Source organism: Syngnathus acus, chromosome 3, assembly GCF_901709675.1.
Source record: "Syngnathus acus chromosome 3, fSynAcu1.2, whole genome shotgun sequence".
Lineage (NCBI taxonomy): Eukaryota > Metazoa > Chordata > Actinopteri > Syngnathiformes > Syngnathidae > Syngnathus > Syngnathus acus.
In genome coordinates, this window is record NC_051089.1 from 17,161,972 (window position 1) to 17,214,954 (window position 52,983).

At 44.9% G+C, this 52,983-nt stretch overlaps 14 non-coding genes across 14 annotated transcripts; 11 read left to right on the forward strand and 3 right to left on the reverse strand.

The window, feature by feature from the left end:
• The first annotated feature begins 7,846 nt into the window (after window positions 1-7,846).
• On the forward strand, window positions 7,847-7,918 carry trnam-cau. The gene has a single exon. It is a non-coding gene; the product is annotated as a tRNA-Met (tRNA).
• An 8,590-nt stretch (window positions 7,919-16,508) lies between these two features.
• On the reverse strand, window positions 16,509-16,673 carry LOC119121151. Its single transcript, XR_005097637.1, has one exon. It is a non-coding gene; the product is annotated as a U1 spliceosomal RNA (small nuclear RNA).
• Window positions 16,674-17,159: 486 nt separating this feature from the next.
• LOC119121133 lies at window positions 17,160-17,350 on the reverse strand. Its single transcript, XR_005097623.1, has one exon. It is a non-coding gene; the product is annotated as a U2 spliceosomal RNA (small nuclear RNA).
• A 1,271-nt stretch (window positions 17,351-18,621) lies between these two features.
• trnam-cau lies at window positions 18,622-18,693 on the forward strand. Its single transcript has one exon. It is a non-coding gene; the product is annotated as a tRNA-Met (tRNA).
• A 793-nt stretch (window positions 18,694-19,486) lies between these two features.
• On the forward strand, window positions 19,487-19,558 carry trnam-cau. The gene has a single exon. It is a non-coding gene; the product is annotated as a tRNA-Met (tRNA).
• A 15,975-nt stretch (window positions 19,559-35,533) lies between these two features.
• LOC119121136 lies at window positions 35,534-35,726 on the reverse strand. Its single transcript, XR_005097626.1, has one exon. It is a non-coding gene; the product is annotated as a U2 spliceosomal RNA (small nuclear RNA).
• Window positions 35,727-37,024: 1,298 nt separating this feature from the next.
• On the forward strand, window positions 37,025-37,096 carry trnam-cau. The gene has a single exon. It is a non-coding gene; the product is annotated as a tRNA-Met (tRNA).
• A 361-nt stretch (window positions 37,097-37,457) lies between these two features.
• trnam-cau lies at window positions 37,458-37,529 on the forward strand. The gene has a single exon. It is a non-coding gene; the product is annotated as a tRNA-Met (tRNA).
• Window positions 37,530-37,889: 360 nt separating this feature from the next.
• On the forward strand, window positions 37,890-37,961 carry trnam-cau. Its single transcript has one exon. It is a non-coding gene; the product is annotated as a tRNA-Met (tRNA).
• A 2,963-nt stretch (window positions 37,962-40,924) lies between these two features.
• Window positions 40,925-40,996, forward strand: trnam-cau. Its single transcript has one exon. It is a non-coding gene; the product is annotated as a tRNA-Met (tRNA).
• Window positions 40,997-41,793: 797 nt separating this feature from the next.
• On the forward strand, window positions 41,794-41,865 carry trnam-cau. Its single transcript has one exon. It is a non-coding gene; the product is annotated as a tRNA-Met (tRNA).
• Window positions 41,866-42,661: 796 nt separating this feature from the next.
• Window positions 42,662-42,733, forward strand: trnam-cau. Its single transcript has one exon. It is a non-coding gene; the product is annotated as a tRNA-Met (tRNA).
• A 1,658-nt stretch (window positions 42,734-44,391) lies between these two features.
• On the forward strand, window positions 44,392-44,463 carry trnam-cau. Its single transcript has one exon. It is a non-coding gene; the product is annotated as a tRNA-Met (tRNA).
• A 797-nt stretch (window positions 44,464-45,260) lies between these two features.
• trnam-cau lies at window positions 45,261-45,332 on the forward strand. The gene has a single exon. It is a non-coding gene; the product is annotated as a tRNA-Met (tRNA).
• The last annotated feature ends 7,651 nt before the right edge of the window (window positions 45,333-52,983 follow it).

Consider the following 52,983-nt stretch of genomic DNA (forward strand, 5'->3'; position numbering starts at 1 on the left):
TTTGTGGAAGAAGAAGCGGGACAAAAAAGTGAGGAGAATAAAATAGAATAATAATAATAAAGTAAATGGAGTAGAATAACATATGTGTGAAGGCCATCGCCTTCACACAACAAGTGACATGTAATTGCACACCCCCATAGTTTTGTTAAAAAATAATTCTATTTAAAGCTTGAAATTGGAGGATAAATTGTTTGTCCACCAGCATCCAGGTTAGTGCTGCCCTACTGAGCTTTGTTCTTAATGTAATGAAGCCTGAACACAACTGAGGCGAAACAATATGAGTGACAATCAGAATCCAGTTGCGAATTGGAACCAAATGCTCGTTTGCCGATTAGAGGACATCGTGAATGACTAGTGCTGAGCAGCAGAGTGGCGCAGCGGAAGCGTGCTAGGCCCATAACCCAGAGGTCGATGGATCGAAACCATCCTCTGCTATTTGGAACTTGTGGCGTTTGGAAAGCTTTTATCTGCTAAAATAAAACAATACAAAAATACAAGCTAAAAGCTTTACAAACTAAAGAACATAAACAAACTAGAATGTGCAATTTCTGGAGAAATTGCGTGTGAAGGCGAAATGTATGAATAACTTCTTCGGGGAATGCTGCCGAATGACGTTGAAACGTGTTGAATTACTTGAGAAATGTAGAAATTTTGGAGAATTTGTGTTGAATTTCAAAATAAAAGATGTGAAGTTTTTGGTAAGTGGGAAGTTGTGGAATAGGTAGGCAAAAGATGAACAGTTGAAAGTTGGAATGGGTTGAATCGGTTGAAAAATGTAGAAATTAGAGTAGAAAAACGAAATTGTGGAGAATTTGGTCGAATTTCAAATTTGAAATTACAATTGAAATTTGGAATGGGTTGAATCGGTAGAAAAAAGTAGAAATTCGAGTAGAAAAACGAAATTTTGAAGAATTTGGTCGAATTTCAAATTTGAAAATTTGTAATTACAATTGAAAGTTGGAAATGGGTTGAATCGGTTGAAAGATGTAGAAATTAGAGTAGAAAAACGAAATTATGGAAAATTTGGTCGAATTTCAAATTTGAAAATGAGGAATTACAATTGAAACTTGGAATGGGTTGAATCGGTTGAAAAATATAGAAATTAGAGTAGAAAAACGAGAATTTGGAGAATTTGGTCGAATTTCAAATTAGAAAGTTTGGAATTACAATTGAAAGTTGGAATGGGATGAATCGGTTAAAAAATGTAGAAATTAGAGTAGAAAAACGAAATTTTGGAGAATTTGGTCGAATTTCAAATTAGAAAATTCGGAATTACAATTGAAAGTTGGAATCGGTTGAATCAGTTGAAAAATGTAGAAATTAGAGTAGAAAAACAAAATTTTGGAGAATTTGGTCGAATTTCAAATTTGAAAATTAGGAATTACAATTGAAACTTGGAATGGGTTGAATCGGTTGAAAAATATAGAAATTAGAGTAGAAAAACGAGAATTTGGAGAATTTGGTCGAATTTCAAATTTGAAAATTAGGAATGACAATTGAAAGTTGGAATGGGTTGAATCGGTTGAAAAATGTAGAAATTAGAGTAGAAAAACGGAATTTAGGAGAATTTGGTCGAATTTCAAATTTTCTGTAAGTGGGAAGTTGTGGAATAGGTAGGCAAAAGGTTGAAAGTTGGAATGGGTTGAATCGGTTGAAAAATGTAGAAATTAGAGTAGAAAAACGAAATTTTGGAGAATTTGGTTGAATTTCAAATTTGGAATTTTTGGTAAGTGGGAAGTTGTGGAATAGGTAGGCAAAAGGTTGAAAGTTGGAATGGGTTGAATCGGTTGAAAAATGTAGAAATTAGAGTAGAAAAACGAAATTTTGGAGAATTTGGTTGAATTTCAAATTTGGAATTTGTGGTATGTGGGAAGTTGTGGAATAGGTAGGCAAAAGGTTGAAAGTTGGAATGGGTTGAATCGGTTGAAAAATGTAGAAATTAGAGTAGAAAAACTAAATTTGAGAATTTGGTTGAATTTCAAATTTGGAATTTTTGTTAAGTGGGAAGTTGTGGAATAGGTAGGCAAAAGGTTGAAAGTTGGAATGGGTTGAATCGGTTGAAAAATGTAGAAATTAGAGTAGAAAAACGAAATTTTAGAGAATTTTGGTTGAATTTCAAATTTGAAAATTTGGAATTTTTGGTAAGTGGGAAGTTGTGGAATAGGTAGGCAAAAGATGAACAGTTGAAAGTTGGAATGGGTTGAATCGGTTGAAAAATGTAGAAATTAGAGTAGAAAAACGAAATTTTAGAGAAATTTGGTTGAATTTCAAATTTGGAATTTTTGGTAAGTGGGAAGTTGTGGAATAGGTAGGCAAAAGATGAACAGTTGAAAGTTGGAATGGGTTGAATCGGTTGAAAAATGTAGAAATGAGAGGTGAAAAACGAAATTTTGTGAAATGTCGAATGTGACATTAAGAATGAATGGGGAAAAATTTGTCGGAATTCTGGGAATTTTGCGAAAACGGAAAATTTTCGGAACGAGAAAAATGGAAGCCACCCTTTCGTGAATATTTGGAATACGTGAAAAGTGGAATGGAGTGAATCGGATGAATTTTGTGGAAGAAGAAGCGGGACAGAAAAGTGAGGAGAATAAAATAGAAGAATAATAATAATAACTAGAATGTGCAATTTCTGGAGAAATTGCGTGTGAAGGCGAAATGTATGAATAACTTCTTCGGGGAATGCTGCGGAATGACGTTGAAACGTGTTGAATTACTTGAGAAATGTAGAAATTTTGGAGAATTTGTGTTGAATTTCAAAATAAAAGATGTGAAGTTTTTGGTAAGTGGGAAGTTGTGGAATAGGTAGGCAAAAGATGAAAGGTTGAAAGTTGGAATGGGTTGAATCGGTTGAAAAATGTAGAAATGAGAAGGGAAAAAGGAATTGGGTGTGAATTTCAAAATAAAAGATGTGAAGTTTTTGGGAAGTTGTGGAATAGGTAGAAAAATGATGAACAGTTGAAAGTTGGAATGGGTTGAATCGGTTGGAAAATGTAGAAATGAGATGGGGAAAAGGAATTGGGTGTGAATTTCAAAATAAAAGATGTGAAGTTTTTGGTAAGTGGGAAGTTGTGGAATAGGTAGAAAAATGATGAACAGTTGAAAGTTGGAATTGGTTGAATCGGTTGAAAAATGTAGAAATGAGAAGGGAAAAAGGAATTGGGTGTGAATTTCAAAATAAAAGATGTGAAGTTTTTGGGAAGTTGTGGAATAGGTAGAAAAATGATGAACAGTTGAAAGTTGGAATGGGTTGAATCGGTTGAAAAATGTAGAAATGAGATGGGGAAAAGGAATTGGGTGTGAATTTCAAAATAAAAGATGTGAAGTTTTTGGTAAGTGGGAAGTTGTGGAATAGGTAGAAAAATGATGAACAGTTGAAAGTTGGAATTGGTTGAATCGGTTGAAAAATGTAGAAATGAGAAGGGAAAAAGGAATTGGGTGTGAATTTCAAAATAAAAGATGTGAAGTTTTTGGGAAGTTGTGGAATAGGTAGAAAGATAATGAACAGTTGAAAGTTGGAATGGGTTGAATCGGTTGAAAAATGTAGAAATGAGAAGGGAAAAATGAATTGGGTGTGAATTTCAAAATAAAAGATGTGAAGTTTTTGGGAAGTGGGAAGTTGTGGAATAGGTAGAAAAATGATGAACAGTTGAAAGTTGGAATGGGTTGAATCGGTTGAAAAATGTAGAAATGAGAAGGGAAAAAGGAATTGGGTGTGAATTTCAAAATAAAAGATGTGAAGTTTTTGGGAAGTTGTGGAATAGGTAGAAAAATGATGAACAGTTGAAAGTTGGAATGGGTTGAATCGGTTGAAAAATGTAGAAATGAGAAGGGAAAAAGGAATTGGGTGTGAATTTCAAAATAAAAGATGTGAAGTTTTTGGGAAGTTGTGGAATAGGTAGAAAAATGATGAACAGTTGAAAGTTGGAATGGGTTGAATCGGTTGAAAAATGTAGAAATGAGATGGGGAAAAGGAATTGGGTGTGAATTTCAAAATAAAAGATTTGAAGTTTTTGGTAAGTGGGAAGTTGTGGAATAGGTAGAAAAATGATGAACAGTTGAAAGTTGGAATGGGTTGAATCGTTTGAAAAATGTAGAAATGAGAAGGGAAAAATGAATTGGGTGTGAATTTCAAAATAAAAGATGTGAAGTTTTTGGGAAGTGGGAAGTTGTGGAATAGGTAGAAAAATGATGAACAGTTGAAAGTTGGAATGGGTTGAATCGGTTGAAAAATGTAGAAATGAGAAGGGAAAAAGGAATTGGGTGTGAATTTCAAAATAAAAGATGTGAAGTTTTTGGGAAGTTGTGGAATAGGTAGAAAAATGATGAACAGTTGAAAGTTGGAATGGGTTGAATCGGTTGAAAAATGTAGAAATGAGAAGGGAAAAAGGAATTGGGTGTGAATTTCAAAATAAAAGATGTGAAGTTTTTGGGAAGTTGTGGAATAGGTAGAAAAATGATGAACAGTTGAAAGTTGGAATGGGTTGAATCGGTTGAAAAATGTAGAAATGAGATGGGGAAAAGGAATTGGGTGTGAATTTCAAAATAAAAGATTTGAAGTTTTTGGTAAGTGGGAAGTTGTGGAATAGGTAGAAAAATGATGAACAGTTGAAAGTTGGAATGGGTTGAATCGTTTGAAAAATGTAGAAATGAGAAGGGAAAAATGAATTGGGTGTGAATTTCAAAATAAAAGATGTGAAGTTTTTGGGAAGTGGGAAGTTGTGGAATAGGTAGAAAAATGATGAACAGTTGAAAGTTGGAATGGGTTGAATCGGTTGAAAAATGTAGAAATGAGAAGGGAAAAAGGAATTGGGTGTGAATTTCAAAATAAAAGATGTGAAGTTTTTGGGAAGTTGTGGAATAGGTAGAAAAATGATGAACAGTTGAAAGTTGGAATGGGTTGAATCGGTTGAAAAATGTAGAAATGAGAAGGGAAAAAGGAAATATTGGAGAATTGGGTGTGAATTTCAAAATAAAAGATGTGAAGTTTTTGGTAAGTGGGAAGTTGTGGAATAGGTAGGCAAAAGATGAACAGTTGAAAGTTGGAATGGGTTGAATCGGTTGAAAAATGTAGAAATGAGATGGGGAAAAGGAATTGGGTGTGAATTTCAAAATAAAAGATTTGAAGTTTTTGGTAAGTGGGAAGTTGTGGAATAGGTAGAAAAATGATGAACAGTTGAAAGTTGGAATGGGTTGAATCGTTTGAAAAATGTAGAAATGAGAAGGGAAAAAGGAATTGGGTGTGAATTTCAAAATAAAAGATGTGAAGTTTTTGGGAAGTTGTGGAATAGGTAGAAAAATGATGAACAGTTGAAAGTTGGAATGGGTTGAATCGGTTGAAAAATGTAGAAATGAGAAGGGAAAAAGGAAATATTGGAGAATTGGGTGTGAATTTCAAAATAAAAGATGTGAAGTTTTTGGTAAGTGGGAAGTTGTGGAATAGGTAGGCAAAAGATGAACAGTTGAAAGTTGGAATGGGTTGAATCGGTTGAAAAATGTAGAAATGAGAGGTGAAAAATGTGAAATGTCGAATGTCCCATTAAGAATGAATGGGGAAAATTTGTCGGAATTTTGGGAATTCTGCGAAAACGGAAAATTTTCGGAACGAGAAAAATGGAAGCCACCCTTTCCTGAATATTTGGAATACGTGAAAAGTGGAATGGAGTGAATCGGATGAATTTTGTGGAAGAAGAAGCGGGACAAAAAAGTGAGGAGAATAAAATAGAATAATAATAATAAAGTAAATGGAGTAGAATAACATATGTGTGAAGGCCATCGCCTTCACACAATAATAATAATAATAAAGTGAATGGAGTAGAATAACATATGTGTGAAGGCCATCGCCTTCACACAACAAGTGACATGTAATTGCACACCCCCATAGTTTTGTTAAAAAATAATTCTATTTAAAGCTTGAAATTGGAGGATAAATTGTTTGTCCACCAGCATCCAGGTTAGTGCTGCCCTACTGAGCTTTGTTCATAATGTAATGAAGCCTGAACACAACTGAGGCGAAACTATATGAGTGACAATCAGAATCCAGTTGCGAGTTGGAACCGAATGCTCGTTTGCCGATTAGAGGACATCATGAATGACTAGTGCTGAGCAGCAGAGTGGCGCAGCGGGAGCGTGCTGGGCCCATAACCCAGGGGTCGATGGATCGAAACCATCCTCTGCTATTTGGAACTTGTGGCGTTTGGAAAGCTTTTATCTGCGAAAATAAAAGAATAAAAAAATACAAGCTAAAAGTCTTTACAAACTAAAACCCACACTAAAGAACATACACAAACAAGTGACATGTAATTGCACCCCCCCATAGTTTTGTTAAAAAATAATTCCATTTAAAGCTTGAAATTGGAGTACAAATTGTTTGTCCACCAGCATCCAGGTTAGTGCTGCCCTACTGAGCTTTGTTCATAATGTAATGAAGCCTGAACACAACTGAGGCGAAACTATATGAGTGACAATCAGAATCCAGTTGCGAGTTGGAACCGAATGCTCGTTTGCCGATTAGAGGACATCATGAATGACTAGTGCTGAGCAGCAGAGTGGCGCAGCGGGAGCGTGCTGGGCCCATAACCCAGGGGTCGATGGATCGAAACCATCCTCTGCTATTTGGAACTTGTGGCGTTTGGAAAGCTTTTATCTGCGAAAATAAAAGAATAAAAAAATACAAGCTAAAAGTCTTTACAAACTAAAACCCACACTAAAGAACATACACAAACAAGTGACATGTAATTGCACCCCCCCATAGTTTTGTTAAAAAATAATTCCATTTAAAGCTTGAAATTGGAGTACAAATTGTTTGTCCACCAGCATCCAGGTTAGTGCTGCCCTACTGAGCTTTGTTCATAATGTAATGAAGCCTGAACACAACTGAGGCGAAACAATATGAGTGACAATCAGAATCCAGTTGCGAGTTGGAACCGAATGCTCGTTTGCCGATTAGAGGACATCATGAATGACTAGTGCTGAGCAGCAGAGTGGCGCAGCGGGAGCGTGCTGGGCCCATAACCCAGAGGTCGATGGATCGAAACCATCCTCTGCTATTTGGAACTTGTGGCGTTTGGAAAGCTTTTATCTGCGAAAATAAAAGAATAAAAAAATACAAGCTAAAAGTCTTTACAAACTAAAACCCACACAGAAGAACATACACAAACGAGTGACATGTAATTGCACACCCCCATAGTTTTGTTAAAAAATAATTTTATTTAAAGCGTGAAATTGGAGGATAAATTGTTTGTCCACCAGCATCCAGGTTAGTGCTGCCCTACTGAGCTTTGTTCATAATGTAATGAAGCCTGAACACAACTGAGGCGAAACAATATGAGTGACAATCAGAATCCAGTTGCGAATTGGAACCGAATGCTCGTTCGCCGATTAGAGGACATCATGAATGACTAGTGCTGAGCAGCAGAGTGGCGCAGCGGAAGCGTGCTGGGCCCATAACCCAGAGGTCGATGGATCAAAACCATCCTCTGCTATTTGAAACTTGTGGCGTTTGGAAAGCTTTTATCTGCTAAAATAAAACAATACAAAAATACAAGCTAAAAGCTTTACAAACTAAAAACCACACTAAAGAACATACACAAACAAGTGACATTTAATTGCACACCCCCATAGTTTTGTTAAAAAATAATTCTATTTAAAGCTTGAAATTGGAGGATAAATTGTTTGTCCACCAACATCCAGGTTAGTGCTGCCCTACTGAGCTTTGTTCATAATGTAATGAAGCCTGAACACAACTGAGGCGAAACAATATGAGTGACAATCAGAATCCAGTTGCGAGTTGAAACCGAATGCTCGTTTGCCGATTAGAGGACATCATGAATGACTAGGGCTGAGCAGCAGAGTGGCGCAGCGGAAGCGTGCTGGGCCCATAACCCAGAGGTCGATGGATCGAAACCATCCTCTGCTATTTGGAACTTGTGGCGTTTGGAAAGCTTTTATCTGCGAAAATAAAAGAATAAAAAAATACAAGCTAAAAGTCTTTACAAACTAAAACCCACACAGAAGAACATACACAAACAAGTGACATGTAATTGCACACCCCCATAGTTTTGTTAAAAAATAATTCTATTTAAAGCTTGAAATTGGAGGATAAATTGTTTGTCCACCATCATCCAGGTTCGTGCTGCCCTACTGAGCTTTGTTCGTAATGTAATGAAGCCTGAACACAACTGAGGCGAAACGATATGAGTGACAATCAGAATCCAGTTGTTGGAACCGAATGCTCGTTTGCCGATTAGATGACATCATGAATAACTAGTGGTGCAGCAGGAGCGTGCTGGCCCCATAACCCAGAGGTCTGATGGATCGAAACTGTCCTCTGCTATTTGGAACTTGTGGCGTTCGGAAACTGTTTATCAAGTCATACTTTTGAGACGAAATGTTGTGCGGATAATATTTTCCCCACGTTGGCTGTACTGCATGGAAGTTGACCCATCCTCAATGCATCCAGTTCACAGGGCATATGTATATTTCTGAGCACTTTGAAATAACAAATGTTTTTTGATATATGGCCTGAATAGCTTAATGACCCTTAAGGAACTGTTTAATGCATGCCCGATGATTTTCTAAATCACGGACACTGCCAAAGTCGTCTAAAAATGTTCAGTACTTGATTGTATCTTATGTTTTGACTAATGCTAGACGCCAGTTTTCGATTACTACTGAAAGATATACCGTAATTTTCGGACTATAAGTCGCGTTTTTTTTCATAGTTTGGGTGGGGGGGCGACTTATACTCAGGAGCGACTTATATATGTTTTTTTTCACAAATTTTTACTTGATCATTAACACATCACTTACTTACAAGTATAGTTGACCACTTCACATGTTAATTTTAGTATAGTTGATCACTTCACATGCTTTGATATCTTTATCTTGAACATATTCAAAACATGAAAAATAGAGAGAAAGAATCAAATAAAGTAATTAACACTTTAAAGCGCCATATACTCTGGACATGTCCTCTGTCACCAGGATGACATAAAGGACGAGAAATTTGATCGATGGATTTAATGATTTGGAGTGACACTAATAGTTTAATAATATTGTTGTTTATGTGATAGTTATTTAAAATATAGTTTATATATCGTTGTATGGGCCTGTGGAATAATTTGAACTGCGGCGCGGCACACGGCATTGTTGACAAAGGACGATCGATGGATTTAATGAATTGGAGTGACACAGATGGTTTTATAAACGTGTTATTTATGTAATAGTTTTTTTTAAATAACTGAATGTTACGTCAGGCCCGTTCTCAGCTCCTCGTTTGTGTTTGTCACGTTAGCATACCGTATCGTTTAGCCTGTTGTTGCTCGTTCATGTCTGTTCTTGGTGTTGGATTTTGTCGAATAAATTGCCCCCCAAAATGCGACTTATACTCCAGAGCGACTTATATATGTTTTTTTTCACATTTTTGGGCATTTTATGGCTGGTGCGACTTATACTCCGGTGCGATTTATAGTCCGAAGATTACGGTAGTTGACAGCATGATTAAAGTAAGAATATGATGACGTAAGCAAGTACATGGAGTATGAAAGAACAAACAAACAAAAACATGGTAAGTGGTGAGTACAAACTTTGCATAGTCAGGGAACATTAATAAATTGATGATGTCACAGCCAAAAGCTCACATGATTCCGCACAAAATGACAAAATTGAAAGAATGATGAATGGAAGAGATGCGACAGTGTATGTGCAAGAATGGAGGAGAATGTTTACAGGAAGGTCACTTGGAGATAAAACCAGCAGGTGCCAGAGGGAGACCCGGCCAAAGATGATCGTCAAGGCTGAAAGACGGAAAGGAAAACAACAGCCCCCACACACATCGAATCGCCCATAATCAGCACCCACTCCCATGGAATCAAACTCTACTGCGAACTTGCCCCACCCCAAAGACTCATCACCCATCAAACTCGGCCCACACCGGCATGTGCAACTGAATATAAGCTGACCAAAGAACCTTGAACGTTGCCTTTTCTGAATGGAGACTTTCTGCTCTTGATCATGGTCGCACGAAAGGCCCAGCGCTGTATTGTACTTTCCTGAAAACAGAGCTTTCTTAACAAGAATTGTGATTGAACTCAACCAACCTGTGTAAGTCTAATTTCTGCTTCAGTGTCTGAGCCTTTTCCTACATCTGAAGAAATAAAACGAGCACGCAGTGAGTAAATTGGATAACAGGTGATTGGCTATGGCTTTTGCCGTGAGGCGCGGATAGCGCACTTCCCAAATATAGTGTGTTGATCTGCTGAGGCCTCACCATCCCTCATAACACAAATACACATCACTTGATATGCTTGTATTGAGTACGCATTCAAGCTTATACAGCATGGAGTTGGAAAATATGCATAAAAATGACCATACGGTCAAAATGCGCACTTGCCTAGTAATTCTGCACACAGTGTACTATTTTTTTGTTTTCAAAGTCAAAGTCAAAGTCTGCTTTATTGTTAATTTCTTCACATGTCAAGACATACAAAGAGATCGATATTACGTTTCCTACTGTCCCACGGTGACAAGACATTCAAGTAAACAATACAAAAAGTAAAAATGAGAAGGCACAATCAATGAATACATAAGAGCAATGAATAAATAAGAGCAACTTGGTGGAAATGGTGCAATTGTGCATACAGCAGACAGTCAGTATAATAGCGCAAAAGTACAGGAGGAGTAGTGCAAGTGGAGTAGTGCAAGGCAGCCATCGTGACCCAAAAGGCCAGGACGTCATGTAGCCGAGGGGGGAGAGGGGGGAGAGAGTTCAGGATCAAACAAAGTGTGAGCGGGGTGACTCACATCACTCACAATCGTGGTCGCCTTGTGGGTTAGATGGGAGGTGTAAATGTCCTTCAGGGAGGGGAGTGAAGCACCAATAATCCTACCGGCTGTGTTCACTATGCACTGCAGGGCCTTCCTGTTGTATTCGGTGCAGCTTCCACCCCACACAGCGACACAGCTGGAGAGGACGCTCTCAATGGTGCCTCGATAGAATGTGGTCATGATGGCTGGTGGAGCACTTGCTCGCCTGAGTTTCCGCAGGAAGTACAGGCGGCGCTGAGCTTTCTTCGCCAGTGATGCAGTGTTTGGTGGTCCAGGAGAGGTCTTCACTGATGTGCACCCCCAGGAATCTGGTGCTGCTCACTCTCTCCACCACAGCACCGTCTATGGTCAGTGGCAGGTGATGGGTGTGACCCTTCCGGAAGTCAACAACAATCTCCTTGGTCTTGACGACGTTCAGCAGGAGGTTGTCCCTGCACCACGTGGTCAGAAGGTCGACCTCCAACCTGTATTGAGTCTCGCTGCCCTTGGTGATGAGACCCACCAGAGTTGTGTCATCAGCAAATTTCACGACGCGGTTGTTGCTGTAGGTTGCAGTGCAGTCATGCGTCAGCAGGGTGAAGAGCAGCGGACTGAGCACGCAGCCTTGGGGGGCCCCCGTGCTCAGCGTGATGCTGCTTGAGATACTGTCGTCAACACGTAGTACTTGAGGCCTCTGACAGAGGAAGTCCAGTAGCCAGTTGCAGAGGTAGGTACTGAGTCCCAGTTTGTCGAGTTTGCAGATGAGTCGTTGTGGTACAATGGTGTTAAAAGCAGAACTGAAGTCCACAAACAGCAATCTCACATACGAGTCTCTTTTTTTCCAGGTGGGTGAGGGCTAAGTGGAGGACAGAGCAGATTGCATCCTCAGAGGACCGTTTGGCTCGGTATGCAAACTGGAAGGGGTCAAGGGTGGGGGGCGAGAATGGATCTGATGTGTGTCATGACAAGCTGCTCAAAGCACTTCATGATGATGGGTGTCAGTGCCACGGGGGGGTAGTCATTGAAGCAGGATGGGGCAGTTTTCTTCGGCACAGGTATGACGGTGGCAACCTTGAAACATGATGGGACGATGGCTTGCTGCAGGGAAGTGTTAAAGATGTCTGTGAAGACACCCTTAAGCTCCTCAGCGCAGTCCTTCAGCGCTCGACTTGGGATGTTGTCTGGGTCTGCTGCCTTACGGTATAGGTATACTTTAGAAAACCAAGGAGCATCTAAAAAACTGAACTATTTTACACTTTATACTCTTTATTGCTGACATACCTGATTTATTGTGTGGTGAAATGGGGAAACAGAAATGTTATTAAAACTTTACAGTGGGTATTAGACTGCTGTGCATACATTATTATTGTCTCTTGCAGTGTTTAGGTTTCATATTAATTTATGACTACTACTCTTAGTTTTGTAATTTCTTTGAACTGAAAGTGGTGGTTTGTTAAATACAAATGTATTCAGAGTAGACTCACCACAAGGAAGTAATCTTAAATAAATAACAGGCTTCTCAAAAACAGAAACAAAACTATCATATGACATGCGAATGCCGATATGCTGACGCCAAAAAGGCTTAACTGGATTCTCTTGGGTGAAGCTATTTGTATGGTCCAATTCATTTTAAATATCTAGTTTCACTCTCTGTGACGAAAACAGGCTTTTGATATGTGCATCGCAGGTATGAAGGTCAAAAAGGAGGAATGTAGTCCTGTAAACTCGAACAAGAACAAATATCCAAGTGAGGTAGGAGGCACGTCTTTGGTTTACGAATTACCTTTGGAAAAATTTGTTGGGGGCTGCGTAAGGTAAACGTGCTGATTGGAAATAGTACTACTGCAATGCACTTGACATTGCTAGACACGCCCACTGGACTCGTGGTATTGGTATTCGTATTAGTATTCGGCATTGAAGGACGTAGCCTGTTACCGTATTTTTCGGACTAAAAGTCGCTCCGGAATATAGGTCGCATTAGCCATAAAATGCACAATAACGTGAAAAAAAACATATATAAGTCGCTCCGGAGTATAAGTCGCATTTTGGGGGAAATTTATTCGACAAAATCCAACACCAAGAACAGACATGAACGAGCAACAACAGGCTAAACGATAGGTATGCTAACGTGACATAAACAGAAACGAAGAGCTGAGAACGGGCCTGACGTAACATTCAGAGTTATTCAAATAACTATTACATAAATAACACGTTTATAAAACCATCTGTGTCACTCCAATTCATTAAATCCATCGATCGTCCTTTATGTCAACAATGGGTGCGCGCTGGTGTCGGCGCTTGCACTTCAAAATATTCCACAGGCCCATATAACGATATATAAATTATATATCAAATAACTATTACATAAGCAATAATATTATCAAACCATCTGTGTCACTCCAAATCATTAAATCCATCGATCAAATTCCTCGTCCTTTGTCAACAACGCCGCGCGTGCGCCCTGACGTCAGCATCGTCGTTATTCAAGATTCAAGAGTTTTTTATTCGCCATGTTTGAGCGTGCCAAACAAGGAATTTGACTTCGATAAATCACAGCCTCTGTTCAACATTTAGGTGACTAACAACGCTCAGGACATGTGAAAAATGGCAAATATTCTCAAACATCCCCTGATCTTAAACTCCTAAGAGGGCAAGGAAAAACTCAAAACTCCAGCTAGGGGAAATGAGAAACCTTGAGAAGAGACCACAGATGGGAGGGTCCCTCTTCCAGGATGACCAGGCTGCAATGGATGCAGAGAAGACACATAGTACAAACAGTGTAGACAATTCAAAAAAGGTGTGGAGAGCAGGATGTTATTGCACAGTAATGACTCTGAGACTCTAAGAGTGGTGTGAGTTCATCAGAGCAACAGCCTGGGGGAATAAGCTGTCTCTGTGTCTGCTGGTTTTGGCGTACAGAGCTCTATAACGCCATCCGGAGGGGAGTAGTTCAAACAGACTGCAACTTGGGTGAGAAGGGTCTGTAGAGATGTTCCTTGCACGTTTCCTGGTCCTGGACAGGTACAAGTCTTGGATAGATGGGAGGTTGATTCCAATTATCTTTTCTGCAGTCCTGATTGTCCGTTGCAGTCTGTGCTTGTCTTGTTTGGAGGCCGATCCAAACCAGACAGTGATGGAGGAGCAGAGGACAGACTGGATGGTGGCAGTGTAGAAGGTCTTCAGAAGCTCTCGCGGCAGGTTGAACTTCTTGAGCTGTCTCAGGAAGTACAGCCTCTGCTGGGCCTTCTTCCGGACAGAGTCTATGTGGCCGGTCCATTTCAGGTCCCGAGAGATTGTGGTTCCCAAGAACTTGAAGGTGTCTGTGGAGAGAATAGTATTACTGCGGCTAGTGAGGGGTAAAGGTGGTGAAGGGTCTCGCCTGAAGTCCACTGTCATCTCCACGGTCTTGAGCGGGTTCAGCTCCAGGTGGTTTTGGCTGCACCAGTGGACCAGCCGCTCCACCTCCTGTCTGTACGCAGTCTCATCACCGTCCTGGATCAGTCCGATGAGAGTGGTGTCGTCTGCATACTTCAGGAGCTTCACAGGAGAGTCACCTGAGGAGAAATCGTTGGTGTAGACTAGCAGTGGGGAGAGGACGCACCCCTGAGGGGCTGCAGTATTGGTGGTCCGGGTGTCAGATGTGATGCCCCCCAGCTTCACATGCTGTCTCCTGTTGGTCAGGAAGCTGGTGATCCACTGACAGGTGGAGGCAGGCACCCCAAGCTGGATGAGCCTCTGTTGGAGGATGTCAGGAGCGATGGTGTTGAACGCCGAGCTGAAGTCCACAAACAGGATCCTGGCGTACGTTCCTGGGGTGTCCAGGTGGTGCAGGATGTAGTGCAGTCCCATGTTGACCGCATCATCCACTGACCTGTTTGCCCGGTAGGCAAACTGGAGGGGGTCAAGCAGGGGGCCCGTGACCTCCTTCAGGTGGTTCAGCACTAACCTCTCGAAAGATTTCATGACCACAGATGTCAGTGCGACGGGTCTATAGTCATTCAAACCTGTGATGGCGGGCTTCTTGGCCACTGGAACGATGGTGGAGCTCTTGAAGCACGAGGGCACCTCACACAGCTCCAGAGAACGGTTGAAGATCCGTGAAAAGGTGGGCGCCAGCTGCTCAGCGCAGACTTTCAAGCAGGAAGGTGACACGCCGTCTGGGCCCGGTGCCTTCCTGATCTTTTGTCTCCGGAACATCTGGCGCACTTCCTCCTCGCGCATCTGGAGTGCGGGCGCGGCCTCTGCAAGAGAGAGAGTGGGTGACAACGTTGATAGAGGTGTGGACAGAGCAGTTGTGGGGGGAGGTGAGTATGTAGATTGTGCTGCAGGAAGTCCCGTTGTGTTGGAGGACCGATCAAACCTGCAGTAGAACCTGTTTAGCTGGTTAGCAAGCCTTGGGCTCTCCACAGGACGGGGGGTTCGTTTCTTGAAGCCCGTGATGCTCTGCAGACCTTTCCACACTGTTGAGGGATCAGGATTGGCAGAGAGATGTCTCTCCAGGCTCTCCCCGTAACACCTGGCTTTCCAGACCTCTCGGTTCAGTGTGTTTCTGGTCTGCTTGAACAGGTCGCGGTCGCCGCTCCTGTAGGGCCTCCTCCTTGACTTTGCGCAGCCTCCTGAGGTTCGGTGTAAACCGAGGTTTGTCGTTGTTGTCCGTGCAGAAGGTCTTAGTCTGCACACACAGATCCTCACAAAAACTGATGTATGATGTGACAGTGTCAGTGAGTTCATGCAGGTCTGAAGTTGCAGCTTCAAAAACTCCCCAATCGGTGCAGTCAAAGCAGGCTTGGAGGTCCTGCCTTGACTCCACTGTCCACTTCCTCACAGTCCTCACCACAGGCTTAGAAGTTTTTAGTTTCTGCCTGTAGGCACGTTGTCACGATGCGATATCATATCGATACAAAGAACCGCGATACGATATTTGCCGATATCTTAAAGCCTGCTGTGATTCATTCACGATACATCACAATATAGTGCTCTACGATCGATATAGAACAATATCCTGATTTATAACAATTCATACGCAAAATCAACAAGGTACTGCAAACTCTTTATTTAGGAAATTACAAAGTGCTTCCAAACGAATGACTTGAAGCCCAAAGGGGAGCGAATTTCCTCGTCTTCTTGGACACTAGCCATAGCACCAGCCCAGGAGCCGCGTAGTTGTCGGCTCCCCTTTCACGTGCCTGCTCTGCTCACAACACAACACGCCGCGCACTTCTCCCGGAAAGAGGAAACAAGCAACAATGAACTGGATTTCAAAATAAAGTCGCGTCTAATGTCCGAGGTCAAAAACGGGCGATATAGATCGATGTTTACGTTTAGCATCGATGCCAACAAATCGTAGAGCATTATATCGATTAATCGATGTGTATCGATGAATCGTTACACCACTACTCCAAACTTCTTTCAAGTGTTACTCTTTATTGTGGCGTTCAGACTGTCTACACGTCGATCGTTGCACATAGAAGTTGACGCATCGTCAATTACGTTTCACATGGAATATGTGTGCCTTCTTTCACCGGTCTCCTCATGAGAGACTGGAGCCTTAATTCAGTGCTTTAAACCGCTCGGCCACACTACCTAGAATCCTCAACTTCAATTTAAGATGCAGATGCCAAGTGCCTGTTGCGGCCCTGAAACAAGATTTGCAAGCGTTTGTGTCTCACTTGGTTCAGGACTCTCAATATTTAACAATCAAATCAGGGAGAGCGCGGACGCAGTTCCCCACTCTCAAAAATTACGCAGTCGAGATTCCCGCATTTGGAGAATTCGCAGGGGTCAATGTGACCGTCAGTGCAATGGGCACATTTCACCCTGGGTGAACCACCTTCGTGATCACAGTGTCACTCCTGCCAGGTTAGGTCTTATGCCTGGGCACGCGACCACTTATTTTACATCCTCTCTGTTACATGACGGTGCCATTTGTAAACTAGCGAATGATGTGAGTGATGGTACTAGTGGATTAAAAATGTGTGTGTGTGTGTGTGTGTGTGTGTGTGTGTGTGTGTGTGTGTGTGTGTGTGTGTGTTTGTGTGCGTGTGTGTGCGTGCGTGCGTGTGTGTACTACTCACTGGGCATAAGAGGTCACAGGCGCAACGGTGGAGCATGCAACCGCCGAATAAGCTAATGCCACAAGCCTCTGGTGATGGTCGCACCCTGGGTTTGACTCACTGGAACTCGTGAGCAGTAGAGCAGATGTTTGTCAGCCAAATGTCCGTCTGGCTGACCTGAACGCCTTGTTTTCTTCTCCCAAGCCCGCCATGAAAAATTGAGCAGTTTTCATGAGTCAAAGAGCATCCGAATGGTCCTAGCTGCGTTTTATTGAATTTGCATTTCAATTGACCAACATAGGAAGGTGCACCAGTCCCTGATATACTGAATTACGGGGCTGATGCACAGAGTGGGCAGAGCAAGCACTGAATCCCATCTCCCTGTTCCAAAAAGCAATTTAATATGAAGTCCCTCAAAGGGGACATATCAGATATTAAACTGATAAGAACAGATACTACACTTGATCTTAGCCAAAAGGCCAAGAAGTGATGGAGTATCCGAGTGACGGACTCGCTTACAGGCTTCCCTGCCTACCCATTCTCACCGACAGGTACAGTACGGCACAGAGTGCTACTCTTCTGGGCATTGGTATATCGGCAAAATTTGTCTGCTCACTTATTTGTTCACTCTTCTTCACCCGCAGTCATGCATATAGTTCACGAGGCATATACGTATATACCTCATTTCAGCAGTCTCTATCCAAATACACAGTGTAGGTACCTATTAAATGGGTTGTCCAGATGAACATGAAAGGCAAAGATTGATATTTCGCAAAGCACTTTCCAAGGTCATCATACCTAACAACTACACTGACCTTAGTTAGACCAGAAGAATAGAGCGGGCCTGATGCCAAAGGGGCAGTGGTGGGTTTTGACCTGACACCTCAGGAGAGACTAGAGCAGGGGTGGCCAACCAGTCAGAGACTAAGAGCCACATTTTTTTACTGTGTACCGCAAAGAGCCCCCCCCCCCCCCCCCCCTCCCCGAATGGGTTTGCCCCTCCTCCTTTGCGGGATTTCACCTCATGCGCATGCGCGTTTGACGGAAATACCATATTGAACTCAAGCGAAGCGAACACGCAGCGTTTGACGAAAATACCATATTGAACTCAAGCGAAGCGAACACGCACAAATACAAACAAATAAACCCACAAATGTTGATATGAACGTAAAGGAGCCGCAGGAAACCCGGCAAGGAGCCGCATGCGGCTCGCGAGCCGAACGTAAAGGAGCCGCATAAAACCCGGCAAAGAGCCGCATGCGGCTCGCGAGTCGCGGGTTGGCCACCCCTGGACTAGAGCCTTAACCCAGCATTTTAGACCGCTCTGCCATACTACCGATCACCTACGTTTTCTACATTGAATTTAGTTGACAATTAGAATAGATATTGCCACGTACAACGAAATTTAAAAGTGCCAACCGATCAGTGCATCTGCTAAAATAAAACAATAAAAAAATACAAGCTAAAAGTCTTTACAAACTAAAAACCACACAAAAAAATATACACAAACAAGTGACATGTAACTGCACACCCCCATAGTTTTGTTAAAAAATGATTCTATTTAAAGCGGGAAATTGGAGGATAAATTGTTTCTCCACCAGCATCCAGGTTAGTGCTGCTCTACTGAGCTTTGTTCATAATGTAATGAAGCCTGAACACAACTGAGGCGAAACAATATGAGTGACAATCAGAATCCAGTTGCGAATTGGAACCAAATGCTCGTTTGCCGATTAGGGGACATCATGAATGACTAGTGCTGAGCAGCAGAGTGGCGCAGCGGAAGCGTGCTGGGCCCATAACCCAGAGGTCGATGGATCGAAACCATCCTCTGCTATTTGAAACTTGTGGCGTTTGGAAAGCTTTTATCGGCTAAAATAAAACAATACAAAAATACAAGCTAAAAGCTTTACAAACTAAAAACCACACTAAAGAACATACACAAACAAGTGACATGTAATTGCACACCCCCATAGTTTTGTTAAAAAATAATTCTATTTAAAGCTTGAAATTGGAGGATAAATTGTTTGTCCACCAGCATCCAGGTTAGTGCTGCCCTACTGAGCTTTGTTCATAATTTAATGAAGCCTGAACACAACTGAGGCGAAACGATGTGAGTGACAATCAGAATCCAGTTGTTGGAACCGAATGCTCGTTTGCCGATTAGAGGACATCATGAATGACTAGTGCTGAGCAGCAGAGTGGCGCAGCGGGAGCGTGCTGGGCCCATAACCCAGAGGTCGGTGGATCGAAACCATCCTCTGCTATTTGGAACTTGTGGCGTTTGGAAAGCTTTTATCTGCGAAAATAAAATAATTAAAAAATACAAGCTAAAAGTCTTTACAAACTAAAACCCACACAGAAGAACATACACAAACGAGTGACATGTAATTGCACACCCCCATAGTTTTGTTAAAAAATAATTTTATTTAAAGCGTGAAATTGGAGGATAAATTGTTTGTCCACCAGCATCCAGGTTAGTGCTGCCCTACTGAGCTTTGTTCATAATGTAATGAAGCCTGAACACAACTGAGGCGAAACAATATGAGTGACAATCAGAATCCAGTTGCGAATTGGAACCAAATGCTCGTTTGCTGATTAGAGGACATCATGAATGACTAGTGCTGAGCAGCAGAGTGGCGCAGCGGAAGCGTGCTGGGCCCATAACCCAGAGGTCGATGGATCGAAACCATCCTCTGCTATTTGAAACTTGTGGCGTTTGGAAAGCTTTTATCGGCTAAAATAAACAATACAAAAATACAAGCTAAAAGCTTTACAAACTAAAAACCACACTAAAGAACATACACAAACAAGTGACATGTAATTGCACACCCCCATAGTTTTGTTAAAAAATAATTCTATTTAAAGCTTGAAATTGGAGGATAGATTGTTTGTCCACCAGCATCCAGGTTAGTGCTGCCCTACTGAGCTTTGTTCTTAATGTAATGAAGCCTGAACACAACTGAGGCGAAACAATATGAGTGACAATCAGAATCCAGTTGTTGGAACCGAATGCTCGTTTGCCGATTAGATGACATCATGAATAACTAGTGCTGAGCAGCAGAGTGGCGCAGCAGGAGCGTGCTGGGCCCATAACCCAGAGGTCTGATGGATCGAAACTGTCCTCTGCTATTTGGAACTTGTGGGGTTTGGAAACCGTTTATCAAGTCATACTTTTGAGACGAAATGTTGTGCGGATAATATTTTCCCCACGTTGGCTGTGCTGCATGGAAGTTGACCCATCCTCAATGCATCCAGTTCACAGGGCATACATGCGCCTTCTCTCACCATTCTCAGTCCAAATACAGTGTAGTTACCTATTAAATGGGTACTCCAGGTTAGAATGAAAGGCAAAGAATGATATTTCGCAAAGACTTTTGAAGGGTCCTGATACTTTATGGCTGCACTGACAGCAGTTGGGCAAGAATAAAAGACCTGAATTAATGCAGAAGTGGCAGGACTTGAACTCACCAAGATTGGAGCCTTAAGCTAGCACACTGGACCACTCGGCCACCCCACCTATGTTGAATTTTTGTTGGTAATGTCATTACGCATTGTGACCTCCCTCGCACACACGGCAGTTTTCAACTCTGAGTCTGATCCTCATGTCCAATTGCCGCGTGCTTCCTCCAGGATTCAGTCCATCGGTACATGTTGGCTGGAATCAAAGTCAAAGTCACAGTCTGCTTTATTGTCAATTTCTTCACGTCAAGACACACAAAGAGATCGGAATTACGTTCCCACTATCCCACGGTGACAAGACATAGCACACAATATACGTACATACAAGTAAACAACACAAAAAGTAAAAACAAGAAGGCACAAACAATGAATAAATAAGAGTGATGAATAAATAATAAATAAACAAATAACATAAAAAATGACAATCCTTTCATTTTTCATCAATAGTACAGCTGCAACAAGCAGGTCGGGGATCCTGCCAATAGAATAGAAAAAAAATAGAATAGAATAGAATGCCATTATTGTCATTGTACAACAGGTATACACTGAAATTACGAGCACTGCTCCATAGAGAATAAGGACATAGTATAAGTCAAAGTCAAAAGTCAAAGTCTGCTTTATTGTCAATTTCCTCACGTCAAGGCACACAAAGTGATCGAAATTGCGTTTCCTACTATCCGACAAGACATATTACATATTATATATATACCGTATATATATATCATCATCATCATCATCATCGGTTTAAAATCCGCTTTCCAGGCGCCGCTGGGTTGGACTGGATTCTCGATATGGCTTTCTTCCACCGGGAACGGTCCATGGCCATCTCGTGGTTGATGCCGAGTGCCTTCATGTCGGCTGCCACGGTCGTCTGCCAGCTCTCATTTCTGCTCTGTTTAGTTTGTCTTCATGTTCTGTTTTCAGGGCCCATGCCTCACTTCCGTACGTCATACCACTTCTGATGCAGGCTGAGTACACTTGGCCTCTCATCTTCAGGGATGGGGCCTGAGATGTTAAGAAGGGCATGAGTTCCCTGAATTTCTTCCACCCGCTTCTCACCCTTGTGGTCACTGCTAGGGCCACCCCCCCATCAGTGTTAAGCATGTCTCCAAGGTAGCAGAAGCTGTCCACCACCTCGTACATCTCCCCATCTACTACGAGACCCTCTTGCTCAGCTGGGTCTGCTTGGGCGACTTCTCCCCTGCACCGCTTGCATTGGAAGGTCTCACTTGCAGCTATTAGGCTGCCTTTTACTCCGCTGCATCTCCGGTGTACCCATCTCTGACAACCCTTGCACCGACAACATACCTGGGCGGATGTTCAGGGAATGTGCAGGTCAGCTGGTCGGTGTCATCACAGACATTTTTAACACCTCGCTAGGCCAAGCCACAGTGCCAGCATGCTTCAAGACTGCCTCCATCATTCCGGTGCCGAAGAAACCTCAAATCACCTCATTTAATGACTACCGGCCTGTTGCACTGACTCCCATCATGATGAAGTGCTTCGAAAGGCTGCTTAAAGAACACATCGTCTCCAGACTCCCCCCAACATTCGACCCGTTCCAGTTTGCCTACCGGCAGAACCGCTCCACTGAAGATGCCATCTCCTCCGCTTTTCACCTGAGCCTGGCTCACCTGGAGGAGAAGAACACCCATGTGCGGATGCTGTTCCTGGACTTCAGTTCAGCGTTTAACACCATCATCCCACGGCATCTGGTAGGAAAACTGGAACACCTGGGCTTCAGCACCCCCCTTCGCAACTGGCTGCTAGACTTCCTCACCAACAGACCTCAGTCAGTCCGGGTCGGACAGAACACCTCCGATGTCATCACCCTCAGCACAGACTCCCCTCAGGGCTGCGTCCTGAGCCCCCTGCTGTTCACCCTGATGACACACGACTGCGTCCCCAGGTTCACCACCAATCACATCGTGAAGTTTGCAGACGACACAACGGTGGTGGGCCTCATCAGAGACAACAACGACCTGGACTACAGAGAGGAGGTGGAGCAGTTGGTGGGCTGGTGCAGAGACAACAGCCTGATCCTGAATGTGGAGAAGACGAAGGAGATCATCGTCGACTTCAGGAAAAACCAGCCTCACCACGCTCCACTGATCATCAACAGCTCAGCTGTGGAGGTGGTCAGCAGCACCAAATTCCTGGGGGTCCACATCACAGACGACCTCACCTGGACTGTGAACACCACGGCACTGGTCGCGAGGGCACAGAAGATTCAAGATTCAGATTCAAGAGTTTTTATTCGCCATGTTTGAGCGTGCCAAACAAGGAATTTGACTTTGGTAAATCACACCCTCTTTTCAACATTTAGGTGACTAACAACACTCAGGACATGTGAAAAATGGCAAATATTCTCAAACATCCCCTGATCTTAAACTCCCAAAAGGGCAAGGAAAAACTCAAAACTCCAGCTAGGGGAAATGAGAAACCTTGAGAAGAGACCACAGCTCTATAACGCCGTCCGGAGGGGAGTAGTTCAAACAGACTGAAACCTGGGTGAGAAGGGTCTGTAGAGATGTTCCTTGCACGTTTCCTGGTCCTGGACAGGTACAAGTCTTGGATAGATGGGAGGTTGATTCCAATGATTTTTTCAGCAGTCCTGATTGTCCGTTGCAGTCTGTGCTTGTCTTGTTTGGAGGCCGATCCAAACCAGACAGTGATGGAGGTGCAGAGGACAGACTGGATGATGGCAGTGTAGAAGGTCTTCAGAAGCTCTCGCGGCAGGTTGAACTTCTTGAGCTGTCTCAGGAAGTACAGCCTCTGCTGGGCCTTCTTCCGGACAGAGTCTATGTGGCCAGTCCATTTCAGGTCCCGAGAGATTGTGGTTCCCAGGAACTTGAAGGTGTCTGTGGAGAGAATAGTATTACTGCGGATAGTGAGGGGTAAAAGTGGTGAAGGGTCTCACCTGAAATCCACTGTCATCTCCACGGTCTTGAGCGAGTTCAGCTCCAGGTGGTTTTGGCTGCACCAGTGGACCAGCCGCTCCACCTCCTGTCTGTACGCAGTCTCATCACCGTCCTGGATCAGTCCGATGAGAGTGGTGTCGTCTGCATACTTCAGGAGCTTCACAGGAGAGTCACCTGAGGAGAAATCATTGGTGTAGACGAGAGAGAAGAGCAGTGGGGAGAGGACGCACCCCTGAGGGGCTCCAGTATTGGTGGTCCGGGTGTCAGATGTGATGCCCCCCAGCCTCACACACTGAGGCTGTCTCCTGTTGGTCAGGAAGCTGGTGATCCACTGACAGGTGGAGGCAGGCACCGCAAGCTGGATGAGCGTCTGTTGGAGGATGTCAGGATGGTGTTGAACGCCGAGCTGAAGTCCACGAACAGGATCCTGGCGTACGTTCCTGGGGTGTCCAGGTGGTGCAGGATGTAGTGCAGTCCCATGTTGACCGCATCATCCACTGACCTGTTTGCCCGGTAGGCAAACTGGAGGGGGTCAAGCAGGGGGCCCGTGACATCCTTCAGGTGGTTCAGCACTAACCTCTCAAAAGATTTCATGACCACAGATGTCAGTGCGACAGGTCTATAGTCATTCAAACCTGTGATGGCGGGCTTCTTGGCCACTGGAACGATGGTGGAGCTCTTGAAGCACGAGGGCACCTCACACAGCTCCAGAGAACGGTTGAAGATCCGTGCAAAGGTGGGCGCTTGTACTTCCTGCGGAGGATGAGGAGAGCCCACCTGCCCCCACCCATCATGAGGACGTTCTACAGAAGCACCATAGAGAGCATTCTGACAAGCTGTCTCTCTGTGTGGTGTGGAGGCTGCAGCGCCTCCGATTGGAAGAACGTGAGGAGAGTGGTGAGGACAGCAGAGAGGATCATCGGGGCTCCTCTTCCCCACATTTCATCTCAGCGCTGCGTGTCCCGAGCCCGTAACATCATCAATGACCCATCACACCCCCACCATGGACTGTTCTCCCTGCTGCCCTCTGGGAAGAGGTTTCGCAGCATCCGCTGCAGGTCCACCAGGTTCTGCAACAGCTTTTTCCCTGCTGTCATCAGACTGTTGAACATTTGAACTGTTGAACTCTAAACTGGACTCTGCATCACACATACACAGAACTGAACATTATGACCCTACGAACAACTATCTTGCACTGCCAACTTTGCTGAACTTTTATAATCCATGTAAATTTAAAAGTACGCAACCTGGTTTAGCATTCCTCTGCACACTTTTTAAATACTCTTTTGTTTCCTTGCACTATTACATATTTATCACTGCTGCACTTTATACTTATTTTATTTTAGTTTATATATTTTTTTATATAGTATGTTGTTTTTATTCAACCGCAATATCACTGCATTGTTGTAAGCTGTATGCAACAGAATTTCGTTTTGTATGCACCCTTTGCAGACAAAATGACAATAAAGTTTGTCTAAGTCTAAGTCTAAGGATAGAGTTAGCTTGCACTCCCTTCCCGCAAACTCCACATGGCCATGCTCCTGACTGCAGTATCACTCCCAGGACAGCACCACCGACCATGACCTTTGATTTTGCCGCATTCACCTTCATTCCTTTCACTTCCAGGCATGTCTTCCAGGCCGCTAGCTTCCTAGCTAGGTCTCGACTGTGAGCCATCAATACCATATCATCCGCGTAGAGCAGCTCCCATGGTAGTCTACCCCTCACTTCCCTCGATACCACATCCATCACGATAGCAAACAGTAATGGGCTGAGCACTGATCCCTGGTGCACCCCTACCCTTACTTCAAACCCATTACTGTCGCCAACTCCTGTTCTAATAGCTGTGCATGCTCTGCAGTAGAGAGCCAGCACAGCCTTAATCAGTCCCTCTTCCACGCCCGACTTCCTTCGGGCCCACCTCACCACCTCCCTTGGCACCCTGTCGAACGCTTTTTCCAGGTCAACAAAAGCGAAGTAAAACCTCTTCCTCTTCTCCCGGTGTTTCTCTTGCATCTGTCGGGTGACAAAAATTGCGTCTGTTGTACCTTTACCAGGCATGAAGCCATACTGCATCTCGTCCACCTCTACCCGTGACCTCACCCTCCTTTCCAACACCCTCTCTAACAGCTTCATTCCATGCTCCAGCAGCTTTATTGCCCTGTATGACCCGCATGCGAGTGGGTCCCCCTTCCCTTTGAATAGAGGCACCAGGACGCTTTTTGTCCAGTCCTCCGGAATGTGCCCCTCAGCGATGACACTGTTACGCAGGTCAGTCATCCACTGCACACCGACGTCTCCCGCTGCCTTTAGCATCTCTGCCACCACTCCAGATGGTCCAGCTGCCTTTCCATCCTTCATGGCCTTCATGGCTTTCCCCACTTCTGTTCGCGTGATCGGGCAACATTCACCCTCCACTTCGTCGCATCCCACCTCTCCATCCCAGTCATTCTCCACATTCACCAGCTTCTCCATGTACCTTCGCCATACTTCCTTCACTCCTCTGTTGTCTGTCACGATGTTGCCATCCTCATCCTTCACACAGTTTGCACCGGTCACATCCCGCCTCTCCTTAACCATTTGCTTCGCTATCTTGAAGAAGCTCTTTTTTCCTCTCTCACTCTCCAATTCACTTTCAAATTCTTTCCTCTTGGTCTCTTGGGCCTCCCGCACGGCTTTCCGTGACGCCCTCTTTGCCTCTACATACCGCGCTCGGTCTGCCTCCCTTTTAGATTTCTTCCATACTTTATGGCACTTCCTCTTCTCATTCACCGCTCTTTCGACGCTGTCATTCCACCACCATGTCTCTCTTTGTCTTGCTTTACCCTTTGACCATCCGCACACCTCCTCTGTAGCTTCAAGCAGAGCCTTCTTCATTGCCTGCCACTTGCCATCCACACCACCCGGCTCCATCATCTCCTCCATTTCTTCTGCTATTTGCTCAATCTTCTCCCTAAACTCGTTTTTATTCCCTGCGCTATGTAGCTTCCACTTGGGAGGATGCTTCTTAGCCCCCACCTTCTTGATTCGCAGAGTTAGGTCTCCGATGACTAGGCGATGCTGAGACACACACTCTTCTCCGGGGATTGCCTTGGCATCTCTGACTAGAACGCGGTCCTCCTTTCTGACCATGATGTAATCTATTGTGCTCTTGCAGCCACCCGAACTGTATGTTACTAATTTGGCTTCGTCCTTCTTGAAAAGCGTGTCGCACAGCACTAGCTCCAGTGCGTCGCCGAATTCCAGGATCCTCGCTCCCTCTGCGTTCCGCATGCTGTACCCCTGTCCCCCATGTACCCCCTCAAAGCCATCTGACTCCCTCCCCACGTGTCCATTCAGATCACCTCCCAGAATTATAACCTCATTCTGGGGGATCGCTGACAGCACCATGATGGCCTTGTCCCAGAACGCATCCTTCTCGTCCTGACTTCTGCCAACTTGAAGGGCATAGATTGAAATTACGTTTGTCAGGCGCTTCCCAACGATCAACTTCACAAAAATGATCCGCTCATTTACCCTGGGAATGCTTAGCACTTGATCTATCCACTTTTCGGCGATAAGTACTCCGACACCACCAGTCCCTTCATTGCAGCCTTGCCAGAAGAACTTGTACCTTCTGCCGACTGCACCCAGCATCCTTGCACTTCCACCCTTCCATCTCGACTCCTGGACACAGCAGACATCCACCCTTCTCCTGTGTAGAGCCTCAACCAGCTCCCCCGATCGGCGCGACATGCTACCGATGTTCCATGGAGCCACCCTAACACGTGCCTCCTGCCCCTCTCTATTCCGGTTCAGGCCTCCCCGCAGTCCATCGGATTGAGGGCCGTCATATAATTTACCTGCGGTTTGGCCTCCTTCTCCATCATTCTTTTTGTTGTAGGCTGATGAAAATGCCCACGGAGTACTTAAGGCTGTACCCCGCCTCTCCTGTGTTTGTCTAGCCATACTGAGAATATTTTGGAGACAAACTTTTTACAGTCGGATGCCCTTCCTGACACCAACCCAAGGGGAAATTGATTTTCTGTCGGGGTTGACTCCCTTAGCCCATTCCTCTCCCGAGAAGCCCACTAGGCAGTGGCACCAGGGCGTGTCCACACACCGGTGGGCCTGCGTGCCGCACGTCTAGGGGCCAAACCTCCTCCGAGTCCCTTGTAGTTTAGCCTGGGTCCGTGTTGTACCAAGTTAGCATGTGTCACCGCGTGGAGGCACTACATAGGGCTTGCTGTTAGAGAGGCTATGTACTGGCAGGGAGAGACTTACGCACTCGGCTCTCCCGTTCGCATACTGCTAGCCAGCGGTGAGGGTTGACAGTGAGAAGTGACATACACTCCACCAACACACTAGACGCATCACAACAACCCGACTTGGTCTTATGAAATCAGACACACTATGAAATCAGACACACCTTATATATATATATACTATATATATGTGGGGTCGAAATACAAAAAGTACAAAAACAGATATGCTCAAACCTCATCGAATAAAGTACATAAGCAGACAAGTATATTCACATATTAAATCAATAAAAGAAACATTTTAAGCATATAATTATACCTACACACCAAATCAATAAAGCAGACATAACTAGACATTTTTGGATAGGTGGTAATGACAAAGGTTTTTATAACTTTATGATCTGATATATATTTCTGAGCACTTTGAAATAACAAATGTTTTTTTATATATGGCCTGACTAGCTTAATGACCCTTAAGGAACTGTTTAATGCATGCCCGATGATTTTCTAAATCACGGACACTGCCAAAGTCGTCTAAAAATGTTCAGTACTTGATTGTATCTTATGTTTTGACTAATGCTAGACGCCAGTTTTCGATTACTACTGAACGTTCTGGACAGAGGGAAATATTTTGCCTAACAAAGAAAAGATATAGTTGAAAGCATGATTAAACTAAGAATATGATGACGTAAGCAAGTACATGGAGTATGAAAGAACAAACAAACAAAAACATGGTAAGTGGTGAGTACAAACTTTGCATAGTCAGGGAACATTAATAAATTGATGATGTCACAGCCAAAAGCTCCCATAATTCCGTACAAAATGACAAAATTGAAAGAATGATGAATGGAAGAGATGCGACAGTGTATGTGCAAGAATGGAGGAGAATGTTTACAGGAAGGTCACTTGGAGATAAAACCAGCAGGTGCCAGAGGGAGACAGCCAAGAACCCGGCCAAAGATGATCGTCAAGGCCGAAAGACGGAAAGGAAAACAACAGCCCCCCACACACATCGAATCGCCCATAATCAGCACCCACTCCCATGGAATCAAACTCTACTGCGAACTTGCCCCACCCCAAAGACTCATCACCCATCAAACTCGGCCCACACCGGCATGTGCAACTGAATATAAGCTGACCAAAGAACCTTGAACGTTGCCTTTTCTGAATGGAGACTTTCTGCTCTTGAGCATGGTCGCACGAAAGGCCCAGCGCTGTATTGTACTTTCCTGAAAACAGAGCTTTCTTAACAAGAATTGTGATTGAACTCAACCAACCTGTGTAAGTCTAATTTCTGCTTCAGTGTCTGAGCCTTTTCCTAAATCTGAAGAAATAAAACGAGCACGCAGTGAGTAAATTGGATAACAGGTGATTGGCTATGGCTTTTGCCGTGAGGCGCGGATAGCGCACTTCCCAAATATAGTGTGTTGATCTGCTGAGGCCTCACCATCCCTCATAACACAAATACACATCACTTGATATGCTTGTATTGAGTACTCATTCAAGCTTGTACAGCATGGAGTTGGAAAATATGCATAAAAATGACCATATGGTCAAAATGCGCACTTGCCTAGTAATTCTGCACACAGTGTACTATTTTTTTTTTTTCAAAGTCAAAGTCAAAGTCTGCTTTATTGTTAATTTCTTCACGTCAAGACATACAAAGAGATCGATATTACGTTTCCTACTGTCCCACGGTGACAAGACATATTACACATTCAAGTAAACAATACAAAAAGTAAAAATGAGAAGGCACAATCAATGAATACATAAGAGCAATGAATAAATAAGAGCAACTTGGTGGAAATGGTGCAATTGTGCATACAGCAGACAGTCAGTATAATAGGCAGCCATCGTGGCCCAAAAGGCCAGGACGTCATGTAGCCGAGGGTGGAGGGGGGAGAGGGGGGAGAGAGTTCAGGATCAAACAAAGTGTGAGCGGGGTGACTCACATCACTCACAATCGTGGTCGCCTTGCGGGTTAGATGGGAGGTGTAAATGTCCTTCAGGGAGGGGAGTGACGCACCAATAATCCTACCGGCTGTGTTCACTATGCACTGCAGGGCCTTCCTGTTGTATTCGGTGCAGCTTCCACCCCACACAGCGACACAGCTGGAGAGGACGCTTTCAATGGTGCCTCGATAGAATGTGGTCATGATGGCTGGTGGAGCATTTGCTCGCCTGAGTTTCCGCAGGAAGTACAGGCGGCGCTGAGCTTTCTTCGCCAGTGATGCAGTGTTTGGTGGTCCAGGAGAGGTCTTCACTGATGTGCACCCCCAGGAATCTGGTGCTGCTCACTCTCTCCACCACAGCACCGTCTATGGTCAGTGGCAGGTGATGCGTGTGACCCTTCCGGAAGTCAACAACAATCTCCTTGGTCTTGACGACGTTCAGCAGGAGGTTGTTGTCCCTGCACCACGTGGTCAGAAGGTCGACCTTCAACCTGTATTGAGTCTCGCTGCCCTTGGTGATGAGACCCACCAGAGTTGTGTCATCAGCAAATTTCACGACGCGGTTGTTGCTGTAGGTTGCAGTGCAGTCATGCGTCAGCAGGGTGAAGAGCAGCGGACTGAGCACGCAGCCTTGGGGGGCCCCGTGCTCAGCGTGATGCTGCTTGAAATACTGTCGCCAACACGTACTACTTGAGGCCTCTGACAGAGGAAGTCCAGTAGCCAGTTGCAGAGGTAGGTACTGAGTCCCAGTTTGTCGAGTTTGCAGATGAGTCGTTGTGGTACAATGGTGTTAAAAGCAGAACTGAAGTCCACAAACAGCAATCTCACATACGAGTCTCTTTTTTCCAGGTGGGTGAGGGCTGAGTGGAGGACAGAGCAGATTGCATCCTCAGAGGACCGTTTGGCTCGGTATGCAAACTGGAAGGGGTCAAGGGTGGGGGGCGAGAATGGATCTGATGTGTGTCATGACAAGCTGCTCAAAGCACTTCATGATGATGGGTGTCAGTGCCACGGGGCGGTAGTCATTGAAGCAGGATGGGGCAGTTTTCTTCGGCACAGGTATGACGGTGCCAACCTTGAAACATGATGGGACGATGGCTTGCTGCAGGGAAGTGTTAAAGATGTCTGTGAAGACACCCTTAAGCTCCTCAGCGCAGTCCTTCAGCGCTCGACTTGGGATGTTGTCTGGGCCTGCTGCCTTACGGTATAGGTAGACTTTAGAAAACCAAGGAGCATCTAAAAAACGGAACTATTTTACACTTTATACTCTTTATTGCTGACATACCTGATTTATTGTGTGGTTAAATGGGGAAACAGAAATTTTATTAAAACTTTACAGTGGGTATTAGACTGCTGTGCATACATTATTATTGTCTCTTGCAGTGTTTAGGTTTCATATTAATTTATGACTACTACACTTAGTTTTGTAATTTCTTTGAACTGAAAGTGGTGGTTTGTTAAATACAAATGTATTCAGAGTAGACTCACCACAAGGAAGTAATCTTAAATAAAAAACAGGCTTCTCAAAAACAGAAACAAAACTATCATCTGACATGCGAATGCTGATATGCTGACGCCAAAAAGGCTTAACTGGATTCTCTTGGGTGAAGCTATTTGTATGGTCCAATTCATTTTAAATATCTAGTTTCTCTCTCTGTGACGAAAACAGGCTTTTGATATGTGCATCGCAGGTATGAAGGTCAAAAAGGAGGAATGTAGTCCTGTAAACTCGAACAAGAACAAATATCCAAGTGAGGGAGGAGGCACGTCTTTGGTTTACGAATTACCTTTGGAAAAATTAGTTGGGGGCTGCGCAAGGTAAACGTGCTGATTGGAAATAGTACTACTGCAATGCACTTGACATTGCTAGACACGCCCACTGGACTCGTGGTATTGGTATTCGTATTAGTATTCGGCATTGAAGGACGTAGCCTGTTACCGTATTTTTTGGACTAAAAGTCGCTCCGGAATATAGGTCGCATTAGCCATAAAATGCACAATAACGTGAAAAAAAACGTATATACGTAAGTCGCTTCGGAGTATAAGTCGCATTTTGGGGGAAATTTATTCGACAAAATCCAACACCAAGAACAGAAATGAACGAGCAACAACAGGCTAAACGATAGGTATGCTAACGTGACATAAACAGAAACGAAGAGCTGAGAACGGGCCTGACGTAACATTCAGAGTTATTCAAATAACTATTACATAAATAACACGTTTATAAAACCATCTGTGTCACTCCAATTCATTAAATCCATCGATCGTCCTTTATGTCAACAATGGGTGCGCGCTGGTGACGGCGCTTGCACTTCAAAATATTCCACAGGCCCATATAACGATATATAAATTATATATCAAATAACTATTACATAAGCAATAATATTATCAAACCATCTGTGTCACTCCAAATCATTAAATCCATCGATCAAATTCCTCGTCCTTTGTCAACAACGCCGCGCGTGCGCCCTGACGTCAGCATCGTCGTTATTCAAGATTCAAGAGTTTTTTATTCGCCATGTTTGAGCGTGCCAAACAAGGAATTTGACTTCGGTAAATCACAGCCTCTGTTCAACATTTAGGTGACTAACAACACTCAGGACATGTGAAAAATGGCAAATATTCTCAAACATCCCCTGATCTTAAACTCCTAAGAGGGCAAGGAAAAACTCAAAACTCCAGCTAGGGGAAATGAGAAACCTTGAGAAGAGACCACAGATGGGAGGGTCCCTCTTCCAGGATGACCAGGCTGCAATGGATGCAGAGAAGACACATAGTACAAACAGTGTAGACAATTCAAAAAAGGTGTGGAGAGCAGGATGTTATTGCACAGTAATGACTCTGAGACTCTAAGAGTGGTGTGAGTTCATCAGAGCAACAGCCTGGGAGAAGAAGCTGTCTCTGTGTCTGCTGGTTTTGGCGTACAGAGCTCTATAACGCCATCCGGAGGGGAGTAGTTCAAACAGACTGCAACTTGGGTGAGAAGGGTCTGTAGAGATGTTCCTTGCACGTTTCCTGGTCCTGGACAGGTACAAGTCTTGGATAGATGGGAGGTTGATTCCAATTATCTTTTCTGCAGGCCTGATTGTCCGTTGCAGTCTGTGCTTGTCTTGTTTGGAGGCCGATCCAAACCAGACAGTGATGGAGGTGCAGAGGACAGACTGGATGGTGGCAGTGTAGAAGGTCTTCAGAAGCTCTCGCGGCAGGTTGAACTTCTTGAGCTGTCTCAGGAAGTACAGCCTCTGCTGGGCCTTCTTCCGGACAGAGTCTACGTGGCCGGTCCATTTCAGGTCCCGAGAGATTGTGGTTCCCAGGAACTTGAAGGTGTCTGTGGAGAGGATAGTATTACTGCGGATAGTGAGGGGTAAAGGTGGTGAAGGGTCTCGCCTGAAGTGCACTGTCATCTCCACGGTCTTGAGCGGGTTCAGCTCCAGGTGGTTTTGGCTGCACCAGTGGACCAGCCGCTCCACCTCCTGTCTGTACGCAGTCTCATCACCGTCCTGGATCAGTCCGATGAGAGTGGTGTTGTCTGCATACTTCAGGAGCTTCACAGGAGAGTCACCTGAGGAGAAATCGTTGGTGTAGAGAGAGAAGAGCAGTGGGGAGAGGACGCACCCCTGAGGGGCTGCAGTATTGGTGGTCCGGGTGTCAGATGTGATGCCCCCCAGCCTCACATGCTGTCTCCTGTTGGTCAGGAAGCTGGTGATCCACTGACAGGTGGAGGCAGGCACCCCAAGCTGGATGAGCCTCTGTTGGAGGATGTCAGGAGCGATGGTGTTGAACGCCGAGCTGAAGTCCACAAACAGGATCCTGGCGTACGTTCCTGGGGTGTCCAGGTGGTGCAGGTTGTAGTGCAGTCCCATGTTGACCGCATCATCCACCGACCTGTTTGCCCGGTAGGCAAACTGGAGGGGGTCAAGCAGGGGGCCCGTGACATCCTTCAGGTGGTTCAACACTAACCTCTCGAAAAATTTCATGACCACAGATGTCAGTGCGACAGGTCATTCAAACGTGTGATGGCTGGCTACTTGGCCACTGGAACGATGGTGGAGCTCTTGAAGCACGAGGGCACCTCACACAGCTCCAGGGAACGGTTGAAGATCCGTGCAATGGTGGGCGCCAGCTGCTCAGCGCAGACTTTCAAGCAGGAAGGTGACACGCCGTCTGGGCCCGGTGCCTTCCTGATCTTTTGTCTCCGGAACATGTGGCGCACTTCCTCCTCGCGGATCTGGAGTGCGGGCGCGGCCTCTGCAAGAGAGAGAGTGGGTGACAACGTTGATAGAGGTGTGGACAGAGCAGTTGTGGGGGGAGGTGAGTATGTAGATTGTGCTGCAGGAAGTCCCGTTGTGTGGGAGGACCGATCAAACCTGCAGTAGAACCTGTTTAGCTGGTTAGCAAGCCTTGGGCTCTCCACAGGACGGGGGGTTCGTTTCTTGAAGCCCGTGATGCTCTGCAGACCTTTCCACACTGTTGAGGGATCAGGATTGGCAGAGAGGTGTCTCTCCAGGCTCTCCCCGTAACACCTCCTGGCTTTCCTGACCTCTCGGTTCAGTGTGTTTCTGGTCTGCTTGAACAGGTCGCGGTCGCCGCTCCTGTAGGGCCTCCTCCTTGACTTTGCGCAGCCTCCTGAGGTTCGGTGTAAACCGAGGTTTGTCGTTGTTGTCCGTGCAGAAGGTCTTAGTCTGCACACACAGATCCTCACAAAAACTGATGTATGATGTGACAGTGTCAGTGAGTTCATGCAGGTCTGAAGTTGCAGCTTCAAAAACTCCCCAATCGGTGCAGTCAAAGCAGGCTTGGAGGTCCTGCCTTGACTCCACTGTCCACTTCCTCACAGTCCTCACCACAGGCTTAGAAGTTTTTAGTTTCTGCCTGTAGGCCGGGATCAGATGAACTAGACAGTGGTCCGAGAGTCCTAAAGCTGCACGAGCCACAGAGTGGTATGCATCCTTAATCACGGTGTAGCAGTGGTCCAGAGTCTGTGCCCCTCTGGTGGGACACGTTATGTGCTGTCTGTATCTGGGGAGTTCGTGTGCGAGGTTCCCCCTGTTAAGATCACCCAGAACAATGATTAGTGAATTTGGTAGAAGTTTCTCCATGTCTGTCACCTGGTCAGCCAGCATCTGCGTGGCTTCACTCGCACGTGCGTGTGGTGGAACGTAAACAGCCGCCATGACGATCGAGGAGAACTCCCGTGGTGAATAGAACGGCCGGCAGTTTATGAAAAGTGTTTCTAGGAGAGGGCTGCAAAACTCTTTCAACACCGTGACATCAGTACACCAACGTTCATTAATGTAGAAACAGAGAACACCTCATTTTCCGGAGAGCTCCGCGCTGCGATCTGCACGCGTTAGCCGAAACCCAGCTAACTCCACGGCGTGGTGGGGGGTTCGTTCGCTAAGCCACGTTTCAACAAAACACAGCGCGGCGGATCTGCTGAAGTCCGTGTTCCTTGAAGTGAGGAGCAGCAGTTCGTCCATCTTGTTTGCCAGGGAGCGGACATTCGCCAGATGAATTGACGGTAGGGCAGAACGGAACCCTCTCTGCCTCAGCTTTACGAGGGCTCCGGCTCGTTTTCCGCGTCGCCGTCGTCGCGCTAGCTTGTATAGCACCGCCGCTCCGGCTAAAATCTCCGACAAACAGTCTGAATCAGAGAGAACAGGAGAGAAAATACCAGAAGAAGACTGTCCGATGTTTAACAGCGCTTCTCTGGTAAAAGTGATTCGGGATGGACAGCAGAGGACACAGAAAACACACAAAATAAGACAAAGAAACAGAGCGCGACTCACCGTGGCGGCCATCCGCGGCGCCATCATGACGTCACAGATCTAGTATATAACTATATTGTAGCGTTAACAAAGTACAAGGAAAGACGTGGGTTTGGTAAACGGCTCTTTATTTGACAAAACAAACTTCCAGGCGTGTGGCGGCGTGGAATTCCCGGAGGTGGCACTTCCAGCCATGGAGGTGGAAGAGAGCGCCATAGAATAGGACCGGGCGTGCGTAAAAGCCATGTCCGAGCCCCATCCACCGCTCCACTGGAGCCTTAATTCAGTGCTTTAAACCGCTCGGCCACACTACCTAGAATCCTCAACTTCAATTTAAGATGCAGATGCCAAGTGCCTGCTGCGGCCCTGAAACAGGATTTGCAAGCGTTTGTGTCTCACTTGGTTCAGGACTCTCAATATTTAACAATCAAATCAGGGAGAGTGCGGACGTATCATATCATATCAGATATTAAACTGATAAGAACAGATACTACACTTGATCTTAGCCAAAAGGCCAAGAAGTGATGGAGTATCCGAGTGACGGACTAGCTTACAGGCTTCCCTGCCTACCCATTCTCACCGACAGGTACAGTACGGCACAGAGTGCTACTCCTCTGGGCATTGGTATATCGGCAAAATTTGTCTGCTCACTTATTTGTTCACTCTTCTTCACCCGCAGTCATGCATATAGTTCACGAGGCATATACGTATGTACCTCATTTCAGCAGTCTCTATCCAAATACACAGTGTAGGTACCTATTAAATGGGTAGTCCAGATGAACATGAAAGGCAAAGATTGATATTTCGCAAAGCACTTTCCAAGGTCATCATACCTAACAGCTACACTGACAAGAGTTAGGCCAGAAGAATAGAGCGGGCCTGATGCCAAAGGGGCAGTGGTGGGTTTTGACCTGACACCTCAGGAGAGACTGGAGCCTTAACCCAGCATATTAGACCGCTCTACCATGCTACCGATCACCTACGTTTTCTACATTGAATTTAGTTGACATTTAGAATAGATATTGCCACGTACAACGAAATTTAAAAGTGCCAACCGATCAGTGCATCTGCTAAAATAAAAGAATAAAAAAATACAAGCTAAAAGTCTTTACAAACTAAAAACCACACAAAAAAACATACACAAACAAGTGACATGTAACTGCACACCCCCATAGTTTTGTTAAAAAATGATTCTATTTAAAGCGTGAAATTGGAGGATAAATTGTTTCTCCACCAGCATCCAGGTTAGTGCTGCCCTACTGAGCTTTGTTCATCATGTAATGAAGCCTGAACACAACTGAGGCGAAACAATATGAGTGACAATCAGAATCCAGTTGCGAGTTGGAACCGAATGCTCGTTTGCCGATTAGAGGACATCATGAATGACTAGTGCTGAGCAGCAGAGTGGCGCAGCGGGAGCGTGCTGGGCCCATAACCCAGAGGTCGATGGATCGAAACCATCCTCTGCTATTTGGAACTTGTGGCTTTTATCTGCGAAAATAAAAGAATAAAAAAATACAAGCTAAAAGTCTTTACAAACTAAAACCCACACAGAAGAACATACACAAACGAAAATACAAGCTAATTGCACACCCCCATAGCTTTGTTAAAAAATAATTTTATTTAAAGCGTGAAATTGGAGGATAAATTGTTTTTCCACCAGCATCCAGGTTAGTGCTGCCCTACTGAGCTTTGTTCATAATGTAATGAAGCCTGAACACAACTGAGGCGAAACAATATGAGTGACAATCAGAATCCAGTTGCGAATTGGAACCAAATGCTCGTTTGCCGATTAGAGGTCATCATGATTGACTAGTGCTGAGCAGCAGAGTGGCGCAGCGGAAGCGTGCTGGGCCCATAACCCAGAGGTCGATGGATCGAAACCATCCTCTGCTATTTGAAACTTGTGGCGTTTGGAAAGCTTTTATCTGCGAAAATAAAAGAATAACAAAATACAAGCTAAAACTCTTTACAAACTAAAACCCACACAAAAAAACATACACAAACAAGTGACATGTAATTGCACACCCCCATAGTTTTGTTAAAAAATAATTTTATTTACAGCGTGAAATTGGAGGATAAATTGTTTGTCCACCAGCATCCAGGTTAGTGCTGCCCTACTGAGCTTTGTTCATAATGTAATGAAGCCTGAACACAACTGAGGCGAAACAATGAGTGACAATCAGAATCCGGTTGCGAATTGGAACCAAATGCTCGTTTGCCGATTAGAGGACATCATGAATGACTAGTGCTGAGCAGCAGAGTGGCGCAGCGGAAGCGTGCTGGGCCCATAACCCAGAGGTCGATGGATCGAAACCATCCTCTGCTATTTGAAACTTGTGGCGTTTGGAAAGCTTTTATCTGCTAAAATAAAACAATACAAAAATACAAGCTAAAAGCTTTACAAACTAAAAACCACACTAAAGAACATACACAAACAAGTGACATGTAATTGCAGACCCCCATAGTTTTGTTAAAAAATAATTCTATTTAAAGCTTGAAATTGGAGGATAAATTGTTTGTCCACCAGCATCCAGGTTAGTGCTGCCCTACTGAGCTTTGTTCATAATGTAATGAAGCCTGAACACAACTGAGGCGAAACAATGAGTGACAATCAGAATCCGGTTGCGAATTGGAACCAAATGCTCGTTTGCCGATTAGAGGACATCATGAATGACTAGTGCTGAGCAGCAGAGTGGCGCAGCGGAAGCGTGCTGGGCCCATAACCCAGAGGTCGATGGATCGAAACCATCCTCTGCTATTTGAAGCTTGTGGCGTTTGGAAAGCTTTTATCTGCTAAAATAAAACAATACAAAAATACAAGCTAAAAGCTTTACAAACTAAAAACCACACTAAAGAACATATACAAACAAGTGACATGTAATTGCAGACCCCCATAGTTTTGTTAAAAAATAATTCTATTTAAAGCTTGAAATTGGAGGATAAATTGTTTGTCCACCAGCATCCAGGTTAGTGCTGCCCTACTGAGCTTTGTTCATAATGTAATGAAGCCTGAGCACAACTGAGGCGAAACAATATGAGTGACAATCAGAATCCAGTTGCGAGTTGGAACCGAATGCTCGTTTGCCGATTAGAGGACATCATGAACGACTAGTGCTGAGCAGCAGAGTGGCGCAGCGGGAGCGTGCTAGGCCCATAACCCAGAGGTCGATTGATCGACACCATCCTCTGCTATTTGGAACTTGTGGCGTTTGGAAAGCTTTTATCTGCGAAAATAAAAGAATAAAAAAATACAAGCTAAAAGTCTTTACAAACTAAAACCCACACAGAAGAACATACACAAACGAGTGACATGTAATTGCACACCCCCATAGTTTTGTTAAAAAATAATTTTATTTAAAGCGTGAAATTGGAGGATAAATTGTTTGTCCACCAGCATCCAGGTTCGTGCTGCCCTACTGAGCTTTGTTCATAATGTAATGAAGCCAGAACACAACTGAGGCGAAACAATGAGTGACAATCAGAATCCAGTTGCGAGTTGGAACCGAATGCTCGTTTGCCGATTAGAGGACATCATGAATGACTAGTGCTGAGCAGCAGAGTAGTGCAGCGGGAGCGTGCAGGGCCCATAACCCAGAGGTCGATGGATCAAAACCATCCTCTGCTATTTGGAACTTGTGCCGTTTGGAAAGCTTTTATCTGCGAAAATAAAACAATACAAAAATACAAGCTAAAAGTCTTTACAAACTAAAACCCACACAAAAGAACATACACAAAGAAGTGACGTGTAATTGCACACCCCCATAGTTTTGTTAAAAAATAATTCTATTTAAAGCGTGAAATTGGATGATAAATTGTGTGTCCACCAGCATCCAGGTTGGTGCTGCCCTACTGAGCTTTGTTCATAATGTAATGAAGCCTGAACACAACTGAGGCGAAACAATATGAGTGACAATCAGAATCCAGTTGCGAATTGGAACCAAATGCTCGTTTGCCGATTAGAGGACATCATGAATGACTAGTGCTGAGCAGCAGAGTGGCGCAGCGGGAGCGTGCTGGGCCCATAACCCAGAGGTCGATGGATCGAAACCATCCTCTGCTATTTGGAACTTGTGGCGTTTGGAAAGCTTTTATCTGCGAAAATAAAAGAATAACAAAATACAAGCTAAAACTCTTTACAAACTAAAACCCACACAAAAAAACATACACAAACAAGTGACATGTAATTGCACACCCCCATAGTTTTGTTAAAAAATAATTTTATTTAAAGCGTGAAATTGGAGGATAAATTGTTTGTCCACCAGCATCCAGGTTAGTGCTGCCCTACTGAGCTTTGTTCATAATGTAATGAAGCCTGAACACAACTGAGGCGAAACAATGAGTGACAATCAGAATCCGGTTGCGAATTGGAACCAAATGCTCGTTTGCCGATTAGAGGACATCATGAATGACTAGTGCTGAGCAGCAGAGTGGCGCAGCGGAAGCGTGCTGGGCCCATAACCCAGAGATCGATGGATCGAAACCATCCTCTGCTATTTGAAACTTGTGGCGTTTGGAAAGCTTTTATCTGCTAAAATAAAACAATACAAAAATACAAGCTAAAAGCTTTACAAACTAAAAACCACACTAAAGAACATATACAAACAAGTGACATGTAATTGCAGACCCCCATAGTTTTGTTAAAAAATAATTCTATTTAAAGCTTGAAATTGGAGGATAAATTGTTTGTCCACCAGCATCCAGGTTAGTGCTGCCCTACTGAGCTTTGTTCATAATGTAATGAAGCCAGAACACAACTGAGGCGAAACAATGAGTGACAATCAGAATCCAGTTGCGAGTTGGAACCGAATGCTCGTTTGCCGATTAGAGGACATCATGAATGACTAGTGCTGAGCAGCAGAGTAGTGCAGCGGGAGCGTGCAGGGCCCATAACCCAGAGGTCGATGGATCAAAACCATCCTCTGCTATTTGGAACTTGTGCCGTTTGGAAAGCTTTTATCTGCGAAAATAAAACAATAAAAAAATACAAGCTAAAAGTCTTTACAAACTAAAACCCACACAAAAGAACATACACAAAGAAGTGACGTGTAATTGCACACCCCCATAGTTTTGTTAAAAAATAATTCTATTTAAAGCGTGAAATTGGATGATAAATTGTGTGTCCACCAGCATCCAGGTTGGTGCTGCCCTACTGAGCTTTGTTCATAATGTAATGAAGCCTGAACACAACTGAGGCGAAACAATATGAGTGACAATCAGAATCCAGTTGCGAATTGGAACCAAATGCTCGTTTGCCGATTAGAGGACATCATGAATGACTAGTGCTGAGCAGCAGAGTGGCGCAGCGGGAGCGTGCTGGGCCCATAACCCAGAGGTCGATGGATCGAAACCATCCTCTGCTATTTGGAACTTGTGGCGTTTGGAAAGCTTTTATCTGCGAAAATAAAAGAATAACAAAATACAAGCTAAAACTCTTTACAAACTAAAACCCACACAAAAAAACATACACAAACAAGTGACATGTAATTGCACACCCCCATAGTTTTGTTAAAAAATAATTTTATTTAAAGCGTGAAATTGGAGGATAAATTGTTTGTCCACCAGCATCCAGGTTAGTGCTGCCCTACTGAGCTTTGTTCATAATGTAATGAAGCCTGAACACAACTGAGGCGAAACAATGAGTGACAATCAGAATCCGGTTGCGAATTGGAACCAAATGCTCGTTTGCCGATTAGAGGACATCATGAATGACTAGTGCTGAGCAGCAGAGTGGCGCAGCGGAAGCGTGCTGGGCCCATAACCCAGAGGTCGATGGATCGAAACCATCCTCTGCTATTTGAAACTTGTGGCGTTTGGAAAGCTTTTATCTGCTAAAATAAAACAATACAAAAATACAAGCTAAAAGCTTTACAAACTAAAAACCACACCAAAGAACATACACAAACAAGTGACATGTAATTGCAGACCCCCATAGTTTTGTTAAAAAATAATTCTATTTAAAGCTTGAAATTGGAGGATAAATTGTTTGTCCACCAGCATCCAGGTTAGTGCTGCCCTACTGAGCTTTGTTCATAATGTAATGAAGCCTGAGCACAACTGAGGCGAAACAATATGAGTGACAATCAGAATCCAGTTGCGAGTTGGAACCGAATGCTCGTTTGCCAATTAGAGGACATCATGAATGACTAGTGCTGAGCAGCAGAGTGGCGCAGCGGGAGCGTGCTGGGCCCATAACCCAGAGGTCGATGGATCAAAACCATCCTCTGCTATTTGGAACTTGTGGCGTTTGGAAAGCTTTTATCTGCGAAAACAAAAGAATAAAAAAATACAAGCTAAAAGTCTTTACAAACTAAAACCCACACAGAAGAACATACACAAACGAGTGACATGTAATTGCACACCCCCATAGTTTTGTTAAAAAATAATTTTATTTAAAGCGTGAAATTGGAGGATAAATTGTTTGTCCACCAGCATCCAAGTTAGTGCTGCCCTACTGAGCTTTGTTCATAATGTAATGAAGCCTGAACACAACTGAGGCGAAACAATATGAGTGAAAATCAGAATCCAGTTGCGAATTGGAACCAAATGCTCGTTTGCCGATTAGAGGACATCATGAATGACTAGTGCTGAGCAGCAGAGTGGCGCAGCGGAAGCGTGCTGGGCCCATAACCCAGAGGTCGATGGATCGAAACCATCCTCTGCTATTTGAAGCTTGTGGCGTTTGGAAAGCTTTTATCTGCTAAAATAAAACAATACAAAAATACAAGCTAAAAGTCTTTACAAACTAAAACCCACACAAAAGAACATACACAAAGAAGTGACGTGTAATTGCACACCCCCATAGTTTTGTTAAAAAATAATTCTATTTAAAGCGTGAAATTGGATGATAAATTGTGTGTCCACCAGCATCCAGGTTGGTGCTGCCCTACTGAGCTTTGTTCATAATGTAATGAAGCCTGAACACAACTGAGGCGAAACAATATGAGTGACAATCAGAATCCAGTTGCGAATTGGAACCAAATGCTCGTTTGCCGATTAGAGGACATCATGAATGACTAGTGCTGAGCAGCAGAGTGGCGCAGCGGGAGCGTGCTGGGCCCATAACCCAGAGGTCGATGGATCGAAACCATCCTCTGCTATTTGGAACTTGTGGCGTTTGGAAAGCTTTTATCTGCGAAAATAAAAGAATAACAAAATACAAGCTAAAACTCTTTACAAACTAAAACCCACACAAAAAAACATACACAAACAAGTGACATGTAATTGCACACCCCCATAGTTTTGTTAAAAAATAATTTTATTTAAAGCGTGAAATTGGAGGATAAATTGTTTGTCCACCAGCATCCAGGTTAGTGCTGCCCTACTGAGCTTTGTTCATAATGTAATGAAGCCTGAACACAACTGAGGCGAAACAATGAGTGACAATCAGAATCCGGTTGCGAATTGGAACCAAATGCTCGTTTGCCGATTAGAGGACATCATGAATGACTAGTGCTGAGCAGCAGAGTGGCGCAGCGGAAGCGTGCTGGGCCCATAACCCAGAGGTCGATGGATCGAAACCATCCTCTGCTATTTGAAACTTGTGGCGTTTGGAAAGCTTTTATCTGCTAAAATAAAACAATACAAAAATACAAGCTAAAAGCTTTACAAACTAAAAACCACACTAAAGAACATATACAAACAAGTGACATGTAATTGCAGACCCCCATAGTTTTAAAATCATTCTATTTAAAGCTTGAAATTGGAGGATAAATTGTTTGTCCACCAGCATCCAGGTTAGTGCTGCCCTACTGAGCTTTGTTCATAATGTAATGAAGCCTGAGCACAACTGAGGCGAAACAATATGAGTGACAATCAGAATCCAGTTGCGAGTTGGAACCGAATGCTCGTTTGCCGATTAGAGGACATCATGAACGACTAGTGCTGAGCAGCAGAGTGGCGCAGCGGGAGCGTGCTAGGCCCATAACCCAGAGGTCGATTGATCGACACCATCCTCTGCTATTTGGAACTTGTGGCGTTTGGAAAGCTTTTATCTGCGAAAATAAAAGAATAAAAAAATACAAGCTAAAAGTCTTTACAAACTAAAACCCACACAGAAGAACATACACAAACGAGTGACATGTAATTGCACACCCCCATAGTTTTGTTAAAAAATAATTTTATTTAAAGCGTGAAATTGGAGGATAAATTGTTTGTCCACCAGCATCCAGGTTCGTGCTGCCCTACTGAGCTTTGTTCATAATGTAATGAAGCCAGAACACAACTGAGGCGAAACAATGAGTGACAATCAGAATCCAGTTGCGAGTTGGAACCGAATGCTCGTTTGCCGATTAGAGGACATCATGAATGACTAGTGCTGAGCAGCAGAGTAGTGCAGCGGGAGCGTGCAGGGCCCATAACCCAGAGGTCGATGGATCAAAACCATCCTCTGCTATTTGGAACTTGTGCCGTTTGGAAAGCTTTTATCTGCGAAAATAAAACAATACAAAAATACAAGCTAAAAGTCTTTACAAACTAAAACCCACACAAAAGAACATACACAAAGAAGTGACGTGTAATTGCACACCCCCATAGTTTTGTTAAAAAATAATTCTATTTAAAGCGTGAAATTGGATGATAAATTGTGTGTCCACCAGCATCCAGGTTGGTGCTGCCCTACTGAGCTTTGTTCATAATGTAATGAAGCCTGAACACAACTGAGGCGAAACAATATGAGTGACAATCAGAATCCAGTTGCGAATTGGAACCAAATGCTCGTTTGCCGATTAGAGGACATCATGAATGACTAGTGCTGAGCAGCAGAGTGGCGCAGCGGGAGCGTGCTGGGCCCATAACCCAGAGGTCGATGGATCGAAACCATCCTCTGCTATTTGGAACTTGTGGCGTTTGGAAAGCTTTTATCTGCGAAAATAAAAGAATAACAAAATACAAGCTAAAACTCTTTACAAACTAAAACCCACACAAAAAAACATACACAAACAAGTGACATGTAATTGCACACCCCCATAGTTTTGTTAAAAAATAATTTTATTTAAAGCGTGAAATTGGAGGATAAATTGTTTGTCCACCAGCATCCAGGTTAGTGCTGCCCTACTGAGCTTTGTTCATAATGTAATGAAGCCTGAACACAACTGAGGCGAAACAATGAGTGACAATCAGAATCCGGTTGCGAATTGGAACCAAATGCTCGTTTGCCGATTAGAGGACATCATGAATGACTAGTGCTGAGCAGCAGAGTGGCGCAGCGGAAGCGTGCTGGGCCCATAACCCAGAGGTCGATGGATCGAAACCATCCTCTGCTATTTGAAACTTGTGGCGTTTGGAAAGCTTTTATCTGCTAAAATAAAACAATACAAAAATACAAGCTAAAAGCTTTACAAACTAAAAACCACACTAAAGAACATACACAAACAAGTGAAATGTAATTGCAGACCCCCATAGTTTTGTTAAAAAATAATTCTATTTAAAGCTTGAAATTGGAGGATAAATTGTTTGTCCACCAGCATCCAGGTTAGTGCTGCCCTACTGAGCTTTGTTCATAATGTAATGAAGCCTGAGCACAACTGAGGCGAAACAATATGAGTGACAATCAGAATCCAGTTGCGAGTTGGAACCGAATGCTCGTTTGCCAATTAGAGGACATCATGAATGACTAGTGCTGAGCAGCAGAGTGGCGCAGCGGGAGCGTGCTGGGCCCATAACCCAGAGGTCGATGGATCAAAACCATCCTCTGCTATTTGGAACTTGTGGCGTTTGGAAAGCTTTTATCTGCGAAAACAAAAGAATAAAAAAATACAAGCTAAAAGTCTTTACAAACTAAAACCCACACAGAAGAACATACACAAACGAGTGACATGTAATTGCACACCCCCATAGTTTTGTTAAAAAATAATTTTATTTAAAGCGTGAAATTGGAGGATAAATTGTTTGTCCACCAGCATCCAAGTTAGTGCTGCCCTATTGAGCTTTGTTCATAATGTAATGAAGCCTGAACACAACTGAGGCGAAACAATATGAGTGAAAATCAGAATCCAGTTGCGAATTGGAACCAAATGCTCGTTTGCCGATTAGAGGACATCATGAATGACTAGTGCTGAGCAGCAGAGTGGCGCAGCGGAAGCGTGCTGGGCCCATAACCCAGAGGTCGATGGATCGAAACCATCCTCTGCTATTTGAAGCTTGTGGCGTTTGGAAAGCTTTTATCTGCTAAAATAAAACAATACAAAAATACAAGCTAAAAGCTTTACAAACTAAAAACCACACTAAAGAACATATACAAACAAGTGACATGTAATTGCAGACCCCCATAGTTTTGTTAAAAAATAATTCTATTTAAAGCTTGAAATTGGAGGATAAATTGTTTGTCCACCAGCATCCAGGTTAGTGCTGCCCTACTGAGCTTTGTTCATAATGTAATGAAGCCTGAGCACAACTGAGGCGAAACAATATGAGTGACAATCAGAATCCAGTTGCGAGTTGGAACCGAATGCTCGTTTGCCGATTAGAGGACATCATGAACGACTAGTGCTGAGCAGCAGAGTGGCGCAGCGGGAGCGTGCTAGGCCCATAACCCAGAGGTCGATTGATCGACACCATCCTCTGCTATTTGGAACTTGTGGCGTTTGGAAAGCTTTTATCTGCGAAAATAAAAGAATAAAAAAATACAAGCTAAAAGTCTTTACAAACTAAAACCCACACAGAAGAACATACACAAACGAGTGACATGTAATTGCACACCCCCATAGTTTTGTTAAAAAATAATTTTATTTAAACCGTGAAATTGGAGGATAAATTGTTTGTCCACCAGCATCCAGGTTCGTGCTGCCCTACTGAGCTTTGTTCATAATGTAATGAAGCCAGAACACAACTGAGGCGAAACAATGAGTGACAATCAGAATCCAGTTGCGAGTTGGAACCGAATGCTCGTTTGCCGATTAGAGGACATCATGAATGACTAGTGCTGAGCAGCAGAGTAGTGCAGCGGGAGCGTGCAGGGCCCATAACCCAGAGGTCGATGGATCAAAACCATCCTCTGCTATTTGGAACTTGTGCCGTTTGGAAAGCTTTTATCTGCGAAAATAAAACAATAAAAAAATACAAGCTAAAAGTCTTTACAAACTAAAACCCACACAAAAGAACATACACAAAGAAGTGACGTGTAATTGCACACCCCCATAGTTTTGTTAAAAAATAATTCTATTTAAAGCGTGAAATTGGATGATAAATTGTGTGTCCACCAGCATCCAGGTTGGTGCTGCCCTACTGAGCTTTGTTCATAATGTAATGAAGCCTGAACACAACTGAGGCGAAACAATATGAGTGACAATCAGAATCCAGTTGCGAGTTGGAACCAAATGCTTGTTTGCCGATTAGTGGACATCATGAATGAGGAGTGCTGAGCAGCAGAGTGGCGCAGCTGAAGCGTGCTGGGCCCACAACCCAGAGGTCGATGGATCGAAACCGTCCTCTGCTATTGAGAACTTGTGGCGTTTGGAAAGCTTTTATCTGCTAAAATAAAACAATAAAAAAAATACAGGCTAAAAGCTTTACAAACTAAAAACCACACTAAAGGACATACACAAACAAGTGACATGTAATTGCACACCCCCATAGTTTTAAAAAATAATTATATTTAAAGCTTGAAATTGGAGGATAGATCTTTGTCCACCATCCGTGCTGACATACTGAGCTTTGTTCCTAATGTAATGAAGCCTGAACCCACTGCTGAGCAGCAGAGTGGCACATCAGGAGCCTGCTGGGCCCATGACCCAGAGGTCGATGGATCGAAACCATCCTCTGCTATTTGGAACTTGTGGCTTTTGGAAAGCTTTTAACCGTTTATCAAGTCATGCTTTAGAGACAAATGTTGTGCGGATAATATTTTCCCCACGTTGGTTGTGCTGCATGGAAGATGACCCATCCTCAATGCAGCCAGTTCACGGGGCATATATGCGCCTTCTCTCACCATTCTCAGTCCAAATACAGTGTAATGGGTACTCCAGGTTAGAATGAAAGGCAAAGATTGCTATTTCGCAAAGACCTTTGAAGGGTTCTGATACTTTATGGCTGCACTGACAGGAGTTGGACAAGAATAACAGACCTGAATTGGTGCAGAAGTTGCAGTGGTGGGACTTGAACTCACCATGTTGAGATATGCTCTCAATTATGTGGTTTCTGTTATGTTTTGTCCAGATATTGATTTGTTGTATTTATTATTTTCTTGTTATAATGACAGAGTATGTTGACTGTCTAAGTGCTGAATGAAGACACCTGAGTTGATCAGTGGGCGTGTTTAATAAAAAGCCTTCCTGCATGCTGCGCAGAAGGTCCCGACTAGCTATTGTCGCAGTAATTGCAGTGAATGGTGTGCAAACAGAGTTGATCGTCCTCCTCGTCTTTCTTTATTTTATTACACTGAGTTTGGTGCAATTGGGTTTCTCACAAGTACCTGCTGTTGTATGGCTACTCTGCCAACACACCAAGATTGGAGCCTTAATCTCGCACACTAGACCACTCGGCCACCCCACCTATGTTGAATTCTTTTTGATAATGTCATCACGCATTGTGACCTCACTTGCACACACTGGGCAGTTTTCAACTCTGAGTCTGATCCTCTTGTCCAATTGCCGCGTGCTTCCTCCAGGATTCAGTCGATCGGTACATGTTGGCTGGAATGTAAGTCCTTTTATTTTTCATCAATCGTCCAGATGCAACAAGCAGGTCTTGGGGATCCTCTCAATAGAATAGAATAGAATAGAATGCCTTTATTGTCATTGTACAACAGGTATACACCTGTTGTGTATACCTGTTGTGTAATGCGTCTAGTGTGTTGGTGGAGTGTTGGTGGAGTGCCCAGTGCATGTCACTTCTCACTGTCAACCCTCACCGCTGGCTAGCAGTATGCGAACGGGAGAGCCGAGTGCGTAAGTCTCTCCCTGGCAGGGACATAGCCTCTCTAACAGCAAGCCCTATGTAGTGCCTCCACGCGGCGACACATGGTAACTGGGTACAACACGGACCCAGGCTAAACTACAAGGGACTCGGAGGAGGTTTGGCCCCTAGACGTGCGGCACGCAGGCCCACCGGTGTGTGGATACGCCCTGGTGCCCACGAACCAGCCCCCAACTATGGGTTAAAGAGTACCACTGCCCAGTGGGCTCCTCGGGAAAGGAATGGGCTAAGGGAGTCAACCCCTACAGAAAATCAATTTCCCCTTGGGTTGGTGTCAGGAAGGGCATCCGGCTGTAAACGTTTTGCTCCAAACATTTTCTCAGTATAGGACTCTCAACCACGAGATGGCCATTGACCGTCCCCGGTGGAAGAAAGCCATATTGAGAATCCAGTCCAACCCAGCGGCGCATGGAAAGCGGACTTTAAACCGATGATGATGATGTACAACAGGTATACACTGAAATTACGAGCACTGCTCCGTTGGTGTTTTGTAAGAGGGAATGGGAGTGTGAAGTGGGATGATATAGACTAGAGAATAAGCATATATAAGGAGGACAGTGTTTAATGTAACTTTGTCCATTGGTGTAGGATTGGAGTATTGGAGTACAGCGGCACCCTACAGAAACCTCGAAGGTGGCCTTTATGATATCATACCTGACCGGAAGAGCAAAAAAATGGGCCATCTCTAAGTGGGAACGACGGGTGCCTTGTTGCTCCACCTCACAGGCGTTCCGCGAAGCCATTCTCACTGTGTTCAGTCCCTCCTCACAAACCCACAAGAAAGGAATGGAGCTCTGCCATATTGAGCAGGGCCAAGACACAGTACACGACTACGCCGTGTGCTTTCGGGCCCTGGCCACCCAGAGTAGATGGGACTCCAAAGCCCTCTGAGACCTGTATCTCAAGCGGCTGGGGTGCCGAATGCAGGAACTGCTCTTCGTCGTGGACCTACCGACCTCGCTGGATGCGCTCATTGCCCTCACCAGCCGCACACTGATCACTGTGTGAGGGAGGCTGAGCGCCACCACGCGGCACCCCAGGAGCAAAGGTACCGAGCTCCGGTAGGTCTGGCCGATAAATCTGTTACAGGACAGCCGCAAGGAGAGCCCATGCAGCTGGGACGGGCCCGACTTCCGCCAGCGGAGAGAGCCCGCCGATACCGTATTTATCTGCGGAGAGAAGGGACACCTACAGGCCCAGTGTTCCAGTGGGGCCCAACGGACGGTGAGTAAGAGCTGTAGCTGCACCCTCACGCACCGCAGACTGGGACATGCAAATTTTTTTTATGTGAGGCAAAGGTGTTGTAATTTGAACCAGGGAATACGAAGTGGCAAGTTATCAAGAATATCTATAATGAACACCATGTTCAAACATAAGGGTGTCCATGTGTGCACTTGGCACCAGGACACCCTAGGCCGCAGTTCGATGATCGACTTTGTAGTCGTGTCATCGGATTTGCGGCCGCATGTTTTGGACACTCGGGCGAAGAGAGGGGCGGAGCTGTCAACTGATCACCACCTGGTGGTGGGTTGGCTCCGATGGTGGGGGAAGATGCCGGTCCGACCTGGCAGACCCAAACGCTCTGTGAGGGTCTGCTGGGAACGTCTGGCAGAATCCCCTGTCAGGAAGAGCTTCAACTCCCACCTCCGGCAGAGCTTTTCCCACATCCCGGGGGAGGCGGGGGACATTGAGTCCGAGTGGACCTTGTTCCGCGCCTCCATTGTTGAGGCGGCCGACCGGAGCTGTGGCCGTAAGGTCATTGGTGCCTGTCGTGGTGGCAATCCCTGAACCCGCTGGTGGACACCGGCGGTAAGGGATGCCGTCAAGCTGAAGAAGGAGTCCTATCGGGCCGTTTTGGCCTGCGGGACTCCGGAGGCAGCTGACAGGTACCGGATGGCCAAGCGGAACGTGGCTTCGGCGGTTGCTGAGGCAAAAACCCGGGCGTGGGAGGAGTTTGGCGAGGCCATGGAGAATGACTTCCGGACGGCTTCGAGGAAATTCTGGTCCACCATCCGGCGTCTCAGGAGGGGGAAGCAGTGCAACGTCAACACTGTTTACAGTGGAGATGGCGTGCTGCTGACCTCGACTCGGGACGTTGTGTGTCGGTGGGGAGAATACTTCGAAGACCTCCTCAGTTCCACCTACACGCCTTCCATTGTGGAAGCAGGGCCTGGGGACTCTGAGGCGGACTCTCCAATCTCTGGGGTCGAAGTCACTGAGGTAGTTAAAAAACTCCTCGGTGGCAAGGCCCCGGGGGTGGATGAGATCCGCCCGGATTTCTTAAGGGCTCTGGATGTTGTGGGGCTGTCATGGCTGACACGTCTCTACAGCATTGCGTGGACATCGGGGACAGTGCCTCTGGATTGGCAGACTGGGGTGGTGGTTCCCCTCTTTAAGAAGGGGGACCGGAGGGTGTGTTCCAATTACAGGGGAATTACACTCCTCAGCCTCCCTGGTAAGGTCTATTCAGGGGTGCTGGAGAGGAGGGTCCGTCGGGAGGTCGAACCTCGGATTCAGGAGGAACAGTGTGGCTTTCGTCCTGGCCGTGGAACAGTGGACCAGCTCTTCACCCTCAGCAGGATCCTCGAGGGTGCATGGGAGTTCGCCCATTAGTCCACATGTGTTTTGTGGACTTGGAGAAGGCGTTCGACCGTGTCCCTCGGGAGGTTCTGTGGGGGGTGCTTCGGGAGTACGGGGTACCGAGCCAACTGATAAGGGCGGTTCGGTCCCTGTATCACCGATGCCAGAGTTTGGTCCGCATTTCCGGCAGTAAGTCGGAATCGTTCCCAGTGAGGGTTGGACTCCGCCAAGGCTGCCCTTTGTCACCGACTCTGTTCATAATTTTTATGGACAGAATTTCTAGGTGCAGCCGAGGCGTTGAGGGGGTCCGGTTTGGGGACCTCAGCATCGCGTCTCTGCTTTTTGCAGACGACGTGGTGCTGTTGGCTTCTTCAGGCCGTGATCTCCAGCTCTCACTGGAGCGGTTCGCAGCCGAGTGTGAAGCGGTCGGGATAAGGGTCAGCACCTCCAAATCCAAGTCCATGGTCCTTGATCGGAAAAGGGTGGAATGCCCTCTCCGGATCGGGGATGAGATCCTGCCCCAAGTGGAGGAGTTTAAGTATCTTGGGGTCTTGTTCACGAGTGAGGGAAGGATGGAGCGCGAGATCGACAGGCGGATCGGTGCAGCGTCGGCAGTAATGCGGACTCTGTACCGGTCCGTCGTGGTAAAGAGAGAGCTGAGCCAAAAGGCAAAGCTCTCAATTTACCGGTCGATTTACGCTCCTACCCTCACCTATGGTCACGGGCTATGGGTTGTGACCGAAAGAAGGAGATCCCGGATACAAGCGGCCGAAATGAGTTTTCTCCGCAGGATGTCCGGGCTCTCCCTGAGAGATAGGGTGAGAAGTTCGGTCATCTGGGAGAGACTCGGAGTAGAGTCGCTACTCCTCCACGTTGAGAGGAGTCAGATGAGGTGGCTCGGGCATCTCATCAGGATGCCTCCTGGACGCCTCCCTGGGGAGGTGTTCCGGGCATGTCCCACCGGTAGGAGACCCCGGGGACGACCCAGGACGCGCTGGAGAGACTATGTCTCTCAGCTGGCCTGGGAACGCCTTGGGATCCCCCGGGATGAGCTGGATGAAGTGGCTGGTGAGAGGGAAGTCTGGGAGTCCCTCCTGAAGCTGCTGCCCCCGCGACCCGACCCCGGATAAGCGGAAGAAGATGGATGGATGGATGGAAGTTATCAAGAGCTCTGCCACCTAATCGTGAAATGAGAAGCTCATGATCCGTCTGGATCAGAAAGTCCAGTCCTATCAGGTAAAAATGGAATCATTCACATACCCAGGTTAGCGCAACTGCCTCGTCTCAATTTGGGCACATCAGCACTCTGTGTTTTTCATGCCGCATGAAATAAAAGCCACAGGATGCAATTTACCATTTGGCTGCTTTTGGGACTGGACACGTCCTCATCCAAAAGAGGAAGCGTCTGCAGCACCTTCAGTCACACTGTTCAAACAGTACTGGGCTAGGACTGTGGGTAAACTCAGTTCCTGTCATAGCTCATTAAAAGCGTGCTGCTGTGTTGTTTCCCATTCCCAAGTGGTGTCTGCTTTGAGAAGCTCTCTTAGTGGCTGCGTGAGCTCCGCAACATGTGGGGAAAACTTTCCAACATGGTTCACGATGCCCACAAATGTTTTTATTTCTATATCAGCAGTGTCATTTAGTGTTAGCATCTCCGTCATTGCTTTGATTTTTGAGGGTCTGCTTCAATGCCCTGTGCTGTTATAATGTGAACCAGAAACATGACTTTTTCCACCCCAAATTGGCAATAGTCTTTATTGAAAGTTAGACCCTCCTGCTGGGGCTGCTCCAGCAGTCTGTGAAGTCTGTGGTCAAGACCTAAAAACCAGTATCTGCATGACCCAACGTTTGTTCCAGTCCTGTCATCGTTTGGGTAAGTCTCTTGAAAATTCTCCAGTGGTGACGATATTCCGAATGACAGTCTTTTGTAGCAGTACCTTCCAAATGGTGTAATAAGCATAGTCAGTGGGACTTATTCTGATACAAAATGTAATTTTTACGATGGTTTGAAAAGTTAAGAAAAATGTATTTGCTTTTACAAGAGAAATATGATGTTTTTGAATTCTGGTAAGAAGTTTTTTTGTGTAAAAAAAATTTTTGCAAACAAAAAATGTGTCTCACTCATCAGAAAAACACATAAAACGATGCGTCAAGATCAGACCTTTTGCTATAATACGTATATAATATAATTTGCCATAATATAACCAGCTCAGTGGCCCAGTGGTAGAGTGTCCACCCTGAGACTGGAAGGTTGTGGGTTCAAGCCCCGGCCGAGTCATACCAAAGACTAT